The following is a 72,089-nucleotide window of genomic DNA, read 5'->3' on the forward strand; positions in this document are numbered from 1 at the left end:
CACTTGTAGAGCCTGTATAAATAATTTAGTGAGGCTGCTTAGAAATAGTTTACTTTAATTTGCATTAAATTTGCATTAACTACTACTTGAGGTAGTCCTATAACAGAATGGATAATGGCTGTATATAAATGACGTGGGAAAAATTAATACTTCTGGACAAAATCTACTCAAATTGCCCTGAAAGAAAGGGCATTTTTTTTGCATAAGTTGATATTGTTTTGACTCCATATTGATGAGCAGATATCACACCAAGGAAAGTAACCATTTTGGGTCAAAGGAGGAGATTACTATAACTGAATGGCAGAAGCTACCACAGACATTCTCTCTAGAGCATCAGTTCTCAAACTGTGGGTTGGGACCCAAAGTGGGTCACGACCCCATTTTAATGGGGTCGCCAGGGCCAGCCTTAGGCTTGCTGGGACCCAGGGCTGAAGCTGAAGCCCAAGCTCCACTCTCACCCAGGGCAGAAGGGGGTCGTGGAGCAATGAAGTTTGAGAACCCATGCTCTAAGAGTGTCTTCTGCTTAGCAGGTTTCAGAATGGTAGCCGTGTTAGTCTGTATCAGCAAAAAAAACGAGTAGTACTTGTGGTACCTTAGAGACTAACAAATTTATTTGGGTATAAGCTTTCATGGGCTAAAACCCACTTCATCAGGTGCATGCAGTGGAAAATACAGTTGGAAGATATATATACACAGAGAACATGAAAAAATAGGTGTTGCCATACCAACTGTAACGAGACCAGTTAATTAAGGTGGGCTATTATCAGCAGGAGAAAAAAAAACTTTTGTAGTGATAATCAGGCGGATGGTCCATTGCAAACAGTTGACAAGAAGGTGTGAGTAACAGTAGGGGAAAAAATAACATGGGGAAATAGTTTTTACTTTGTGTAATGACCCATCCACTCCCAGTCTTTATTTAAGCCTAATTTAATGGTGTCCAGTTTGAGAATTAATTCCAATTCTGCAGTTTCTCGTTGGAGTCTGTTTTTGAAGTTTTTTGTTGGAGAATTGTAACTTTTAGGTCTAAAACTGAGTGACCAGGGCGGTTGAAGTGTTCTCTGACTGGTTTTTGCATGTTATAATTCTTGATGTCTGATTTGTGTCCATTTATTCTTTTGCCGTACAGATTGTCCGGTTACTCATACCTTCTTGTCAACTGTTTGAAATGGGCTATCCTGATTATCACTACAAAAGGTTTTTTTTCTCCTGCTGATAATAGCCCACCTTAATTAATTGGTCTCGTTACAGTTGGTATGGCAACACTCATTTTTTCATGTTCTCTGTGTATATATATATCTTCTGACTGTATTTTCCACTGCATACATCCAAGGAAGTGGGTTTTAGCCCACAAAAGCTTATGCCCAAATAAATTTGTTCATCTCTAAGGTGCCACAAGTACTCCTTGTTTTTTTTCTGCTTAGCAGACTCTCAAAGTGCTGTGTTCTCTGACTGGGGTAAAAGACTAAACAAATCCCCACCATGCAATAAATCATGGTGATTTTGCAATATTTTGTAACACTAAATTTAATGCCAGTCTAGTGAGGCTTTCTGCAGTATTTGTCTAGGCATTTAGGTGTTTATCTTTTATTTAATTGTGCTCTCTCTCTCTATTTGTAAGCTTGCCAATAAAAACCACTTTGCTTTAAGCCAAACTAAATTGAGAACCTGACTATTATTTGGGAAAGCTGCTGTCTGATATACTCAGAGGAAAATGAACATTGACTTTGGGGAAAAGGAGAGAAAAATGAAAGAAACTTTGCCTACGCATTGGGTCATGGGGATGGAGAAGACTTATCTTCTCCAAAGTGGTGGTAGGCAAGTCACATACAATCGTATTTTCAAATTTGTGTGCCTAACGTTAGTCAGTTTGTCCTAAAATCATTCCTAAACATTTTCTTTTAATAGATATGTACTGAAATACATGTGTCAGCGCATCTGCAAATAAGGTTCTTAGATTTCCAACAGACAGTAATTGCACCCATAATTGTGTTTGCAAAAAAGGGAGCCTAGTTATAGAAAATGGGTTTTCCCAGAGAGACTAGATTCTTTAGCTGTGTACTCCTGTACCACATAAAGTTCCCAGTTTTCTTCCAGAACTATTCCTAATCCTTTGAATACATTTTATTCTCTAGTATTTATGAGCTCTGGGCCCTTTATCCCCAAATCCAGCTGACTGACTACAGCTTGAGGGCATTAGTCATAGTGGAAAGTCATTTCCCAGGTTTCCCTTATCTTCACTAATTCACAGAGGCTGATTTTCTACTTCTCAGAACCTTTTCCACGAACCTAGACACATTTGATAGGTCATTAAGGCTGCTAAATGAAGTTGGCCCTTAAAAAAAGCTTTGAGGAGCCCTGCAGTGACTTCACACACTATGGCAGACAGAAATGATTTATTATGCCACAAGTTAGAAAGGCTTACCTTGTCAGGAATGAAGACCAAGAGTCTTCAGTGATTTAGTGCCTGACAATAGGCCAAGAGACATTAGATCTGTCTGATCCGCCTACACAGTTAGCTCCTCTCTCCCCACAGTAGTGCAGAGTTCAGCATGTCATTTGCATCTTCCACACTCCTAATCAGATACTGCTTGCTGAAATCTTCTGAGTGAAATTCACCCTTGTGCAGACAGCACACAGATCTCAAAATAGTCCTCTGCACAGAGGTGAATTTCACCCTTGGAGAGAGGCAGAAAAACTGTCAACAGGATATTTCATGGAAGAAGAGACCAGCAGAGGGTGCCAAATATCCCTGTTGTGGATTGATAGTTGCTGCTCTCCAATGGATGATATACAAAAATTGAACTACTTGTTCCGGAGGGGTGTATATTCTCTCCTTAGTTATGGATGAATCTCAACAAATAACTTACATTTTGTGAGAACCATTCATGTAGTGTAGTATAACAGAGGGCCATCATACACCGCTCTGTGCAATTCACCCTTTCTTTGTTGTGCATCTTATTCTGAGACAATGAATGTATTTACTAATTCTCAATGACAATTTTAGTTTAATGTAACTAGTTCAAGTGTGCAGCGATGTTTAAGATGTAGCTCTTAAATTTTAAAATGTGAGTTTTGAAACTTGAAATGTAAGAGATCTCAAAGTATTTTCATTTTGTTCACTTGGGTGATACCATAGTGATATTATTTAATACTAGAACGTGTAAGGTACAGTAAAATATAGTCATTCAGGGCCAGATGGTTGTCCCCATTACTCCCATTGGTGAGTAGTTATTTACATGAGTATTCCCAATGAAGTCAACAGGACTATGTAACTCACGAATGTAAGTAAGGGGGTCAAAATCCAGCCCTTAACCAGAACACTGTTAAACAAGAACAAACAAGGTCAAGCAGGTCAGAATTTCGAATATAACTTTATAGGTACAAACTGATTTATACCACAGAGAAATCAAATTCAGGCTCATCTGTTCCTAAAGCTGACAGATTTTATTTACTCATTTTCTACCTGTGTAATTGATGGGCACTGTGATAAATAAACACAAAATAAAGCCAGTCCATAAAAGTAGTTCTTCTGCTAAAGTTCTGATAGTTACAGGTCTGCCCCAACATATAAGTAGGTTTCAGAGTAGCAGCCGTGTTAGTCTGTATTCGCAAAAAGAAAAGGAGTACTTGGGGCACCTTAGAGACTAACCAATTTATTGGAGCACGAGCTTTCGTGGGCTACAGCTCACTTCATCGGATGCATTCAGTGGAAGGTGCCACTCCTAGTCCTTTTCTTTTAACATATAAGTAGGAAGCTGTGAAATCTCTGTGTTTGAGGGACACCGCGTATTCATCAGTCAAAAAAAGTAGTTTTGAGTGGGGGAAGGAAGTGGAATTCTTTGGTGTGGCTCAGATGTGAACACACTAATATTCTAAGTCAATAAAAAGGAGCTAGAAACCCCATCTGATCTTATTTGAGTATCTGATTTGCTGACATAACTGAGCCTGTTCTCTGACCTCTCCTCTTGGAGGTTTTGCCTCAGACTCCTGTGACAGACCCAGACCAGTTGGGTGCAGGAGTCTGGTCCTGTTGGGATCTGCTAAAGGACCTTCCCCAGCTTACGGGGAAGATCCACAAAGTCTGGGATCTCAATTAATTGCAGGGGACAATTAAAGATATAACAGGGACAGGAGTGAGGTCACAGGGCTAAACAAAGGGAACCCGACGGGGTAACCAGAGAACCCCAGACAACGCCCACTGCTCCTCAAAGCTATCAAGGGAGTCAGCGGACGCTAGCCAGAGGATCTCCGCCTGGAAGCGTGAGTGGATGGAGTATCGGAAATAAGCCCAACAGTCACAGGAAACCCCATCAGCCAACCTCCTCTCTCTGGTCTTATAGCTGGCCATTTTGGCCAGTGCTAGAAGAACGTTGACAAGAAGGTCCCGTGCGCTGTTTCCTCTAAGCTGTGCGCATGCGCCCAGAGATCCTAAACCCCGTGCACATGGCGAAACACCGCACACATAAAATTTTGCACAGAAGCACAACAATTTGCACAGAAGAAATTTTTTGCGCACATGGCCTGTCAAAAATTTGCACAGAAGAAACTTTTTGCGCACACGGCATGTCAAAAATTAGAGGGAACACTGGTCCCATGGATAGGTAGATAACAAGGTGAGGGGAAAAGTGAAGCCAAAAACGTAACAGGATATCTAAGAGGAGCTGGAATAGGAGCTGCAACCTGGCGCATTCCAGATACATGTGAGCCAGGGTCTTCATCAAGCTGCAAAAGGGGCAGGTGTCCGGGATGGGGGTGAACTGCACCAAGAACACAGCCATGCTCACGGCTCCGTGAAGGAACCGCCAACTAATATCTCCGGCTGGCTTCGGGACCAAGGTGGAATATAGGCTGTCCCAGCAGGGTTTCTCGCCCTCCAGAGGAGCTAGGAGGTCCTGCCACTTTGTGTCAGGGCAGGACGCGAGGATGAGGACATGAAGGGTGTGGAGCGCACGCGTGTACAGATGTCTCCTTGGCGCGGTCCGGAAACGAATTGGCTGCAGTTCGTGCAGCTGGCTCACGGTGAAGGGGTAGGATGGCTGGGTGGGGCCACGGGGCAGGGAGCCGTGAGAAGGTCCGGAGGGCCTGGGGTATAGGGTGGGCGCCCTCCCACAGGACCCAGTCGAGGTAGACCCAAGCAGTGGGCGGCAAAGCAGCCCTCACCTCTTGAAGTATGCACCAGGAAGAACAAGGGCTGGAGAGCCCCATGCGCTGAGTGAGCATCAGGGGATCCAGCCAATCTCCCCACCCCCTTGGTGGCCACCACGGACCTGGTCACCAAGACCAGTTTCCAGATCCGGAGGAGATCCTGGTAGAAGACCAGCGGCCCGCAAAGGTCTCGTGGAAGACCTCTCAGATGGAGATAAAGGAGCTGCCGGTTGTATCAGAGTTCTTGGAAGCAGCGCCAAAAGGTGTGCACCAGCATGCTCCACGCTGGACTACCTGCACCATAAAGGAATCTCTCCAGGGCCTGGAGGCGAAGACATGGACCTGAGTGCGCAGGCACTTCAGGCTCTGTCCTACCTCCTCCAGGGGCAGGTGGAGGATCCCTGCAGAGACCCAGTGCAGTCCCAGCCAAAAGAACTCCAGAACTAGCATCCGGAGATTGGCCAGGAAACTCAGGGCTGGGACCAGGGTGTTGAGCTGGTGCCAGGACTAACTGATTAAGCACCAGTGCCCTCCCTCAGAGGGAGAAGCACTGGAGTAGTCCTGTCCACCTCTGCAGCCGCTCTGACACCCTGCCCTCTAAACCTTGCCAGTTTTCCAGTGGAGATGGGTGCGTGGCAGAAAGGTAAATGCCGAGATAGAGCAGTCGACCCACGCTCCACCAGATGGCCTAAAGTGTGGGTAGGAGGAAGCTCACCTGCCACCTGTCCCTGACCACCAGGCCAGAGCTCTTGACCCAGTTCGCCTGGGCGGAGGAGGCTGCCAAGTAGATGGCCTGGCAAGCCTCCACCAGCACCAGGTCGCCTGGACCACAAGGAGCACATTGTCGGCATATGCCGACAGGACCAGCCACAACTCCAGCTCATGGAGCACCAACACCGTCAGCCGCCGACAGAGGAGAGAGAGGAAGGGCTCGATCGCCAGAGCATACAGCTGGCCTGATAGCAGACACCCCAATGCACCCTGCACCCGAAATTGACTGGCTCGGTTAGGGTCCAGTTGAGCCTGACCAGACACTCCATGGAGGCGTAGTGCACCTGGAGAAAACCCACGAACTGGGGTTCAAAGCCGAACACCCACAGAGTGCCCAGGAGATACCTGTGGTCCACCCTGTCGAACGCCTTCTCCTGATCCAGGGACAGAAGTGCAAACGACAGACCATCCCTACACCTGAGCTCCAAGAGATCCTGGACCAAGTACAGATTATCAAAGACGGTATGATCTGGGACAGTGTAGGTCTGGTTGGGGTGGACCACGTGTGCCAGCACGGACCCTAGCTGCAGTGAGATGGCCTTCGCTACAACTTTGTAGTCTGTGCTTAGGCGCGAGATGGCACACCAATTCTGAAGGTCACAGGTCACAATTCTGAAGGTAACAGATGGCACCCCCTTCTTTGGAAGGAAGGTGAGCATGGCTCACCTGCATGACAAGGACTTGGCCCAAACGATGACAAGGTCTGGGCCGAAGACTTCCCAGAACTCCATGGTCAGAACTCCATGGTCAGCCCGTCTATGCCCAGGGATTTATTCATGGGCATGCGGTGGAGGGCTTCCGAGAGCTCGGCCAGAGTGAAAGGCAGCTCTAGCCATCCCCGGTTGCCCTCGCTGACCATTGGGAGTCCATCCCAGTGCACTCTGCAAGCATCAGGATCGCTCAGATCCATGGAGAAAAGGCTTGCGTAGTAGGCCCTGGCCATGGCCCTCCAGCACATCTCCTCCGGATTCATGAGGGGGGTGCCGTCCTTTGCCAGAGGGCAGGTGACGTGTTTCTTAGCCTCCCTCTTTTTGTCCAGGGCATAGAAGAAGCGGGAGCCATGGTCCATCTCCCGAAGGAGGTGGATTCAGGATTGAACAAAGGCACCCCGGGCCCGAGGGCCCTCGAGGGCCCGGAGTTCCTCCCATTTCTCCCGGCATGCTCCACAGAGGGATGGATCTTCGGGGCTGGTGTCCAGACGCCTCTCCAGCTCTAAGACCTCCCATTCCAACTGCTCTATTGCTGCATCTCTCCGCTGGCTGGCGCACTGGGTGTAGTCACGGCAGAAGAGCTGGGAGCACACCTTCCCCACATCCCACCACTCCCACACTGAAGCAAAGGTGCGCCTCTGCCCTTGCCAGGCCAGCCAGAACTCCTAGAAGGACATCACAAAGCCCACATCCTCCAGCAAGCTGTTATTAAAATGCCAATAGGTCAGCTGCGGCCTCTCCACACTGAGAGAGGCCATCACGGTCGCCATGTGGTTATCCAAGAACAGGGAGTCCCCACAGACACAGTCAACACCCCCACCACAAAAGCACAGTTTGAAAGTTACTCAGTCTTAGAAGGCCCCCTCCATGGTGGTCTGCAGAGTCTCTGCATGCTTCCCCAGCAGCAACCAATCCTCTTCCTCCTCAAGGCTCCAGCAGCTCCCAGGCAGCAAACACAGCAGCTGCTCCAGCAGACAGTCCAGTGGCCAGGTAGGAGGGACCCTTCGCAGGTGGTAGTGGTGCTGGTAGGACCCACAGCAGCAGCAACAGCTGGAGCTGGGACAGGGGTCCCTCACTCCTCTCCTCTGGGGAGCAGCCCCCCCAAGGGGCTGCAGCAGGATCAGCAGCAGTTGGGGGGTCCACCAGCCAGCCAGCAGGTAGCAGGGAAGGAGAGGACGGGAGTAGCTGGAGCAGCAGCAGCGAAAGCCCAGGGCCTAGCAGCAGCAGCTCCCTACCTCCCTTCGGGCTAGAGAATGGCAGGAGTCTGGTCAAAGGAAATCACGCTGGCCACTGGAGGAAGAGGTTTCTGTTTCCCAAATGACCAGGACAGGGGCTGCCCTAGAGCAGTCAGGAAGGTGCTAGAACCAATTAAGACAGACAAGTTAATTAAGACACCTGGAGTTAATTAAGAACTTACTAGAATCAATTATTGCAGGCAGGCTAATCAGGACTCCTGGTTTATAAAGGACCTCCCATGACTTAGTGTGGGATGTGCAAGGAGTGAGAAGGTGTGCTGCTGGAGGACTGAGGAGTACAAGCATTATCAGGCTCCAGGAAGAAGATCCTGTGGTGAGGATAAAGAAGGTGTTGGGAGGAGGCCATGGGGAAGTAGCCCAGGGAGTTGTAGCTGTCACACAGCTGATACTGAAGATGTTGTAGATAGCTGCTATCCACAGGGCTGTGGGCTGGAACCTGGTGTAGCGGGCGGGCCTGGGTTCTCCCCAACTCCCTATCTGACACAGAAGGAGTTGACCTGGTCTGTGAGACACACCAGAGGGAAAGGTCTAATTTGTCAAGGGATCTGGCCTTTCCCCTACCCAGTAGGTGGGACAACAGAGACTGCGGAGATTGTTCTCCATTTCCCCCATGCTGGCCAGTGATGAGGTTAGCTGAGTGAATGGCAGGTATGAGCCTCTGGCAAAAGCAGCCAAACTGAGGGCTGCCATGAACCTCTGAGGTGAGCAAACCTGCCAGAAAGCACAGGACCCACCAAGGCGGAGGAAGAACTTGGTCACATTCCATATGGCTAAACTGAACTTCTCTACTTCTATCCAAAATCCTCTCTTCTTCATTACCCTCAGCAACTCACATGTCCTTCCTGACCCAAAGGTTAGTAAAGAAAATACAACTGTTCACTCCCTTCTCTGCCTCCTCACCAACAGGATCAGTATAGGATTTCCTCTGCTATACCTAAAATATCAAGCTATTCCCACACTAAAATATTTGACAAGTACTTGATCATGTCACATCTAGATTGTCCTCATCTTCAAAGCCCCTCACAAATCAGCTCTCCCTTTCCTCTCTATTCCCATCACTTTTCATTGCCCTCCAACCAAATCTAAGCACCACAACTAACCAACCATTAATCATTTCCCCCTTTCATTCTGTTATGGCTTCTTCCCCGCAGCCGTCTATGCCTGAGAAACTCCTGAAACCATCTGAGTCTGTAGATTAGATACCACAATAAGACTTGTACCTATTCCCCTGAGTGACAGCTTTTCTACTTTTGTATTTCTTACTTCCATTGGTTAAACATTTATTTTCTAGTCCCATAGGGTGGAAGCCATTAAATCAACTTGTATTTGTTTTAATACTTTACAGTCAGTTCACTTTGGTTTTGTATGATCTCTTGTCTTAACACAAAGAAAACAAAATGAGAGAAAAACAGGAGAGTGTCAATGCTTTTGTGCTTGTGGAACTATGTTTGACACATATTCTAGACAGACATGTAACGAGAAATCTGGATTTAAAAGTGACACAAACTACCGCTCAGTAAGACCAGATCCTATCTTGAAACTATATTTAAACTTAAAAGCTAAAGAAAATTGCTCACCATTCCCTTAATGAAATCCAGAAAACTTCAGCAGAGTTACCTGAAGAAACCATAGTCCTTCCCCAAAAAACAACTCATTCGAAGAAACTTCAGTTACATATAAAAACCTACCTCTAAATAATCTATTTCAAATTTAATTCTTGATATATTCAAATAAATAAATACATATTTTTGAATTAAATATTAATGGTGAGATACAAGAACAGTTTTATATTTTAAAAATATTTAAAAAAATATTATGAAGATATCACTGTTCAGCACTTTAAACACATTGGGTGAAGTCCTGGGCCTATTGAAGTCAATAGGAGTTTTGTCAGTGATTTACTGGCAGAAGAACTAAATAAATGCACAGATATACTGCAATTATTATTTTAAACAATGCCATATTGGTTGAAACAAGGGTCTATAAACTCAGAGATCTGTGTCTCATTTTGAGTTCTATCATAAATTTGTGTAACTTTGGCCACATAACATAACATCTCTTATAAATTTATTGTAAACTGTTAGACCAAATACAGGCCAGTATATCAATTAAAGCTCCGAGCAATTTCTGTCTTTCTCCAGAGTTTTCTTTATTTAACAAAACAATTCAACTCCATGTCAAATGTTTCATAGACCCTATAATTCCTTGCTGAAACCCTGGATCTGCTCCTTGGCCTTTTCCAAAGCCTCTCCCCATTTAGGCTTCTACCTCTTCTTTCTGCATGTATCTTCTAGTAGACCTTCCACCTGCCTGGTCACAGAGGACAAAAGCTCCAAATTCCATCCTGTCTCCTTCTCTGACTGAACAGGCCCTTCCTCTTATAGTGCTGCCTCCAAGTAGTCACATGAACCTGGTCACCTGACCCAGTCAGTCAAAGCCTTCAGACAGGGCACTTTATTTTATATGTACATGCTCCAGGACCAGTGACCTGTTATATTTATCTATTAAAAATGGAGGGAAGGGAATATTAGCAGCCTATATCCTAGGGAGCAGTGTGAGGCTTCAGTAAATAGAGGTTGTGAAATACAGTGAATTATTAGGGCCAGTCACTAGAACTCAATCTCCTGGCTCCTATATTTGATCACAAATTTACATTCCTGCTAGGTTAAGCAGTGGAATGTTGTCAAAAAGTAACAGACGAAGGTTGTCAGAAGTGCTAACAACTCATACCCAATTAACTAGATATACACAAAGGGTGAATCAAAAGCAATTGTAACTGGAATGTTCAATGATTCAGTAACGGCTGGTTTCCTGCCAAATTCTAATGTTCTGCTTCACCCACTTCAGTCCTATCGCTCTGCACATAAAGGTCACAAAGAATATTTTTGAATGGGAAAAGTGCACTTTGAAAGGTGGAAGGCACCTTGGATGACAGTAATCATGAAATGTTGTCTGTAACTCGACTTTAGTAAGGCTTTTAATACTGTCTTAAATGACCTTCTCATAAACTAGGGAAATGTAGCTAAGAAGCTACTTTAAAGTGGGTGCACCACTGCCTGGAAAACCATACTCAGCGTAATTATCAATGCTTCACAGTCAAACTGGAAGGGCATATCAAGTGGAATCCCACAGGGAACTGTCCTGGATCGGGTTCTATTCAAGATCTTCATATATGATTTGGATAATGGCATAGAGAGTACATTTATTATGTTTGAGGATGATACCAAGCTGGGAGGATTGCAAGCACTTTGAAGGACAGGATTAGATTTCAAAATGACTTTGGCAAACTGGAGAAGTGGTCTGAAATAAATATGTTTACATTACATAAGGACAAATGCAAAGTACTACACTTAAGAAGGAATAATCAACTGCACAAATACAAAATGGGAAATGACTGTCTAGGAAGGAGTATTGAAGAAAAAGATATGGGGGTTATAGTGGATCACAAACTAAATCAGTCAATGATGTAATACTGTTGAAATACTATCCATGGGACCTTCCCAGATCCGGGAAGGGCAAAATTTGCTGCTTTAAAGAACATATAAGCAACATTTATATTTATTTTTAAGCTGGTGTTCAAAGAAATGGTGTTTTATCTCTAGTTACAGTAATTTCTTTGTGCTATAAATGAGGCAACACAAAAAACACTTGAATCACAACATTTTGTTTACACCTTCCAGTTATTAATTTATTATTTGCAGACTCCAGTCTCAATTAGTCTAAGTTTCAACATAAATATTCTGTGATTGTGCAGTATTTTCTTTGCTAGGGCTTGGTTTATAAACAACTGTAGTAGATGCTTTCAAATTCTCATCTATATATTTTCCATTACAGAGACAGCGGGATATTTGCCATTGTTCATTTGAACATTATATAATTTACATACAGTTTAATTTTTATAGTGCAAATAGACTAATCACTGCATGTGATCCAAGCCAGATTTATTTTTAAAGAACAAGGAATGTTACTGAAAATGCATACATAAATATAAAAAAAAGACTTGTGACCATTTCATAATATATTAGGGTCTAAAGGCTTGATCCTTCACCCAATGAAGTCAACAAAAAAGCCTTCAGAAACTGAACCTGTTAGTTATTGAGCTACCTGACTTCCAATTAACTCTAATGGGAATTGAGACCCTCAGGAACTGGCATTCTGTCTCTGCCAACCCTATCAGAGTAGGTCTTACTGAAAAATCACAACTGTCAGAGCTTGTCAAAGAAATCTTGCTGAAATCAGTTTAGATTTCTTTAATTAGCATCATGTGAAATAGTATTTTAGAGATATGGTAGAGATATTGGACTATTCCAACTAGACTATAGTTGGAAATGTATGGTTTGAATATCTAAATACTAACATTTGAGATATATGCTGATCTCAGCAGAACATTTCAGATTAGGTCTCCAAAATGTTGCCTCTTAATTTCCATAAATGATTCACTAAAAAGTTATTAGGGAATCTCTTATGCCCTGGGCACTTCATCCTGCTCACATTTAAGTAAATGGAAAACCTTCCATTAGCTTCAATGGTGCAGGATCACGCCCTTAGTGAAAGGGAAAAACATGCATTTATGCAAACTTTTCAAAAATATCGATCATTTGTCCAAAATGGATCAATGAAGTATAACACCATAGTACTGAGAGATTTACAACAAAATAAATACCCGACAAATTTCCAAACATAAATTATTTTATTAAAATTTAGTAGACAAAGAACCACTGCATAAATAAAATTAATAATATCTGGTGCAATCTTTTTTCCAACATATTTTGCAGAAAAAATGTTCTTAAATTTTGGAACAGATGGGTATTTCAGGATTTTAAAAGTCCTAGAACTGATTTAAAGGACAAAAAGTTCTAATGGTGAAAAAATACATGTATTATAATTAAAGAAATGCAATTAAATTGTTTTGTTTCTCAGTCTCTTTGTAATTGGAGTTCATGCTTGAAATATTACAACCAGTCAATTACTGTGCACAAAAATAAGATTAACAGAGAAAGTACACAACTATTCAAAGCTTAAGAGAACTAGATACAGTGCACATTTTCAGGACACAACCTGAATGAGTATCTCATATATGATTGTCAGCAATCACATTTTCGGTATTTTATGAAGTAATACACTAGTCTGTTCTGTACATCCTAAATGATGACCTTCTTTTAATTTTAATAGATTTTACTATTATACCTATTTGAAACAGCAGATCCTTTTACCATGTAAGTACAGTTTTCCATTCTGACATGCTGACCAATTTTAGCAAAGCACCTGGATATTTTCTTGACAGATGCGATACCTCTGGAATTTGTATTTTAATAAACAAAAATCATGGCAGCAATATCTTGGGTTCTGAGTGACATATGTACTTTGTTTTGACAGCTATCAGACATTGTTAATTTTCCATGCACATAATCTATTCAAACCAGTTTTCCTTTAGTAGAAAATGTACAGCATCATCAAATCCATTTTGGTACAGTGATTCCATCTTTTTCTGGCTTGGTGGGAATAAAGCTTGATTAAGTCTTACCAGGTTGGCCACAGACAACTGCAACAGAGAAGTATTCTAAGTTAGGCAACTGTAAGGACAAACTATTGTATTTATTTTTCTTGTTCTCTTCATCTTTCCTACCCCCTTTTAGGATAGATAAATGATGTTTCCAAAATCTAAAAACTATTGAAGACCGCGGTTGATCATTCTGATGGTGTAATGATTGTCTGGTTATAGGCTTGCTCTCCCTCCTTATATTTTAGATTCTTTCACTAAGACCATTTTATTTGTAGCTAATTTAATCCAATAATAAATAAAATTACAATGAGTAAGATATTAGACATTTATTAGTTTAAATGATTAACTCATTTAATATATATTTTATTTCTTACACACTTCACAAATGGTGCAATATAGAATAATAATGACCTTTTATTTGAAATAAATAATTAATCAAATTTTGCAACCATGGAATTACTAAGCCTCTGGAGCCTTGTTTGAGTTGACTAGGGCAGTTCAAAACTCTCAAAACTATTGTTTCAGGTTGACTGCAGATTCAGACACACATCACTGCATCTGTTTACTTGGTTAACATTTTCAAGGTTGTCTCTAACTCTGAGGGCTAGAAACTGTTTTAAGTGACACCGGAGATTCTGGAACACAACTGTGGTGCAGGAAGTGACTTCTGTGGCAAATTCCAGAGATGCAGAATCACAGAAAACAAAGGGCCTCCAAATAAACTCTTTAGCATGTACGGATGAGACACCAAACTTTGTTTATTCAACCAAGACTCAGCTAGATGACTCAGTTGGTCAATATCAACTTATTTTCTATATGGATTCATGGTGCAAATAGTAGCCAAGTAACGTGTGAAAGATAGCATATACATGTTAATTTCACCTACAAAGTCATCTTTCCAAACCATTTCTACTGCTGAAATCCTTGTCCATATTCTAATCATCTTACCTTGAATAATGCAACCTTTTCCTATCTGCCCTCAGTACTCCCTACCTCCATTAGTTCATAATGCCATTGCCAAAGTAATCTCTCTCTCATCATTTCATCCACGTCCCTGAATCTTTCCATTGGTTTATTGTATCTCAGGATGATTTCACTCTTGTATAGAAGACTAGCACATCACTAAACTTCTAGTTAAGACCTATTTTAAGTCTTAATTAGGACTTCGGTGGTACAAAGGCCTTGTGCTGGTCATCTGCATAGGAAAGAATTTGTCATACTGCATATGATTCAAGTTCCTCATTCTCATCACAAGTAAAAAAGGCAGAAAACACTGCAAGTGAACTGTTGGCTGAATGCCTGGCTTGGATTTGTAAAACACTGAACCACATAGCTCTGGGAGAGAGGACTATACGAACAAGACAGCCTGCATCTCACAAGCAGGGAGCTAATCTTCCCAGTTGGAAACTAACTGGGCCAGCTAGGAGGGCAAAATAGGAGGAGGAGGCAAAAGTGGTAGAAACTCAAATCCAGTGCATCATAAATAAACTGAACTGATGTGACATAGAATATGAAGACACAACATTTTTCAACTGTTCTATGGTAGGAGTCTGGACAACAAGCAAGAGAAATTGGAAGTTTACATTGGTGAGAATAAATTTGATATAATTGGCACTACTGAAACAGAGTGGGATGATTTGCATGACTGGAATGTTAAAATCACTGGTTATAACTGGTTTAGGAAGGACAAAATGGGTGAAAGAATTGGGGTGTGATATTAAAGATACCATTACTTGTTTTAGAGTTATTGGTAACTCAGAAGAGAATAGGATCTTGAATGCATATGTATCAATGGGCTAACAAATAAAGCCCAGGAGAGTTTATTCGTGGGGATCTGTTATAGACCACTGAATCAAACCAGAGAGCAGGATCAGTTACTTCCTTAAGCACCTGTCTTTAATATGAGGAAGGAAAAATTGTGCTGTGATGGGGGACTTTAATATCAGCAATGTATACTGGAAGTCTCAACCAACCAACAGAAAAAAATTATCAGAGTGTCTAAAAATTATAATTTCCTAACACAAAAAGTATTGCACCCAAAAGGAGTTAACTCTATTTTGGACCTCATTATGATGGAAAAACAATCATTGGACTATTGGTTGGTATTTGCCTAGGGATCAACTATCATGACATGATTACATTCAATAAAGGGCAAACAGAGGACAATCCCAGGCATATTTGGTGCTTCAAAAGGGTTAATTTCCCAAAGATGAGGAATATTATGAGCAAAATGGATTGGGAGAAAAAATTTAGACAGAAAAATCTGAATGAAAGTTGTGAGTTCTCAAAGAAGATCTTATTAGATGTCGAAAAAGCCATAATTTCATAATCAAGAAAGAATACAAATTTGGCTGAAAGCCAAACCTGGCTCATTAGCAAAGTGAAGGAAACAATTAGAAATAAAAAAAACCAAATATATGACAAAGGGAAATAAACAGTAATAGATCATTGATAAGGGAAGCTAAAGACCTCAAGGAAAAAAACAATGGTTGGAAAGGCTAAGGACAATAAGGAGTGTAAGTACATGTGCCCTTACCAGCATCCCAGTGCAAGAAAGCAAGGGGGTCACTGGTATCTGGTAGTGAGTTTCAGGTGGCCTGGTCCACTCAAGGTGCCCCAATTTGCTAATGCTAAATTAATGATAGGGGTGTCATGTCATTGGAAAACTAATAACACACTGAACATTAATATTCTTAAGTGGTGTATGTATGGTAAATGTCCAAAGGATCATACAAATAGGAAGAAAATGTACAAAGGGTGTTTACCAGACAAGTAAAGAGGTTTTTCCCAGACAAAGGGCAGCCTGATGTCTCCAGAGGCCATCAGAGTCAATAAGCAATCACATGTCATTTGCATTTTAGCAAACACCAGTGGAGGAAGAAACCATGGAAAGTTCTTCATTAACAGACTCCATGTCTCCTTCCTCACAGCTTGAATGAGCTTTACTTTGGGCAGGGCGGGGAGGGGGTAACCTTCAGAAGAGTCCATTTCTAAAGTTAACTAGACTATAAAAGAGAGAAGCAAAGACCCCTACGATGACAAAGGAACCAAGCACTATAAACTTTGTGGGGCATTTTGACCAAAGGGGTGGTCCGCTATCTTCGCTATCTTGCTGGAAGGTTGTTCGATAAGAAAACTACCTTGAACAAAGGCCGTAGCTTGTGTGTACTGTAGGTTACCCACTAGAAAGCATTTTTCACTTTTATTTGGTTGGAACCATTTCTAACACTATCTTTTGTACTTGAACTCACTTAAAATTCTATATCCTTTTGTTAATAAACTTGTTTTACTTTCAATCCATACTAACCCAGTGCTGTGTTTGAAACAAAATGATTGCTAGCTCCTGTTAAAGTGATAACGCTGTGCATTTTGTCTCTTTAGAGCAGAGGTGGGCAAATGATGGCCCACGGGACTGTCCTGCCCGGCCCTTGAGCTCCCGGCCGGGGAGAACCACCAGCCCCTCCCCTGCAGCCATGCACCATGCTGGCAGGGCCTTGGGCAATGGGGCTGCGTGCTCCTGCAGGGCAGCGTGTCTGGCTCCGGCTGGGCGGTGCAGTGGCCAGACATGCTGCTCTGAGCGGCATGGTAAGGGGGTTGGGGCCAAGGGGTTGGATGGGGCGGAGTTTTTTTTTGGGGGGGGGGCTGGTCAGGGGATGGGGAGGTTGGATAGGCGTGGGAGTGCCAGGGGGCCTGTTGGGGGCGGAGGTGTGGATAGGGGTCAGGACAGTCAGGGGACAGGGAGTGGAGGGGTTGGATATGGGGTGGAGTCCCAGGAGGGGGCGGTTAGGGGACAAGGAACAGGGCAGTTGGATGGGTCAGGAGTTCTGAGGGAGGCAGTCAGGGGGCAGGAAGTGGGAGGGGTCGGACAGGGGCCGGGGGCCAGGCTGTTTGGGGAGGCACAGCCTTCCCTACCAGACCCTCCATACAGTTTTGCAACCCCAGTGTGACCCTCGGGTCAAAATGTTTGCCCACCCCTGCTTTAGAGGAACAAACAAACCTTATTATTCCATTGAATGGTCCAAGGAAGAACTAGACATTGCAGAGAACATGCTTTTGGGAAAAACTGAGACTGGGGAGGAGTACTTGGGACATCTTGCAAGATATAACCAGAGCTGGTGTATACTGGCTAGGGTTTAACAAGTTAGAGTTGCTGGTTCAGAACTACTTATTACAGACACAGTGCATGGCTTGTCTGCAGGCTGTAGGTATCCAGGCTGAGCCACAGCAGCAGAGCATTTAAGGCACAAACGTTACGGGTAATCAATGACAAATCCCTTACTGGTTTGGCTTGCAGTATATTAGGAACAAAAGCAATCCCTCAAATGGTATACTATCCCATATTCCCTTGTTAACAGATGGAGATGGTAAAATTGTTAATAATGTTGCAGAAAAGTTCCATAACTATTTCTTCCCTATATTTGGAAAGAAAGGGGATAAAGTATTCATTGATGATGTATTTTCCAGTCCATTAGTACCAAAAGAAGTTAGTCAATCATCATCTACTAGGAATAAATATTTTTTAAATCAGCAGACCCAGATAACTTGCACCCATGAGTCCTGAAGAGTTGACTCAGGAGATTTCTGGCCCGCTGATGTCAATTTTTAATAAGTCTTGGAATAGTGGGAAAATTCCACAAAATTGAAAGAGTGCTAATGTTGTGCCAATACTCAAAAAGAGCAGGTGGACAGGTAACTATAGCTAGTTAACCTGACATAAATCCCAAAATAATGGAAAATCGGATATGATATTCAATTGATAAAGCATTAAAGGACAGGAATATAAATAATGCCAGTCTACATGGTTTTATAGAAAGTATGTCTTATTAAACAAAGCTGACTTCATTCTTCGAGGAGCTTACAAGTTTGGTTGATAAAGTTAACTGCATAGACCTAATATATTTCGACTTGTAATGTGTTTGACTTAATACCGCCCCACATTCTGATTAAAAATTAGCACCACAAACTATCAATAAAGCACACATTAAATACATTAAGAACTGGCTAACTGACATATATCTCATAAAATAGTTGCCAATGGGGAATTCATGTTGAATGGGATGTTTCTAGTGAAGTTCTGCAGGGATAAGCACTAGTCCAGACACTATTCAACTTTTCATCAATGAGCTGGAGGTAAATATAAAATCACTGCTGATAAAATTTGCATATAACACTAAAACTGCCCGGGTGGTAAATAATGAGGAAAATGGCAATTATATAGAACAATCTGGATCTCTTGGTAAGTGGGTCCATTCAAACCAAATGTGTTTTAATACAGCCAAATGCAATGTGATACACCTAGGAACAAAGAACCAGGAACAAGGCTATACCTACAGAATTAGGGACTGTGTCCTGGAAATCAGTGAGTATGAAAAGAATATAGGTGTCAGAGAGAACAAACAACTCAACATGAGCTCCCAGTGGCATGCTGTGGCAAAAAGGGTTTATGTAATCCTTGGATATATAAACAGGTTTTACCTCTGTATACAGCACTGATGCAAGAGATAGTGGAATACTGCATACAATTCTTGTGTCCACATTTTGAAAAGGATGTGTGCACAAAAGAGCCACAAAATTTATGACAGCTTGAGAAAATGCTTTACAGTGAGAGACTAAACAAGCTTAAGCTGGTTAATTCATCAAAAATAAGATTGAGAGGTGACATCATTACAGCGCATAAACGTAGAGAGAAAATACTGGGTACTAAAGGGCCCTGCAGTCTAGTGGAGTAAGGCACAACAAGAACCAGTGGTTGGAAGCTGAAGTCAGACAAATTCAAATTAGAAATTAGGCATACATTGTTAACAGTGAGGGTGATTAACCACTGGAACTAAATACCAAGGGAAGTGGTGGATTTTCCATCTCTGGAGGTCTTCAGATAAAGCCTGGATGCCTTTCTGGAAGATATGCTTTAGTCAAAGACAATTTATGCTTTAGTCATACCAAATTACTGGGTTCTATACAAGGGTAACTGGGTGACATGTAATGACCTGTGATACACAGGAGGTCAGACCAAATGATGAGCCAGTGATTTCTTCTGGCCTTAAACTCTATGAATCTATGAAGAAGGCCCTTACGCCTTGTGTACACAAGGAAATCGATTAATCAGAGTATAAGGTTGCCACCTGTTCAGGTTTTCCCATAATCATCCTTTTTTGAGATGGCTGTCCTGGAAAATCTGTAAGTGTGCTCAGTACACATTGCCAGTTGTCCAGTTTTGTGGGCTCAGGATCATCCTGGATGTCTTGGATTTTTGTACCTCAGAGGTGACAACCCTACTGGCACAGCTACTGCAGAAAAACTCCTTGTGTGGACACTATTCTGGAATAATTACTCTACTTTGGAAGTTGTAGGTCATGCTGTCTAATCTTTCCCCAGGCCTTTACTGGAGGAATTGTATTAGGATAGAATAACTTCTTTATCTTCTTCTATGTCTCCTTTTTTTTCTTAACATTGCTGTATAGTATGGAGTTTGTAGCCCTTTTTAACAAACTGTGCATGTGCCAATTGAGCACATTTTATAAACTGAAAATCCAACACTTCATTTTGTTTAAAAACACCTAAAAAAGATTAGGTTCTCAATCCCCATAAAAAGTCAATGGGAGTTGGGTACCAAACTATCCTAGCTGCTCTTGAAAATCACATAAAACAGCTAGCAAAAATAAAAATAATAAGGCTATCACCAAAATTAGTTAAAAACAAGTCACTCACCATTAAGTCTTGCTTTGCAACTTTAATATAGAGATCTACATGTCCTTTGTCTTGTGGACAGATATCTAATCGACCACTGAAAGGAGAAACAGTGACTGTTCGTCCCACAGGCAGAATAGGGAGGCCATTGGTAAGGCCACCATCAATCCATTTCTATTGGGAAAAAAAGTCAGAGTTTGTTATGTGCTGACTAGAGCTGGGTCAAATTTTTCATAGTGAATATTTGTTGAAAATGCCGTTTTGGTCAACCTGAAACTATTCATGAATTTGACATGAATTCACTGAATAGTTTTCTCCCTAAATATATTTTTCTGAATAGAAGATGAGGCGGCCTTTCCCTTATAACTGCCAGCCCACTAGTTTGATCATTCACCTAGGATATGGAAGACCCAAGATTAAATTTCCCCTTGACCTGATGTAGAGAAGAGATTTGAACTTGTTCTTCCTCATTATGGGAATGTTCCCTAACAAATGGACTGTGGGATACACTGAGACAGATATCTCATAATCTTTCCCACTACGTATAAATAATGAAGTAGGCACTGGTGTGGGGACTTGAATTTGGGCATCCCACATCGTAGATGAGTGTCCTAACCACCAAGCTACAGAAATATTCTTACTTACTCTCTCTGGCCCAACGACTATTCTCTGTTCCAATGAATAGGACTGGGCCAAAAGGAGAGAGAGAGAATATCTCTGTAGTCTGGTAGCTAGGGAATTCATCTACAATGTGGGAGACTCAAAACAGATTATTTTTTATTTGCCATTTTTTTTTGGCAAGTTTTGAATTCAGTTCGACCCGAATCAATTTTTTCAATTTTTCAAAACTGCTAACAAACAGAAGTATTTGCCCAGCTCTAGTGCTGAACCTTCTTCATTGGCCCCCTTAGATCACATAAACAAAAAAAATGTTAAACATGTTGAATATATACTGTCCTTCTTAGAACACTATAAAAGCAGCAGTATGTTTTCCTTACTACCAAATAAACCAAAATTCTAAAGTCTGGACAACACAAAGAATCCATTGTTCAGTGGGTGACATTATACACACGTATAACTTTATTAGTGAATGTTTCATATATACTTGGTAGTCTGGACTTGTCTTAAATCTTGACTTAGTGCTAATTTTGGTTTGTTTGTTTTTTAGTTAACAGATTAATATGAACATACTCATATCAGTAAAATAAAAACCTCAAAAGCATGATACAACAGAATTCCTCAGAGATTATATAGAATTTAGAATACTAATAATTTACAATTTTGCACGTTGATATAATGTACGTGTGTGTGTGTATATACATCTATAAACAACAGAAATGTTTTATTTATATGTGCATGCATATATCTATATAATAACTATAAGATCTAAAAGGGTATTATAGATCAATTACTCTAAACAAAACAAAAAAAAATCACCACACTTACACAAATGTGTAGCACAATGAAAATATGGATGCAAATGAACTTTTTGCAGAAAGTTAAAAGATATAACTGGAATTCCAATTTCCATTGTTCAAGATGGAATTTCTATCTAATCATACATATGAGTGCTTTTATATAACAATTCTTTTATTTAAACTATTTATTATTTTTAAAAGACCAGTTTGTTCAACTAGTTAACAATACAAGTAATAACTACAACAGAAGGTACTGCTGGTTTTATTTATGAGGGCTATGAGCAGCATAGTGCACAAAAACTACGTAAGTGGTCAGTCAAACTATAGTTACAGATAAGAAGCCAACATAAGAGAACTTGTCTATCCCATCCATGAGACTTCTCATTACTTCCAGAGGAGCAGTTCATTGGTATCTATCATAGAAAGGATGTAGATAAAACACCACTAAAGTGTGTAATGAAGTTATTACTGTCATAGTGTTTGAATAAACACATTACAACTCACAATCAAATACTTCTGGGGAAATTCTGTGCCATTGTGCAATGCAGAATGTTGCAGAAATTAACACTGTGTATGCAGAATTTCTTTTCCCCCATACAAATGGGCTGCAGTGCTGCTAGCCACCAGTAGGGGATGCTGGACCTGGCAGAGCCCAGCTCGCACATAGAAGGCACTGCTGAGAGGAGGAGGAGGAGGGAGCTAGAGGGTTCCTGGTAGCTGCAGTTCCCAGCATGCCTTGAGGGAAGGAGAGGGCAATGCACAGGAAACTCCATGCAAGTCTGGGACTGAGCATCAGGCTGTACGGAAGGGGCTGTGGGTATCTGGTCAGGAGGGACCCGCAGCTACGGTCTGGGGGAGGTAGGGGTTTTGGGTGTATTGGCTAAGGGGGCCCCCGCAGCTGGGCCTGGGGGGGCAGGGTTGTGGGTGCCTGGCCCTCCAGCTTGGCTCTGGGGGGGGGGGGGGGCAGGGGAGGAGAGCAGAGAAACAGGAACTGGGTTGTCATAGGGGTTTTTTTTAACTCTCTATTCCTGGGGGAATTTTGTGTGTGTCTGTATTGTTACAGGCACACTTGCTGACAGGTATTTTGAAATAAATTACCAAAATAACTGAAACTAGCATGATTACATAGCATTATTTTGACAAACAAATTGAAGAATTTTGCAGAATTTCAAAATATTGTGCACAGAATTTTTAATTTTTTGGCGCAGAATGACCCCAGGAGTAAAGCTAACCAGTATCAAGTTTTTAACACACAAATACAAATTCAGACGTAGTTTCAGAATTCTCAAACAAATAATTGAACACTAATGAGATTGTATACATCAAAAGTCCTGTCTGAACTATTAAATTAGTAACTGAAATAATCAATTTAAAGATAAACCACTAGATCAAAAAACACTATATTAGCCAATTGGTATATTATAGCAATCTTTTAAAAAAAACAGGTGTGGTACTCCATTTATTCTTTGCTTGCCCAATGCTAAGATAATTTGGATAACACAACTCAAGGGACAAAAGCGCACACATTCTGACTATGAAAATCAATGACAGATGCTGACAGGAGATGAGTATCAGGTTAAAAAAAGCTATGCCACATGTTGGTGATAGTAACAGTAACATATTATGTTTCCCGATTTAATTATAGCAATTTGTTTCATTATATTGAGTGTTCTGAGTGACCATGAAGTTAATAGTTGCTATTCCACGCACCTGCTGTGGAAACACGGACATTTTATAATTTTCTCAGATTAACTAGCATTATCCGGACTGGTTAAGTTTTTTGGGGAAACACCACCTATCAATCAATTTCAATAAATTATTCATGTCTAAACTATTATTATATTTATATATTAACTTGGGTCAGAAGATTATCTTCCCTAATTTGGCAGCTAGAGTATGTTTCACCAAATCTACACCAAAATTAATGGGCTTGCTAAAAGAGACTGAATTTGTTATTTGCTTAAAGGGACAGCTGAGTAAGGCTTTTGACCTCCCAAAAGAACAAATTTCGTACTTGCCTGAAACAATTTAAAAAACTTTATAACTTTGTTATTTTACTAATAGTAAACTGTATTTCTACAAACACAAGAGATATTAAGTCCTCATTGGAGGAATGAGCTGATGGCATGTGCGCTATTTATAAGTGCCCACTGTCCAAGTGCAAAATAGTGAAAATTTCTGTAAACTTAATGGCAGATGATGAAGAAACCTCTGGGGTTCAGTCACAGGAAATGCGGTTGTGACAGGTTTCCAAAGAGCCCATTACCTCTACTCTGTCTGGAAATGGTTTATGGCCTTTGTCACATGAAGTGAAACCAGTCCTTAAATTAGGAGGACACTGCAAGACCCTTGCAATAATCAATGATGTGACTAATGTATAGCAAGCATTACCTCTGGCTATAATATCTGTTGGTTCAGCATCTCTTCTGGGGCTCTCCATATTCCACCATTTGGCTGCAAAGCTACCTCCATAGTGGACTGGTCTCTGCTGTAGGCCAGCCTATTTTTCAGCTCTACAAGGGCAGTTGTCCTTGGTCCAGCTCCCTATCTGCGACCAGCCATGTGATTCTGTAATCTGGCCTTCCCTCCATAGCCAACTCCAAATCTGACAATTCCAGAAGACTGCTCCCTCTCTCACATGCCCACATATTGTGACTCTATGATGGTCTTCTTTTTGCCTGGTCCCCCAGAACAATTCGGTTGTCACCAATAATGTATTACTTACTCTACTGCATTTCTAATAAAAATCTCTCATTCTAATTTATTTAAATTCCCATTTTTCTAACAGTTTAACATCTCCAGCTTTGTAATTTCACAACTCAAACTTTCAACTTTTTTTCTCTAATTCTGTTTATACTGCAAAATGCCCCTCCTCAAAACGTCAACATTTGTGATACCATACACATAACTTCTAAAAGGGGCTGAATTACAAATCCTTTGTTCCATAGTCTTAAGCACTGCAGTCCCTGTTCCAGGTAAGTTCTATGCCATCACACAAAAAGAAAAGGAGTACTTGTGGTACCTTAGAGACTAACTAATTTATTAGAGCATAAGCTTTCGTGAGCTACAGCTCACTTCATCGGATGCATACAGTAGAAAATATAGTGGGGAGATTTTATATACACAGAGAATATGAAACAATGGGTTCACCATGCAGACTGTAACAAGAGTGATCAGGAAAGGTGAGCTATTACCAGCAGGAGAGCGGGGGGGAGGGGGAGGAACCTTTTGTAGTGATAATCAAGGTGGGCCATTTCCAGCAGTTGACAAGGACAGTAGGAGGGGAAATAAACAAGGGGAAATAATTTTACTTTGTGTAATGACACATCCACTCCCAGTCTTTGTTCAAGCCTAAGTTAATTGTATGCAGTTGGCAAATTAATTCCAATTCAGCAGTCTCTCACTGGAGTCTGTTTTTGAAGTTTTTTTGTTGAAGAATTGCAACTTTTAGGTCTGTAATTGAGTTACCAAAGAGATTGAAGTGTTCTCCGACTGGTTTTTGAACGTTATAATTCTTGACGTCTGATTTGTGTCCATTTATTCTTTTACGTAGAGACTGTCCAGTCTGGCCAATGTACATGGCAGAGGGGCATTGCTGGCACATACCACATTGGTAGATGCGCAGGTGAACGAGCCTTTGATATTGTGGCTGATGTGATTAGGCCCTATGATGGTGTCCCCTGAATAGATATGTGGACACAGTTGGCAACGGGCTTTGTTGCAAGGATAGGTTCCCGGATTAGTGTTTTTGTTGTGTGGTTGTTGGTGAGTATTTGCTTCAGGTTAGGGGGCTGTCTGTAAGCAAGGACTGGCCTGTCTCCCAAGATCTATGAGAGTGATGGGTCATCCTTCAGGATAGGTTGTAGATCCTTGATGATGCACTGGAGAGGTTTTAGTTGGGGGCTGAAGGTGATGGCTAGTGGCGTTCTGTTATTTTCTTTGTTGGGCCTATCCGGTAGTAGGTGACTTCTGGGTACTCTTCTGGCTCTGTCAATCTGTTTCTTCACTTCAGCAGGTGGGTACTGTAGTTGAAAGAACGCCTGATAGAGATCTTGTAGGTGTTTGCCTCTGTCCGAGGGGTTGGAGCAAATGCGGTTGTATCGTAGAGCTTGGCTGTAGACAATGGATTGTGTGGTGTGGTCTGGATGAAAGCTGGAGGCACGTAGGTAAGTATAGCGGTCAGTAGGTTTCCAGTATAGGGTTGTATTTATGTGACCGTCGCTTATTAGCACCGTAGTGTCCAGGAAGTGGATCTCTTGTGTGGATTGGTCCAGGCTGAGGTTGATGGTGGAATGGAAATTGTTGAAATTATGGTGGAATTCCTCAAGGGCTTCTTTTCCATGGATCCAGATGATGAAGATGTCATCAATGTAGCGCAAGTAGAATAGGGGCATTAGGGGACGAGAGAGGAGGAAGCGTTGTTCTAAGTCAGCCATAAAAATGTTGGCATACTGTGGGGCCATGTGGGTACCCATAGCAGTGCCGCTGATTTGAAGGTATACACTGTCCCCAAATGTGAATGGGGTTATGGGTGAGGACAAAGTCACAAAGTTCAGCCACCAGGTTTGCCGTGACATTATTGGGGATACTGTTCCTGATGGCTCATCTTTCCTGATCACTCTTGTTACAGTGCGTATGGTAACACCCATTGTTTCATGTTCTCTGTGTGTATAAAATCTCCCTACTGTATTTTCCACTGTATGCATCTGATAAAGTGAGCTGTAGCTCACGAAAGCTTATGCTCTAATAAATTTGTTAGTCTCTAATAAATTTGTAAATCCTCCTTTTCTTTTTACGGATACAGACTAACACAGCTGCTACTCTGTAACCTGCTATTACACAGTATCTTTAGAGCTATGAACATTGATTGAAAATGCAAAAACTTCTGAATAAGTGGTTCAAAGTGCAAAGATAGGGGAAATTCTGAAATAGTGAGCAATGAAAACCAACCCAGAAACTCAAATCGAGGATGCAAAGCATGAGGACTGGGCTTAATGGAAGCTACATATACCAGTAAATGTAATTTTCAAAATATATTGCATCTGCAGAGCCATTCTTTAAGAGTTACATGCTTTGCTTCATAAGCCACAGAACCATCACCAAGCAGTAAAATTTTTGCACGTCTCATCCACTCTTTAAGAATTCTGGAACAGACGGTGAAAGACCCCACACTCTCTAATTGCCTATAAATTCCCCTCCACATCAAAGGCAATAATCTTCTGTTGCTCTCTACTTGTTGATCAGCAACAAGTTTCAGGAGGAAGACTGAGTACTCCTAAACAAATGAAGTATTACTTCCCCCGAACTGTCCACATATTTAGCTTCTGAATTGAGAGAACAGAGCTACAGAAAAGTCTGAATTGACCACGAAGCAATAGCTGTGCATATTTCAGTGACTGGTATAATATATAGGCAAGCAGCAGTGGCTGCTCTTCCTTTAGTGGAATGGAATCTAAGTCCTCTTGGACAATGTTAACTGAGCTACACCGGGTAACTTCTGAACTGAAATGGCCTAGCCTTTCAACTTCTTGCCAAACACCAAAAAAACTAGGTAGATCCACACTGCAAACTTCTTAGTGTAGAGAATATATAAAGCTAGCCCCCTAGCAGGGGTAAAATAGCATTGTAGACCATGAGGGACTGCTTAGACACACCTGACGCCTGTGCGTATGTACCCAGATATATAACCTACATGGCTCTATAGTTGCCCAAGCAGTGCCTCCCCATCTACACTGCTCTTTTTAGCAGTGTAGCAACCTGCTGTCTCCCCCCTACTGGAGCCTTCTCTGGCAGCAGAGAAAGACTCCAGCAGTGGGGAAAGGCTCTGCCAGCTCTCTGCTGCCCGAGGCTTTCCCCACTGCCTTCCCCTTGGCAGAGCCTTTCACGGATATGTGTAGCTACACACTACAATGTGGACACACTGTGGTACTGTGGTTTTGCACTGTGGCATGTAGCTACACATACCCTATGTGCTGCCACAATTGATGCAGTATAGATATAGCCTTAGATTTACAAAGAGATTTTGTCCCTTTCAAGTAATAGAGAGTGCTTCTGACATCCAGTGTATTTACCCTAAATTGTGAAAACAAGATCAACATCCAAATGACTCCATCTGGCAAAAAGTGAGGCTGCTACTGAATTTCTGGGGGACCTTTCGTCATGGTCTGACCCCCCTGACTCAGGTTATTGCCTAGGGTGGTGCTCTTATGTGCCAGATATGATGTCAGTGGAGTTGAATTGTACAAAACACTATTACATACATCATTCCCACAACCAGGAAATGAACTCAAGCTTTCTTTTGGCAGCCAGAAACTAAATTGCCAAAGATGAATCCATTTCAATTAAGGGCAAAATGATTTATTTGAACTTATTCTGGAAAAGATCTGATGGGAGGAAAAACACTAAACGTAACATTAACATTTTGGTACATCTCAACTGAATCCAACTACAATGTTTAGAAGGAAGAAATTACCTAGAGATTTTTGTGCGTCAAACAATACTGTAATCATTAGCAGCCCAGCAAACTACATAAACAACTGGATATTATATTAACATTTTAAGAATGCTGCTTTCAGGTCACTACCATTTCCAAATGCATAGTGTCTCTGGCATTCGCTATGTTTGTATAAGAATGGATTGCGATGACTTCCTCGAATGCTCTTTTCATCTACAGTGTTAAATAAATAACCCTCAGTGTGTAACAAAACAACAGGCTTGTGATTCTCCCTTCCCTCCACCCCGCAAATTCATCTGAGATTTTGATGTCACAAATGAAGAGCGCTTTTGCAATTAAATACACAAGTCTTCAAACATCACAATATTACCTCTCCTTTATATTCCACTGCTTTAATTCCTGCATACACTGGCACAAAACTGCTGGCTAGGAGGACCTAGAGAGGAGAAAAGAAAAAAAGAAGGTGACATAAAATAAATCTGAAAATATTAATATTTTCTTTTGTGTGTCATGTAATCTTCACCAGTCAATACAATAATCATTATTCAACATGTTAGCTCCATCTACTTCACAATAACCATTTAAAAACATATTCATCGCAATATCTGCTATGTACTATATGTCAAAATGCTATTAAGAGTTCAGGACTGTTATTTTAGTTAAATTATAAATAGGAATCTCAGAGAGTGCACATGGTACAAATCAATTATTCTGTCATTGATTTAATAAAGTTTGGTTCAGAAGAATCCGAACTAATTTTAGATTTACTTTATTCTTTCATGTTGCTACAAAATCACAATTTCTTAATATAGATTAAAATCTAAATATATGTAGATTGTAAACAAACTGTGTGTTATTCATAGTTCAATACTGAAAAGTGAAGCTAGAACTGGCGAAAGACAGGCATTTAGCAGATACTTTGACATAGTGTTTTTCTTTCTAATACATCAGTTTTTCTGAATAATAATGCAGTATGATACGAATTGCACTTTTATAAATGATAGCCTTAAAATTCACATATGTATACCATCCACCTAAATTAATACTTTTTCTTTTATTTTTGTGTGCTGAGCTATAGCAGAATGACAGCAACAAGTTACTAGTTGAACTTACATTAGGTTAGACTAAATAACCGACTGGATTTTGGCTCTCGTAAAAGTGATACACAAAGATTACACTCACATGTGTAAAAACAACTCAATTTAAAAAAGCAGCCAAAAAATAATATCTTTGTATTCTACTACAATTCTTTGTAATTATTGATGTTTTACTATTACAACCCTTTTCACTGCTAACAGTAGTTACAATCATCAGGGCCAAGTGTTATGGACACATCAAGCATATAACTAGTCAAAAATTACAAGAGCAGAGTAGTTCCCAAGGCAACAGTTTGTAGTTTTCTAGCTTAGAGAAATACACTGCAATGCAGCACACGCCTAGAGAACTAACTCTACACTTTTCAGCACTGGCTACTGTAATAGAGAACATGCATTCACTGCAGATTGCTGTTCACCTATCTTCTCTCCAGAACAAAGGACATAAGTATTCTACTCTATTCTACATAGGTTTTTATACTGCACTCATCACCATAGTATCTGAGTTCCTTCCGGCAGTGCACTAAGCAACGTGACTACACATTTGTCATGTTCAGGTCTCTCATCCACTCTCCAGGGGGAGAAACAAGTGCAGTGGAGTGTCTTGTTTTGGTAGTTTTTTTTTTTTAATATACCTGTTGCTAGATGTTTATATTAGAGAAGGCAAAATAAAAGAAATATGCCTCGCACTTGGAGCAGAAAGTGGAGAAGTCTGTGATGTTCCTTAGTCTTCATTTCACAGTCCTGGACTACCACCCAAAAAGGTTCTACTTCCTGCACAGACAAGCTACACTCTTACTGTCAAGAGTTACATTGTGTCATAGGAATGGAGTTGTTGACATGATCTTTTTGATATCCCAGGCCCATACCATGGACTGCTTTGAGGAGAAGGACTGAAACCCTGAACTTGACACAAAGTTCTATGAGAAACCAGTGGAGGATAGGTCTGATATGCTCACTGTAGGCTGTGCTGCTGAGAAGATGCCCTGTACCGTTTTGTACTAGTTGGGGTTTCCTAAGCGCTGAAGACTTCACACCCAACTATACTGCATTGCTGTAGTCCAGCTTAGAGACGAGGAAGACATCAATAACTGAGGCAAGCTGTTTGCCCACCAGGATAATGCAGTCTCCTAGCCAACCAGAAATGGCAGAAAGCATTACTTGTGGCTTTTGTTATGTGAGAGCTCAGAGTCACTGAGGAATCCAAGAGTACTCCTGGACTACAGACTGAATCGACCAACTGTAGATATGAACCTTCAAACAAAGGAGACTGTAGACTGGAAGCAAACTCATCAAAATACTTTCCTTTGCCCATCTGCACCACCTCTTTCATGCTCAGATTCAGTTTCAGACAGCTGAAGTTCTCTGCTTTCTTCTTCAACAAAAATAGCCCACCAATTTTGAATATTGACAGATTTAGCAAGATATTAAAAACTGGCACTTAAATGATGGCCTTTTAAATTCATACTTTGAGATCTAAACAAGTAGCTGGATTTTAAGTACTGATTTTAAGTGCTGATCTAAACAAGTAGCTGGATTTTAAGCAGCGCCAATCGAATCCAACAGATGCTCAGAAACACAGGGAAAGAAGGAACCCTACCACACATGCCACTGGTTGGCCCATCCACCCCCTATGGATTTTAAATAAAATATTTTCAAATATTAATTGCCTAAAATACAGAAGATTGTATGCAATATTTTAAGAGGTTTTGGGGAAGAACCCCTTCCCCAGCTACCCCAAGAATCCTCATTCCTATTTGTTTTCAGATCAGCACACATTCACAATCATGACCAAGTCTACATGGTGGCATTTAGAAGAAAATGTTGGAAAGCACCAGAGATGTGCCCCCTCCCAGCTCGACATACTGTACACATGCACATTTTTTTTTGGCAGTGTATAGGCCTGTTTGAACACAAGAACTTCCTTTAGATGTGTCCTTCTCTTCCTCTTATTCTGCCCTGTGACCATGAGATGATACAATGCTACATTGACATCTGACATCAAGACCCATGAAGGCAGTAACCAAATATAGTGAACTCCCTCTACTATCCTGATCTACCTTCAACACTGGTCACCACATGATCTCTTTTTTTTTTAAGTGGGTTTTAGTGAATAAGAGAAAATTGTGAAACAAATATTTAAGAAGACAGCAAAGGGACATACATACGTTTAAGGAATTCTTTTTAGCAAAATTTACAGAAACACAGGGGGCCAAATTCAATAGCACCTTCTCCATCAGGATGGGTTAAGTAAATGTTTTGGGTCAATTTTCTGAGGACCTGTTTAGAGATGAACCCAAGGACCAGCCTGGAAAGAAAGCAGAGCAGGGCCAGGGAATCAATACTCAGCCCAGTAAGAGTCAACCCTGTTGTTTTTATTATTATTGCCATATGGTTAAACCTTTGGTTTGTGAGGGCAGGATTTCCAGGTTAGGACCAGTAACATTATTGCTATGGAGGAAGGATGTTACATGTTAGGGTGTTTACACCCTAGGTTGAGGGCATTACATAAGAGATTTGCTAGCACCCACTCCCACCTGTCTGCCATGGGCTTTCAAAAAGGGATGACGAGAAGAATTTTTTTTTTCTAACTTTGCTTTCAATTAAAGCTTCCAAAACCCTTAAAGACTAACAGGCATGACTGCTATATATTTTTGGAATTACAGCTTTTTGTTGTATCTGCAATGCCTATGTAATGCTGCATATATATGCTTTGAGTAGCAAATTATTGTCCCACATAGCAATAACGATATCTACTTTAAGTACTTTTTCATCCCATTTTCTCGTTGGAAGGCCATGATTCTTCATGCAGCAGGCATTCTTTTGCCGTGCCTCACCCTGGATTTTCTGTTTCCAGGCTGGGGAGGGGGAGCCGGTAGGAATCAACTCTGCCCCCAATAATAGTCTGCATTCTAATCCTAAAGTTTGTTAATTGTGGTCCTTATTTTGTTCCACTCCTGGAAGGCGCTGCATGAAAATTAGGGCTGTCAAATATTTAAAAATTAATTGCAATTAATCACGTGATTAAAAAAATTAATTCCAATTAATCATGGGATTAATCATGCTGTTAAACAGTAACAGAATACCATTTATTTAAATATTTTTGATGTTTTCTGCATTTTCAAATACATTGATTTCAATTACAACACAGAATACAAAGTGTACAGTGCTCACTTTACATTTATTTTTTATTACAAATATTCACACTGTAAAAAACAATAGAAATAGTATTTTTCAATTCACCTAATACAATAGTGCAATTTCTTTATCATGGAAGTTGAACTTACAAATGTAGAATTATGTACAAAAAAATAACTGCATTATTATAAAAACTTTAAAGCCTACAAATTTACTTAGTCCTACTTCAGCCAATAGCTTAGAAAAAAAGTTTAGCTATAATTTGCAGGAAATAATGTTGCTTGCTTCTTGTTTACAATGTCACCTGAAAGTGAGAACATGCGTTCACATGGCACTGTTGTAGCTGGCGTTGCAAGATATTTACGTGCCAGATATGCTAAACATTCTTATGTCCCTTCATGCTTCAACCACCACTCCAGAGGACATGCGTCTATGCTGATGACGCGTTCTGCTTGATAATGATCCAAAACAGTGCAGACCGACGCATGTTCATTTTCATCATTTGAGTCAGATACCACCAGCAGAAGGTTGATTTTCTTTTTGGGTGGTTCGGTACTGTAGTTTCCCCATCTGAGTGTTGCTCTTTTAAGACTTCTGAAAACATACTCCATACCTCATCCCTCTCAGATTTTGGTCGGCACTGCAGATTATTAAACCTTGGGTCGAGTGCTGTAGCTATTTTTAGAAATCTCACATTGGTACCTTCCTTTGCATTTTGTCAAATCTGCTGTTAAAGTGTTCTTAAAACGAATGTGTTCTGGGTCATCATCTGAGACAGCTATAACATGAAATATAGGGCAGAATGCAGGTAAAACAGAGCAGGGATGTACAATTCTCCCCCGAGGAGTTCAGTTACAAATTTAATTAACACATTATTTTTTTGAAGAGCATCATCAGCATGGACATATGTCCTGTGGAATGGTGGCTGAAGCATACAAGGGCATATGAATATTTAGCATATCTGGCACGTAAATACCATGCAACGCCAGCTACAAAAGCACCGTGCGAATGCCTGTTCTCAGTTTCAGGTGACATTGTAAACAAAAAGAAGGCAGCATTATCTCCCATAAATGTAAACTGGTTTGTCTTAGTGATTGGTTGAACAAGAAGTAGGACTGAGTGGACTTCTAGATTTTTTTTGTTCCATAACTGCACTCAAAACCAAAACAATGTAAAACTTTAGAGCCTACATCTGTAAGTTACACTTTCTCGATAAAGAGACTGCACTACAATCCTTGTATAATCCTTGAAAAATGCTATTTCTTTTGTTTATCATTTTTACAGTGCAAATATTTGTAATACAAATAATATAACGTGGGCATTGTACACTTGGTATTGTGTTGTAATATATATTTGAAAACATAGAAAAAACATCCAAAATATTTAATGCATTTCAATTGGTATTCTATTGTTTAACAGTGTGATTAATCACAATTAATTTTTTTTGAGTTAATGGCATGAGTTAACTGCAATTAATTGACAGCCCTAAGGAAAATGTTTTATGGAACAGGAATTCAAGACAATGTTTTAGATTTCTGGGTAGAGAGAACTTTCTGAGACCCCCCTGGTAGCTTACTAAACCACTACACTCACCAATGGGCTGCTAAGTCACTGTGATGTGGGTGTACCCCACAGAGGGCCTGAAGGGGTTACTGTCGGCCTGAGGCTAACTAACATACCCGGCAGCACCTTGTGAGAGAGACAGCCAGGCTTAATTGATGATGAAACCCAGCTGGGGAGGGGCTGGGTGGTGATTAAAAAGCCAGGAAATTTGAAACAGAAGAGGGCTGCAGGAAGAGAGTCTGCAATCACTCTCTGGAGAATAGAAGAGTGCAGGGAAGCATCAAGGACTCTAAGGCCTGGTCTACACTGGGGGGGAGGGAAATCAATCTAAGATACGCAACTTCAGCTACGAGAAAGCATAGCTGAAGTCGACGTATCTTAGATCGACTTAGAATCACTTACTTTGCATCCTCGCGGCACAGGATCGACAGCCGCCGCTCCCCCGTCGACTCCGCTTCCGCCTCTTGCCATGGTGGAGTTCTGGAGTCGACGGCAGAGAGATCCCCAATAGATTGATCACTACCCACTGATCCATGGCCTAAGGGAGCAGACTTTGGCTGTGAGCTGGAACCTAGAGAAGAGGGAGGGCCGGGGCTCCCCTACCAGCCATTAAGGAAGTTGGGGTGAAAGCCCTTGAGGTAAGGGGCATAAAGAACCCAGAGACAGATGGCAAACTGGTTGTAAAGTCACTGGATTACAGTTAGGTTGGATTCTCTGTTTACCTAGATAGGGTGGAGTAAAGCTTGACCTTGCTGGAAGGCCAAATTTTGGGAACAGAGACCACTACACTGACAGAGCGACTGTCAACAAGGGGTACTATATGGGGAAAGAGCTGCTGTATCATGCCTGGCCACAAGAAAGCAATCGTGTAGCAAGTGAACCCCTTCACAATCACCAGGTCCACTGCATACACTGATGGGACCCTACCACTTGCAAGGAAAATTACTTTTTTTCCCCATTCTCGTATTTCTGAAATATTAGAGAGCTTCCCTTGCATGAAACAAAGTCTAAGCCAGTACTGGTAAATATCCCTGAAATATGACTTTAACCCACCATCTCTCAGCTAGATCCAACTTTTTTCTTTTAATTAAAGTAAAATCAATGTTACTTACCACAGTGTGTGTGTGCACAAGGCTCCCAATGGCAGACAAGAAAATGACTATACGTGAGAATTCATGAAGGAATGATATATAAGCATTCCAAAATATTGCAAATTGTGTGGTTGTGTACAGAAAGAAAGCAAAATGAGGAGATTCTCTTCCTTCCCCCAATGGCAATATAATTAATTTACTGTTTCATTCCATTGGCAGGCACTTTCTCACCTGCTGGGCCAAGCCTCTCACCTAGAACTCTGAGTGTCACAATTAGCCAGCAACGGGATCAGGAGGAGGACCAAGGAGGAGCAAACAGCACCTTGCTTTTAAGAAAACTAAGCAGGAGAGAGGCACACTCCATGAGGAGAGACAGCTCCAGAAGCTCCTGGATAAAGAGGGTGAACAGGGAGCAGGACCAAGGGCTCATGGCCAGAATGATGAATATGTGCACCAGCAGCATGGTTCAGCAAGCTCTTGTGCTGCTCCACAGCCACTTCATGGCACAGTTCAAGCACCAATCCATGTGCCAGCTACAATGTCTGTAGCTGCATAGATACATGTAGACATTACAGGTCATGACTCAGAATGGTTGGGCAGTGGAGTTTGGAAGGGATGGTGAGAGAAATCACAGACAGGATTTCTCTTCTAAAATACTGACAGTTTTATGTTTGAGAGAGAGAGAGCAAGACCCCTGCTCAACAGATGTACCCCATCTCTGAGAAACAGGGAGGTGGCAGAGCTTGCAGTTTTTCTTTGCCATACAGTAAGTATTTTCAGTCAGCCATAAACCCTCCAATTTCCTGATTTAATGTTCTACCAACACTTATTAATATTAATCATATTGTCACTGTAGCAGTTATTCAAACACTCAGCCAACTCAGAGAAACCAATCACTGCTGCTGGACACAAATCTATGATGCAGTCTTAATCCGCTCTTAATATAACATATGAAATGCACATCAGGAATAAGACGTAGATCATTGTCTCCCAAGTGAATCACCACAACCCCAAGGTCAGGGGTGGGCAAACTACGGCCTGTGGGCTGGATCCGGCCCACCAGCCACTTTAATCCGGTGCTCGAGCTCCCGCTGGGGAGCGGGGTCTGGGGCTTGCCCCACTCCGGAGCTCCAGCTGGGAAACAGGGTCGGGGGCCACTCCCGGAAGCAACGGCATGTCCCCCCTCTGGCTCTGCATGCTGCTCCCATCCCAAGCACTGTCCCTGCAGCTCCCATTGGCCGGGAATCACAGCCAATGGGAGCTGCAGGGGTGGTACCTGCAGATGGGTCAGCACGCAGCGGAGCTGTCTGCCCGCGCCTCCGCCTAGGAGACAGAGGGGGGACATACTGCTGCTTCCTGAAGTCACTTGAAGTAAGCACCACCTGAGCCTGCACCCTGAGCCACGTCCCCATGCCCCAACCCCCTACCCCAGCCCTGATACCCCTCACGCCCTCCAAATCCCTCGGTCCCAGCCCAGAGCACCCTTCTGCACCCCAAACTCCTCATCCTCAGCCCCACCCCAGAGCTCACACCCCCAGCCAGAGCCCTCCCCCCCATTCCCCATGCCCCAGCCAAGAGCCCCCTCCCACACCTTGAACTCCTCATTTCTGGCCCCACCCCAGAGCCTGCACCCCCAGCCACAGTCCTCGCCCCAACTCCAATTTCATAAGCATTCATGGCCTGCCATACAATTTCTATAGCCAGATGTGGCCCTTGGGCCAAAATGTTTGCCCACCCCTGCTCTAGGTAGGTCACAACCTGTTAAGCCATCAGTTAGATGCGTCAGAGTGGGCAAAACATGATGCCAACACAGGTCACTTCTCTCCACTCCCATCCTGTGTGTCTTTGGAAACACCGCATAAATCTGCGCTGAGATCAAGTAGTAGCCACTTACCAGCCACATTCTCCTCCCTATTCTCAGAAACTGGTAAAACAGCTTTTCTCAATCCAAGGCTTTCCAACACATCCTCATTTCCCCGCTCCCTCAAGAGCAGCAATCCCTCTCCTGTCCTCCTACCACAAAGTCCTCTGTACCTGGTTCCTCCCCACTTGATATAACCAAAATTTTGGTTAGACCAGCCTGCAAATAACATGAGTTATTAAATCTTTACTGCACAGAAACATCAGTGGGTGTTCACGAACGGCAATGGCATTGGCACATTCCCTCCAACCCATCAGGCATGCATGAAGCGGCTTCACAGAAACCGTCATGTTTTTTCTTCTTTATTGGTGCTTACGCACTGTAATCCTACTAGACTGCACAAGCAAATAAGTGAACCTGTTCTTAAACATCATTCACTGGAGTCCCTCAGAAACTTATTGGGTGCCGTACAGTACCTTGGGTAAAACTAGACTCACTGCAGCCCCAAAACCCTCTGACGCCTTATTTACCCATTCCTCTGCTCCCTAATACTCCTCTCCTCCCGCTCTAGGAAGCGGTCACCTGTCTATTCCCCCCCCACCCTCCGCCCCAAACACTTGGATTACTCGCAATAAAATTGCCACCCATGACTCAAATTAACACATTTAAGGATAAGATAATCACAAGGTTTCTGTGAAGCCGCTTCATGCATGGCTGGGTAGTTCGAGGGAGTGTACCAATGCCACTGCCGTGAGTGAACACCCACTGATGTTTCTGTGCAGTAAAGATTTAATAACTCATGTTGTTTGTGACCAGTTGTTTCTGTTAAAATATAACATGCTTCTATTTTATGGGGAGGTTTATTATGAACACAGCAGAATAATAAAGAGGCTGGTCAACCTCCAGCCACTCAGTCCAAAACTCCTTTTATCTTAGTGGAGGCTTGTGGTTAGCTCACCCTTAAATGTGTTAATTAAAGAGTGAGCTCACAGCCATCTATCTCCACAGGGCCTGTGATTCCTCCAGTCATTGGTATTTCTCAGTTTAACAGTACAAGGCAGAAGAAAGAAATAACTATTTTTTATTTTGGGGAAAGTGAGGTATGGGATGGTGCAGGAGTGCAACAGAGCACATCTGGCCAAGTGTAGCACAGCCCTAGGGCTTACCGAGCCCGGGCTGAGTGTCCAATCCTGGTGCACAGGAGTTTGACAAACTTTTCTTGAGTTCCAAGTCTGCCAAGGGGTTGGTATGGGAACCCGTGCCCGCCCACTCCACTGGGTTCCAGCTCAGGGCCTTCAAGTCAGGTAAGCAAAATCAGGATTCTTCGACTCTGACAATGCCCTGATCTTTTTCCTACCTTTCCCTGGATCTTTGCAGGCTCCCCACCCTGTCGATCAGTTAATCCGCTCCTGGACTGTTGTTTCTGGGAAGCTCTTTAGTAGTTTGCTGTCAGGAGCTTTTATCTTCAGCCTGCTCACTTCTCTGGTAACTGTCCCGCCACTCTGCCACCCAGCTCTTTTATCCTCCCAGCTGCTTCAAGGCTTCCAATCGGTAGCAGCCTGCAGTGCCTGTATTAATTCTTTGGTTGCTGGGCCAGTATGGGATTCATTCACCCCATGACAGGGGGTTTCTTTCACTCAGGAACCACTCAGTCAAATGACCCCAAATTTTGATCACGTTATCCTGCATCCCCATGACACAAACCTAATTTCAAAGCAATCTGAGTAACCAATCAGATTTGAAAGCACTTACAGTGTTGATAAGTGAAAAGTAATGCACATTGGAAAAAATAATCCCAACTATACATACAAAATGACTGGCTCTAAATTAGCTGTTACTACTCAAGAAAGATCTTGGCAGTCACTGTGAATAGTTCTCTGAAAACACCCGCTCAATGTGCAGAACTAGTCAAAAAAGCTAAACGTCTTAGGAACCATTAGAAAGTGATAAATGATAAAACAGAAAATATCACAATGCCACTATAAAAATCCATGGTATCCCCACACCTAAATAATTAATGCAATTCTGGTTGTCCCATCTCAAAAAAAGATATATTAAAATTTGAAAAGTACAGAGAAGGGCAACCAAAATTATTAGTGATATGGAGCAGCTCCATATAAGGAGAGATTTAAAAAACTGTGATTGTTCAAGCTTAGAAAAAAGAAGACTGAGGAGTGATATAATTGATGTGTATAAAATCATGAATGGTATAAAGGCAGTGAATAGGAAAGTATTATTTATGCCTTCACATAACACATAAACTAGGGGTCACCTGATGAAATTAACAGGCAGCAGCTTTAAAAGAAACAAAAGTACTTGTTCCCATAATGCACACTCAACCCAAGTAAGTTATTGCCATGGGTTGTTGTGAAGGCCAAAACTATAACTGGGTTCCAAAAATAATTAGGTGAGTTCATGGAGGATATGTCCCTCAATGGCTATTAGCCAAGATGTGCAGGGATGCAACCTCATGCTCTGGGTGTCCCTAAACCAGAAGATGGCACTGGATGACAGAAATGGTTCACCTGATAAATTGCTCTGTTCTGTGCATTCCCTCTGAAGCATCTGGCACTGGCCACTGTCAGAGACAGGACACTGTGTTAGATGGACCATTGGTCTCACCCAGTATGGCCATTCTTATGTACAAGAGTTGAGCTTTAAAGCCCATAAAATGGCAGGAATGTAAATCTTGTAGGCATTTTTCTGTATTGTTGTATGCAGTCTGTAAATAATGTACATTTTCTTAAATACTGTTCTCAGTTTGGGTCTCACAAAGATTTAGTGGGTGCTACACACAACTTTGGGTAAAACTCAACAGACTGAGACCATTTGATCTGCATCACATCAATAGTTTGAGCTCCTGCTCTGTACAAAAACATACTATCTAGAAACTTTTTGAAAAATGGCTAGTTTTTTTCAGGGTTTGTATCTCTGGAACTCCTAGCCCAAATTTGGGTCACTACCCTTATCCTGCACCATCATGAGGCACACCAAATTTGAAAGGAATCTGATTAAGCATGTTGATTTTAGAAGACTTAAAAACATTGACCTTTAAACAGAAGTTGTGACACAACCTTAAGTATAGTGGTGCTGCTGTGCTACTATATTTTTGCTTGCCTTGGTTATGTGGGCAGTCCCACTGAAGTCAGTGAGATTACTCAAATGAGTAAAAGGAATACGATTTAATCAAATTACAAAAATAATAAAAAAAAAAAAAGATGTCCCAGACTTTGGGAGACAGGCATGCATTTTCATTTACAGAAGTGATATGCAACTTTGTTACCTTAATGAGGTCCTCCCTGGAGGAAAAATTTGAAACCAAATAATTTTTTCCATTTTTAGTGTTGGTGATTGATACATAGAGACGATTCTCTGCTATCTCATGAGCATTAGAAGGAAGAAAAGACTCTATACCTGCCCTATAATAAAGAAAATGATTAACATTATTCACCATTAATTACTGAACAGCTTATAAATATTTCAGAAGTGGAAGAAAGCTGAGCTTTCCATAGTACAAATAGCCTTCTACACTTTCTCACTATTTTCACGAATTTTGAGTTTTATATAGAATTGAACTTAGAAAAGTTCATTAAGATACATACCTAAGTCGTGTCATGAAATCATAACCTGGTGTCACTGCACCAAAGTACAGTTTTCTAATTTCCTCTGCAAAGTTATAGGTAAACACTTCGCATTCCTGAAAATTAAAATGCTTAGTATGAAAGGTTATGTAGTTATTAAAAACCATGTCCACCTGAATTACACCAAATGTTAATTATAAATAATTGTAGTGTAATGGTTTATCCATAGCATATTAATTGATGAGCATTTACTTTACCAAAAAGGAATTACAAGATAACTGATGAACTCTATGTCTGCTCACGTCCCATTACAGACAAACCAGATGTGAATAAGACAAATGAATTACTTCTCCACACCACACCATCTCACTTGTGTATACCACATGGGAAAAAATGTAAAAGAAAGTTTTATATATTTATATATTCATAGAAAATAAACAGCATACCTTACGGATTTTTTCTTTCACCTGATATATATATGTGTGTGTATATATATATATATAAAAAAATCCAAAAGGTATGCTGTTTATTTTCTATGAATATCACCCATTAGATGAGGAATCCGCTGACATGTAACATTGCAGAAGTTAGCTTTTATATCAGGGAATTTCAATGGAAAGCGACATCTTAAAATTCACTTAACCAATAAAGATACAGTTGAGGTATTTCACTACAGCTGTATAAAAAGAAAGACTGAAAAGGTATTTAAAGGCTCCTCCCTCACTGATGCAAAAGCAAAATTTCTGCAGTTGTTGGGAAAAATTAACAAGCACTGGTGACAACTGAAGTGGGTAGGCAAAACTGACAGATAAAAGACATTCTGAGAGTAAATCTTCAGTAAATACAAGCAATTTACAATGGAATAAAGGTAATATTGCATCTGACCCACAAGGGCCAGTTCTCTGAAGCTGCTGAACACAATTACTTTATGTACAGTAAATATATTTTTGTGACAACATATTAAATTCATATTTACTTGCAAGTATGGAATATACTGCTATCTCTCACCATTTTATTGACAAGTCTTGCAACATCTAGTGTTTTTCTTAAAGTTCCAGGTCCTGATGTCATGTTATAAAGGTAAGAATATCAATTTTTTTAAAAAAAACCCTAAGTTTCCAAACCTCATTGTTGCAGATCAAAGCTTAGAAATATGAACCCTAAAATGTCAGAAGCTCAACTGTCAGAAGGCAAATAAAAAGAACCCAATATTTATTTGCTTTTAAGACAATTTTCAGAGGGTCTAACTTTGGACTTTGAATGCTTGAGATTAGCAAAACTGTATTTGTATGAATTCCTATACCATTTTGTGAAAAGAGTTATTCCAGTTCTAGTGTCTCGAAGAACCTGCTATCCAGTTTTCAAAACTGGTTTTCAAGAGACATGTTGTACCTAAATGCACTTTAAGTGTTCAGTTGTATATTAGAGTGGTCTATAAATAGCTTAGAGTTTTTTGGTTAATAGCTTTCTGCATGATGAAATACTAAATTTGTTGCAATAAATAAATAAATTAAAAATAGAGTCTTGGATCAACCATTTGGAGACATCTGGTTACAGGGATTTTTGTTCTTTTTTTGGGTAACATGTTATAAAATCAGTGCTCAGAAAAGGTAAAGATTGACAGCCCTGAAAACAGAAGGCATGCTATCCACAGAAGAGATATATACCATTGGCAGCAGTAAAACTTTCCCATACCTTGCATGTGTCTTAAATCTGGCCCACCTAAGTGCCAGAGGAAAATTTAGTCTCCCTACTCAGGCTCTCTGTATAGACTGGCAACATATGTGTGAATTAAATGCCAACTGTGATAGATTTGTACTAGAAAAAAATCTTCACTATAACATGTCTGAGACCAACTTATTTCTCACAGGTCAAACAGATATCAGATAGGAACTACTGACAAATTGCGCTCTATAGGGCATTACCAATTCCAAATCACCTGTTCATTTCAAGTGAATAAGTGTGGACAAACTATGTATTACAGGCTATTGTTTTGTATGACAGGATCTAGTCATAATAAGAATTATTCACTTTTGCCATCAAAAAGAACATCTCCTGTTGACAACTACTCAAAGTTATGGTCATAAGATATTAAACTATTCAAAAGCATCAGTGTGACTTAGGAGCCTAAGTTCCATTTGCAAAAGTGACTTAGTATTGATATGCCTAAAGATGCAGAAACTAATGAAAGTTAAGTGCTTAACCTGCTTAGGAACTTTTGAAAATCACATTCGGCACGTGTCACATCCCAAGTGAGTGCCCTAACCACTGGGCTAAAGCTTACAAGGGAGCTAAGCCACCACCACTTCTTCACTACCAAAGCTGTGAATCTAGTCCTCCTTTCCTTTGTTTTAATCAAAAAGCCTGAAAGTAAAATGAAATTTTTTGGGTCGAAATGTTTTGTTTTGACATTCCTGGAATATTTTGATTTGTAGGAAGTTTTCAAAAAACATTTTCCCTTCAATGCAAAACAAAACTTTTTTTTAATTTTTTTTTTAATTTTACAGCAAACTGAAAAAATCCATTATTCACCAAGCACTAATTACAGCTCACCTCACTTTTAGACTCTCTCCTCAGATTCAGAAACCCACACAAGATCTCTGTAATCAGGGGTGGGAGAAAGTCCTAATTATTTGTCTAACTTAGCCATATTTGAAAAAAAACCTAACTTGTCTAACAAAGTTGCTTTTATGGATATCAAATATGTCTATGTTGGAATGTTCTTTGTAACATTCTTTGTTCATGGTTTGGCTCAGTTGGAATTTATTTTTTGCTAATGGTAAGAATATAGAATTACAGTGACAGAAAAGTTGAACAGAAATTTCAATAGAAATACAACATTTGAATGAAACACATTCTATCCACAAGACTGAACTGTCTTTGGGTAACATCCATGTAAATTAAGAGATACAGTAGAACCTTGAGTTATGAACATCTCAGGAATGGAGGTTGCTCATAACTCTGAAACATTTGTAATTCTGAACAAAGTGTTATAGTTGTTCTCTGAAAAGTTTATAACTTAATACAGCTTTGAAACTTTACTATGCAGAAGAAAAATGCTGCTTTCCCTTTATTTTTTCATAGTTTATGTTTAACACAGTACTGTACTGCATTTGCCTTATTTTTTCGTCTCTGCTGCTGCTTGATTGCATACTTCCGGTTCCAAATGAGGTTTGTGGCTGACTGGTCAGTTCGTAATTTTGGTGTTCGTAACTCTGAGGTTCTACTGTATTATTTTGTCCACTGGAGGGCTCACATAATTTTCCATTCGTGCAACAGAAACAGAATGATGAAAAAGTTAATTTTTAAAAATGTAAAGAAAGGCTAGAGACCTCAAATAGTGTTCTCTAATTCATATAATGATATCTGTACATGCAAAATTTCATTAATATCAGACAATGTAATATGTACTTTATTTCAATAAAAGAGCAAAACCAAAACTTTTGGGCTTGTGCTGGTAGTCAGTGAATGATCATTTAGTTTCATTTTTACATTTTGGGTTGGATTCTCCAGTCTACTAAGGCCACTTTGGGCTGCATAAGAAGTGCAAAGTGGCCTTCAAGCAGCCGAGGTAGTGGAGAATTGCTGCTGCAGAGAACTCTCCATCAGAAAGCTCTGCTGCTCCACTCTCTCTCCCTCACCACTTCCAGCCTAAGGAGGAGGGGATATTTTGGAGGGGTAAAGCCTGGGTGGGACAGGTAGGGGGAATGGCAGAGCTCTGCCATGCATCATCCTCCATTGGTGTAAGTTCACAGCGACAGCCCGAAATTGAGCAGGGCTACTTGGCCCTGAATCAGAAAGCCATAACTGGCTTCCTGCAAACATGCCCTCAATCATCCACTCTTTACTCCACCCAATCAGACCTTGGACAAAATAGAGAATCAAAGCCTGTAACTGTATGCGCTAATATCAATCAATTAAGAAAGCACCTATATGTTCCTTATATCTCCTTCCTTACAAGGACAGCAGTGCATGCTTACTGAACAGTGTCTGCAGTTGGCTGTGACTGTCAGCCTAGGACAGAAACTGATTACCACTCTACAGCAAACTTTAATAAATTAAAAGCATATCACCAGCAAAAATCTCACTCATCACTTCCCTCATATTGTCCCCTAAACCCAGGTTTCTCAACCTTTTTCTTTCTCAGCCCCTTCTGCCCCCAACATGCTACAAAAACTCCAGAGTCTGGGTGGTGGTGGTAAGGATTGGGGGCTCTGGGCTTCAGGTTCTTCCATCTGGGCTTCTGCCCTGCAGGACATCGGGGCTCCGGCCCCTGGGCACGGATCTCGGGCATAGGTGTAGTTTGACTTCTATTTGGGGTGGGAGTGGGGCAGAGCCGGCAGGGCTCGGGAAGGGAGCACCAACTCCATCCCCAACTCACCTCGGCAGACCACCCAGCTTGTCTGGGTTGGGGGAGGCGCAACCAAAAATTATAACTCAAAGGGTAAGGGGTTCAGCTCAAAAAGTTTGAAAACTGCTCAGGGTGCAGGGAGAGAGGTTCTAGGGGCTGTGCCAAGAGACACACACACACCACTACTGTCGCTGCTCCCCGAAGGCTCTGCAGAACGAGATCCCCATGCCCAGGCAGCTCTTACTGGTTGTACAAAAGGAGCTGGGAGCTGAGGAGCAGCCACAGCCCTGGGCACCAAGAGAAGACAAGGGAGCGCTGCACTTCCTCCTCCATGAAACCTGTCAGAGCAGCAGACACCCCACACTGCCCAGTTCCAACTTCCCACCACCAACCCGGCCAGGAGGCGGGGCTTCAGGGGTTGGGGAAGAGCGGTGTGTGGAGCTGCCGCTGGGACTGCTCTGCTACGGTTAAGGCACTGCAGTTTGGGGGTCAACGCACCTCTGATCTCCCCACCAACTCTGCCCATGGGCTCGGGGCTTCTGCTCCACAGGGCACCAGGGCTTGGGGCTCAAAGACCCCCTGAAACCAGCTCATGGATCCCCAGGGGGCCACAAATCCCCGGTTGAGAACTGCTGTCCTAAACTACAAGGATACAAATAGTGTATGTGCGTGCACATGTGTATGTATGACTTTACATATATCAACAAATCTTTATACATATGTGACTTTAAAATTATACAGCTAAAATATAATCTTATTATTTAAATTGAGCACATACTTCGTTAGTTGGTAAGTATTTTTAAAAACTGTATGAGGAATATACACAGACTTTCTTTGTTAGGGAAAACAAAGAGTTGTGAGCTCTGCTCCTAGACAAGAACTAAAATAACAAACAAACACACACAAAATAAAACAGTCAACCAAATAAAAATAGTGCCAGCCTAAAAACCTTACTTTAGGAATTTAAGGGTTTTTTTTTGTTGTTGTTTTTTAAATTGCTACATTCTAAATGGATTAGTTACTTTTCAATTACCTCTATGTTTTCTGGCATTGTTAACAGAACTGTGGCAACCAGTGATCCTGCAGAAGCTCCTGCAAAAGCCTTCACAACCTTCAGTAACTTCTTACCATGCCTGCAAAGAGCAGATGCTGCCCCCAAGTGGTATATACCCAGAAACCCACAAGCTGCAAATGACAGGTTGAGATGTTTCATTTTTGCTGTGGAAACAAAATTTTGCTATCAGGAGATGGATCAGTTAAATGCTTTAACACATTTATTTTTTGTTATATAGCACACACAAGCAGAATATCTAAAAACAGCTGGCTTATTTTCAAAAGAGCTGAGCACCTTCAACCCCCAATTAATTCAACAGGAGCTTGTAGGTGCACAGCATCTTTGAATTTCAGGGAAATTGTGTTCAAAATGCTGCTTAGTCAAATACTGCTCCATTTCTATTGTTCCAACTGGAAAATTATTTTTATCCACAATAAGATATTAATAAAGTGTTTTTATAAATGTTGTATTCCTTTGTTAAATTAAAAAGTTTAACACAATATATTGAGTAGATATGTTTTCCCATATTTGGCTACTTAGTAAAGACAACTTTAAAAAAAATAAAATAAATGATTCTAGTCATTTTCCAGAACTGTTTGATGGATTGGTACAGTTTAAACCCATATTGCTGCTGGCTGAGATGGTTAAAATTGCTCCGAATTGTAGGTAATTACATCTGGTCATCATATTCACTTTAAATGCGCAGTACTGACTCTAAAATAGTCCTCTTGGAAAAACACATTTTTCCCTTTCATTATTGGAATTAATTTACTTTAGAAATGCTACCATCAGTATCCAATAATGCAGAGACAAATTTCTGTAAAAGGCATTTCTTATTCAAAGAAAACACATGTTATAGTTGCATTTGTGAGAAGACAAAAGAGACACAAACTATAGTTTTAAAAAAAGTAAAACAAAAACCACCACACGTTGATTTCAATGGGACTACTCAAAGAAGTAAAGTTAAGCAAGTACGTAAGTGTTTACAGGATCAGGGCATCTGCCTACGTTAATGCTTAGCATGGCATCTAGAGCACTTAATATTAAACACGGCGTTAACTAGAGTTCAATTGCCCAATGTGTAACAAAGGAATCTGAGTATCAGAGAGGTAGGTGTGTTAGTCTGTATCCACAAAACAACGAGGAGTCTGGTGGCATCTTAAAGACTAACAGATTTATTTGGGCATAAGCTTTTGTGGGTAAAAAACCCATTTCTTCAGATGCATCGTGGGTTTTTCCTCACGAAGGCTTATGACCCAATAAATCTGTTAGTCTTTAAGGTGCCACCAGACTCCTTGTTGTTTTTAAAGGAATCTGAAATCTTTTACAGGATTGAGTCTACTCTCAGCTTTAGGGAGGACAAGAGTCCAAAGCAATATTATTAGAACCCTTAAATTCAAAGCTGTGTTTATACAAGGGAATTTTAAAAACAAAATTCCCACCAGTTTTACCATGGGCTCAACTGAACCTGCAGCAATATTAGAGAGAAAAAAAATTTCCCCAAATTTATCTTGAGTAGACAAAACCCTAAAGATCTAACTTCTTACATACCTCCAGAAACTTGCAAGATTTTGCTATTGCTGATCATAAAAGCCATATACTGTATGGAAGATAGTTAAAATAAGCAATAAAAAAATAAGCAAAGTATGCCACAGAAGGCCTCACTCTTATGATCTCAGACCTTCAGCAAAGGATTAGGAAATGAGTGTTAAAAGGGAATGGAGAACAAAGCTAGATCATATTGTTCGAGTTACTCTCCCAGCCTCAAGATACCTTTAGCTCCTAAAACACAAAGGTCTAGACGAATGCCTAATGAGAACAGATTTGTTACTCTAATTAACTATATCTTTAAATTTCCTTTGTAAATTATCTTCCTCTTTGCACTACCAAAACCCAGTAATTAGCTTATGTATTTTTTTCTCTATATAATCCACTTATTTCATACAACTTCTTCAGTATGTTTGGACTGGACTTGTAAATCATGCAAAAATAAAAGCTATAAAACTAATTCTCTTTGAATATATTGCATTTTAAAGGTAAATTTATCTGAGGGTGCCAAGGCATGCCAATGTTACTACAATAATAAGGTTGTTAAACCTCAGTGTGCTTCTCAAACATATGTTCACATAAAGTTACAGTGATGGATTCCCCCCTGGGGTGCCACCTGGAACTGGGGTACCACTGAGCCTCCCTGGCCCTGGGTGGTACCCCAGTTCCAGGTGGCACCCCAGGAGGGAATACTGTGCTTTATACTGTGCTGCTGTGATCAACCTGCACTTTCACCAGCACACATACTGGTAGGTACACACTCAGCTGCAGTTACATTCAGACGCTGTGTCCAGCCCCTACATGGGAAGGTGCCAGCTAGGGAACATCCCAGCTACTCAGGCACGCACCCCCTCTGGATTGTAAACCCAAAATAATACCATCTCGCGCTGCACAGGGAACTTTACAGCATAAGATCATGAAATTCGTCCCCTCCCTCAGTGTGGAGAGGAATACACAACAGTTTTCTGCCCCAGTTATGACTCCCACACACTGGTTTTAGATAAAGCAAAAACAAGTTTATTAACAACAAAAGACAGATTTTAAGTGATTATAAGGGATCGCAAACAGATCAAAGCAGATAACCTAACAAATAAACAAAAACCGCAAACTAAGCTTAAATATACTACATAGATCGGATATGAATAGCAAATTCTCACCCCAAGTGAGGGTACATGCAGGCTGCTGTTTCTTAAGGGGCAAGCTGCATTAGTTTACAGCTTGGAATCCCCAGGTGTTCCGTTCACAGGCTAAAAACCCTTTAGCCTGGGTCCAGCACTTCCCCTAGTTCAGTCTTGGTTCCTCAGGTGTTTCCAGGAGTCACTTTGGTTGGGAGTCAGAGAAGAACCACAGTGATGTCACTCCCCTGCCTTATATAGCTTTTTTATATGGCGGGGAACTCTTTGTTTCAAAGCTTGGTTCCCCCATGCCAATCAGTAGAAAAACACTGATATCCCATGTCATAAATATAAAGGGAAGGGTAAACCCCTTTGAAATCCCTCCTGGCCAGGGGAAAGCTCCTCTCACCTGTAAAGGGTTAAGAAGCTAAAGGTAACCTCGCTGGCACCTGACCAAAATGACCAATGAGGAGACAAGATACTTTCAAAAGCTGGGAGGAGGGAGAGAAACAAAGGGTCTGTGTCTGTCTGTATGCTGGGTCTTGGCCAGGGATAGACCAGGAATGGAGTCTTAGAACTTTTAGTAAGTAATCTAGCTAGGTATGTGTTAGATTATGATTTCTTTAAATGGCTGAGAAAAGAATTGTGCTGAATAGAATAACTATTTCTGTCTGTGTATCTTTTTTGTAACTTAAGGTTTTGCCTAGAGGGGTTCTCTATGTTTTTGAATCTAATTACCCTGCAAGATATCTACCATCCTGATTTTACAGGGGGGATTGCTTTATTTCTATTTACTTCTATTTTTATTAAAAGTCTTCTTGTAAGAAAACGGAATGCTTTTTCATTGTTCTCAGATCCAAGGGTTTGGGTCTGTGGTCACCTATGCAAATTGGTGAGGCTTTTATTCCAACATTTCCCAGGAAAGGGGGGGTGCAAGTGTTGGGAGGATTGTTCATTGTTCTTAAGATCCAAGGGTCTGGGTCTGTAGTCACCTAGGCAAATTGGTGAGGCTTTTTACCAAACCTTGTCCAGGAAGTGGGGTGCAAGGTTTTGGGAAGTATTTTGGGGGGAAGGACGCGTCCAAACAGCTCTTCCCCAGTAACCAGTATTAGTTTGGTGGTGGTAGCGGCCAGTCCAAGGACAATGGGTGGAATATTTTGTACCTTGGGGAAGTTTTGACCTAAGCTGGTAAAGATAAGCTTAGGAGGTTTTTCATGCAGGTCCCCACATCTGTACCCTAGAGTTCAGAGTGGGGGAGGAACCTTGACATCCCAAGATTCAGACCAGCACCAGGTGACCTGATCACATGTCCCTATAGTGTCACAGCAGCCATCACTCCGAGGCTGTTTGTAGTGTCCCCAGGAAGGCCCCCAGGTGGGAGATAAGCTTCTTCTAAGACCTATTGTTTTCTCCTAATGGCTCATTAACCTGAATGGGCCATCTAGACTGAGAGCCTCTTGCTTAGTGGATTTAAGATTAAACTCGATAAGTTTATGGAGGAGATGTTATGATGGGATAAGATGGTTTTGGTAGCTAAATATTCATGCAGGAGTGGTGGGTGAAATTCTGTGGCCTGCGCTGTGCAGGAGGTCAGACTAGATGATCATAATGGTCCCTTCTGACCTAAATATCTATGAAATAGTGAGCGTTCCCCAGGTATAAACACTTTTGTAATACAGATACATAATCAATATTCTTAACTTCAGATACAAAAATGATACATGCATACAAATAGGATAATCATATTCAGCAGATCATAACCTTTCCAATGACATCTAACATGACTTATCTTGCATAAAACACATCAGAACTATGTCATAATTATATCGTAATATCACTGAAGAATTTGGGGTGAAGCGTGACAGTTACACAGTCACTATGGACAGATTTGTTTGATCCTCATTAACTCATTACCTAAAGGAATATTTGAATTCTCTAGGCATTAAGACTCTTTGTTTTCCCAAATTTAGTTTGCATGCCTCTAACACATCCTTTGTGTACAGTACAGGTTTCAGGGCTTCATATGGTCATGTGATGAATGATCAGAAGAATAAAGCATTCCGAAAGAGAAGCCCCTAACAGAAGGTTAAATCCTTTATGTTAAAGGATTAAGGTTAAATCCTTCATTTAGTATGGATTAAAGACAGGAAGAGGAGAAAGATTTCCTCTTTGTATACAGGTTTAAAAATACCTGAAAAGCTCTTCTTGAAAGTCTATGAAAAAGCAGCAGAATACTTTCAAGAAACAGACAGTTTGATATATTTTATACATTGAAGTCTGTACTTTGTTTAAACTTGTATGTTGAATGTCTTCCATACAGACTGGATCAGGTAACACAGAAATGAATCATTAATGTATGGGAGATTTTTTGTCTAAAGTGTAAGACCTTTAAAAAAAAAAAAAGTTTATCGTTTAGATGGTGTTAATTAGAATTCACTGAAAAAACACTTCCTACCTTATCTCTATTTTTTTTGTGGGGGAATATATAGAATCTGTAATTTACAAAATAATAGATGGCTATTTCAAGAAAGATGAGATACACTGTAAACCAACTAGCTGTATAATAAGCAAATTAAGTGATATGTGAGAAAAGTAACTGGAGAATATATATGAATATTTTATGTAGAATTGTTGAGACAATACAAAGAAAAAATAAATGCCATAGAAAGTGTATTTTAAGAAGAAAGTGTAGCAGGGAGAGAGCAAAATAAGATTTGTTCTGAAATCAGAGCAGCTTTTTTTGGTAACACCTACATATGTAAGAGATAATCTAAGCCTAGTGTGTACTGAAATGGTGACACCGATGCTTTTTGAAGTGCAGGGATGTAGAAAAAGAGAGAGAAAAAATGATACAGACTAACTAAAACCAAAAGCTGTGGTCTGTCATGGAGCTCATTGGGAGGGTCTATTTTCCTCTACATTTCTCCATAACCTTAGTGGCAACTTTCAGAATCTTATTTTAGTTTCCAAGATAAAGTATTTACACTTTATGTAACTTTTTTGTTTCCTCTTTAGTCTGTAAATTAATAAATACCTCCCCTATTTAATCTACATTGAATTTGGCGTTGACTGTTGTATCTGGGAACATCAGATATTTGTTGCTTGCCAATGTTTTCAAAGAGAACATAATTGTGCATTTAAGGGATGCAGAAACAGGTAAACGTGACTTAAGTGCAGATCCATCTTAGGGTATGTCTTCACTAGGACATTAAAGTGCTGCCACGGCAGCGCTTTAAAGTGGCTGTGTAGTCGCAGCACCAGCGCTGTAAAAAATACCACCCCCATGAGGGGAGTAGCTCCCAGCAATGGTGCACTGTTTACACTGCCACTTTACAGAGCTGAAACTTGCAGCTCTCAGGGGGTGTTTTTTTCACACCCCTGAATGAGAAAGTTTCAGCACCGTAAAGTGGCAGTGTAGACAAGGCATTAGTGTTGTTGTAGGAACAGAGGGAAGACAGCTTCACCTCCCCTGTTCAGAGACTTCTAGGGGCTGGTTTGCCACATGGCACAAACTAGGGCAATCCCAAGGGCTGCCCTAACTGGTGCCCCTGTTATACAGAATGCCTATGGGCCATCGTAAAGACAAGGAGACAAGCTTACCTAGGCCATAGACCCTACCACTCTCAAATCAGTCCTTCCCGCCTCTGGATCACCCATGTCTCATACATCCTTCCTGCATCTTCTGTGAAGCAAGAACAGAGCAGACAGAGCAAACTCTATGCCTTGAAGAAGGAGTCTTCTTTACAAGGGATATTTTTTTGGAACAGGCTTACACCAGTATACCAGCACCTTTGCACCAACTTAGGTAACGAGAAAGGGTCCCAAAGAAATGACAAATCTGACATTCTGAACAGGTGGGCAAGGGCACAGAGAATTCTACAATGTGCCATAACAGGGTCCCTAGGGTACAGATCTGGTTAGAGGAAAGCCAAAGAACATAAGGGTATTTATAAATTTGTAGTACTGGAGTAGGTAAAATGAAAAACACTCATGACTAAGCCTTTGTTTTTTAAAGTTCTGTCCCCTTTCCTCTGTCCCAAAATATCTATGTATCAAACCTATTCAAATTTAAAACTAATCCTTCCCCCACAACTCCCCTCCCCCACAACCATTTAAAGCTTCCTTTATAAGAACAGCAACAATTTTACCCGGCCTGTTTGCTGATTACACTGGACCACTGACCAATACAGGTGGTCACTAGTTCAAAATTCCAGTGCTGTAAATAAAAGGCTGTCAAGCAGACAGAGTCCAATGTCAGTGGCATAAAGGAACTGCTTGAATTCCTACTGCCACGAGCCTTCTTAAGTGTTCCATAGAACTGTTATTTAAAGATGTGCAGAGACCTTGAATGAAGTGTAAAAAGAACTGAAGATGCAGCTACTTATGTGTGCAAACTCATTTGAACTGGAAATGTATTTTAAGTGCCAAAGAAAAATCAATTTCTATGTAGTTGGTATTTCTTCTCTTAATCTGTCTTGTCTATTTAGGCCCTAATCCTGCAATGCAATACATGTGAGTGGATGAAGAATGTTTGCTCACTCATTGAGTCTGCAGGTACTGCAGGACATGTAACTTTACACACTAAACATTTGAGGGCAGGGATGTCTCTTACATGTGTATGTACAGCAGCTAGCACAATGGTGCCTCTATCTCTGTTGGGCTTCTGGGAAATACCGTTACACAAATAATAGTAAAAAATATTTTAAAAATAACAACCCACAGCCTAACATTTGCTATAGACTTATTTCACCAAAATTTTTAACGAGAATTAACAAAAAGGAACTGCCAACAAATGGGCCATTTTTATGAACAAAAATATACTGAATGAGAGCTATCAAGCAGTTTAGATGAGACACGATAAATATTTGCACTAAATGAAAAGACTTAAAATATTACATTAGCATGCTGGGTGGTTAGCTACCATGCATTGCTAGTTCAATAAACAAGCTTACAATTTAACTTGGACTTTATCTTGAGAAAATAAGCAAAGGCATGAAAGAAGAGATGCAAGGTATTCACAAATTTATATTCACACTGGGGCAGCTTTCCAGGGATTGTAAAATAACTATCAACTTAATAAGCATCAAGAAATCAGATAGGAGTAAATACTTATGAGAGTCTTCCTTTGGTGTGTCTTCAAAACCACAAAAGCCCCAAGTGGTGAGCTGTATCAAACGCAGAGGTTCTAATTCAAAAACTACTGAGGTCAAAGAGAGTCCTTCCATTGATTTCAATGGGCTTCTGATTGAGCCCAAAGCTCACACAAAGACTCCATTACTAAGTCACCTCATGCTACCAACATACAAGCTAAAGTTATGGAGTAAAGAACTACAAAATAATACCAGATTGCATCCTTGTCATTTGGTAGACCGTTTCAGCTTCTTCTAAATCATCAGCCAATTCCCAATAAAGTATACAGAAAGAGTTCTGCTGACTTCAACTGGATTGGACCAATAGTGTATTGGTTGAATAAAATTTATTTTTTAAATTGCAGAATGTACCCCAGTGAACCATAATAATTATTATTTAGTGCACTGTGGAAAAAATATAAAACTCTTTTTTATTAGCAATAAAAAATTCTTGTATGTTGTGGGGGTTTTTTGGTTTTTTTTACAAAATACTTAACTCTATATTATACAGTAATTTGATGAAAAAAACAAGATATTTGGGGTTTAACTGAGAACAAAAGTATTAAATACCTTCCATCATGAGTTGTCTTTCATCATATGTTGCTTTGGGCCCTTTCCCATAGGCTGTTTTAACTTTCTTAGCACCAACAGCGGTTGCCATGTCCATTATCAGCCATTCATTCTGTACCTGGGACACCCATATTAAGGCAATCAAAGGTTAATCTTTTGAAGGAAAGAATAAAAGAAATGGTTGCAGGAAATTCTCAGCTTATTTTTTTTCTGAAGTATTTAAAATAATGCTGTGAAAAATTACGATGTGCTTTTTAAAACTAGCTGGGCATGTTTTCCCTAGAAAGATGAATAAAAGCTCCATGTCATTTACATATTTGTACAGTGTAACACTCTTCCATAATATATAATATGCTATTATTTATAATAAACAACAGCATGCAGTAATTTACACTTTCAAAGCTGAAACTGATCTAAGTAAATGTCTAAAACTAAGTACAGTAGACCAGTGGTTCTCAAACTAGGGGCGCTGCTTGTTCAGGGAAAGCTCCTGGCGGGCCGGGCCAGTTTGTTCAGCTGCCGTGTCCGCAGGTTCGGCCGATCGCAGCTCCCAGTGGCCGCAGTTTGCTGCTCCAGGCCAATGGGGGCTCTGGGAAGCGGCACAGGCCGAGGGATGTGCTGGCCGCCCTTCCCGCAGCCCCCATTGGCCTGAAGCGGCAAACCGTGGCCAGAGGGAGCTGCGATCGGCCAAACCTGCAGATGCAGCAGGTAAACAAAAGAGCCCGGCCCCCCGGGGCTTTCCCTGAACAAGTGGAGGCCCTAGTTTGAGAACCACTGTAGTAGACTACGCCACTTACAAGCAGTATGTGTAGAACATGATGTGCAAACACCAAGATTAAGTTTATATTTCATAAATGATCTTGTCCACTGCTTCAATCATGTTTCCACAGCCTTAGGCTTTTCTCCTTGCATACCTTCCATAGTCATACTCAAATTCTATGCTCTAATCCTACCTTACCAAATCCTTTAACCTCTTTTTCTGGTCTTCATGCCTCATCCCCCCCACACATGAGGACTAATTCCCGTATTCAGTAAATCAAATCACCTCAGTTCATGCCCTCCTGCAAGTCTCTCCTAAACACTTATTTCTTTCAGCTAGTCTTCCACCTGTAATCATCTCATTTTTACTAAAACTACACAGAGGTTTTATTTTCCTCTTAACAAAGCTAGAAGAAGAACAAGAAACCTATATGGCAAGTTACATATCTTCTGTTACTTCCCTACCTCTACCCCTTAGTCCGGTCATTTTTCTGAGTTAGTGTCCAAACCTGCAAACCCTTATGCGAGTAGTCCTCAATTCATCAAACCCTAAGACAGTAAACTCTAGAGGAAGGAATCTGGTCTTGTTGTTGAAAGAGTACCATGAATACCTATACCATAGAAAAAATAAATTAAGTAGATACTTACTTTATATGTGGATTTAACATGTGTGGCTCTTACATGGCAGCAACCCAGAACACCCGTCCAAAACTGGTGAATTTTGAAAAATATGCTACCATGCAGTCCATGCTCTTTCAATGAAGGCCATTGCCTTTGGATGCTACACATGTGTTTAGTGGCCCACATTCCTCTACAAAGTAGCCCTTGAATCCAGATGGTGTAACAATGAATGGATGTGCTCAGAGCAGGATCATTTTACAGCCGCAGACTTGTAATGAATGAGGTAGTTACGCCACCACCAGATGAGTGTATTGTTGGACATTACAAGGTTATGCAAGAGAAATGTCCCATCATCCACTAATAATATTTAAAATATCTGGTGGAAAACACAGAAAGCCAAAATCAAGTTGAATGACAATAAAAAAAAAAGCTGTATGTCAAGGCCCTTACCATACAATGGGAGCCATGTAGAAGGTAATCAGTAACACATCATCAAACTGATCTATAAGGACTCTGCTTGCACAGATTAGATTGCAGGATTGGGCCATATTTTGCAAGTGACAATACAAGCTCTAGAGAAAGAAGGTGGGTGAGGTAATACCTTTTATTGGGCCAACTTCTGTTGCTGAAAGAGACAAACTTTCGAGCTCAAGAACTGTGTAACCGTGTCTCTTTTATTAACAGAAGTTGGTACAAAAGATATTACCTCACCTGCCTTGTCTTTCAAATATCCTGGAACTTTTTGAAAGTGGATGGGCCTAGCCCATCCCCTTTTTGCCATGGACCTGCCCCCACCCCATCTCTCTGCCCCCTGTTGGCAGCCAGTGGGGAGCCTGGTCAGCTGTTGGATGCCATGCCACGGACCTTCCACCTGTCCAGGGTAGGGGGTGGAGAGCAGCCCCAGGCCTGTGTCTCTGCTCTGCGGCCCCCCGCCCAGAGTAGGTGGAGGGTTCCCAGCTCCCGGCCCACTCTGGCTTTCAGCTCGGCCGGAAGAGGCAGGGGCTCCTGGCCCCAAGACTTTTGGGAGGGCTCCACTGGCCCTGCCAGAAACCAACACAGCTACATCATTATAAATACACGCTCGAGACAATTACATAGAAGAACTGAAAATGCATTCCTTGTCTGGAAGTTAATTAATGCTAAGTGTCAAAAAAAAAAAAAAAAAAAGATAACGTAGGAGGGAAGATTGCCTTGACTTCCACTTCAAATAAAACACTGTCAGATCCTGATAATCCACGATCATAAAGGGAAAGCATCATCTTGAAATGCAGTCAATTTCAAATGGGAGGGAAAGGCAGCTCAAACGGGAGGGAAAAGTCACTACACCTGCCCATGAGTGCCCCTTCCAATGTAGTCTGTTGTCCAATCACATTCATTTTATTTTTAGAATTTTGGAGTGTTTTGTTATTGCCTCAAACACCTGCACTGACTATGCAAGAGAAACTGTGTAACTGTCTATGCAGCGTCACCCAATACCAGGCCCAGCCTTGGGGCGGAGGAGGAAGAGGGGAACCTGGGTGACTACCCAGAGTGCAAGTGGTCAAGGGGGTGCCGTGCAGCAGAGCAGAGGTGCGCGCTGCTGGTGTAGTGTCAGAAACTCCTCTTGGGTGGCAGGAGAGCACCATGTGTGAGGGGCGCCCAGATTTCTCCCCGGTTCCTCCCAGCAGAGGAACATGGGGGAGCGGAGGCGAGCAATGACACACAGATATGGCTCCCACACCATGTTCCTCCATGCTCCCCTTGCATAATGACAGGTTTCAGAGTAGCAGCCCTGTTAGTCTGTATCTGCAAAAAGAAAAGCTACAGCTCACTTCATCGGATGCATCCGATGAGGTGAGCTGTATCTCACGAAAGCTCATGCTCAAATAAATTGGTTAGTCTCTAAGGTGCCACAAGTCCTCCTTTTCTTCATGCTCCCCTCGGGGACTGTGATGGGGAGAACGAGGAGCAACAGCAAGGGCCCCCTGCATCTAGGTCACTTTCCCCATCTGGGCTGTGAGGCGAGCACCAGGAGCCGCTGCTCTCTGCCCTTCTCTTCGGCAGCCAGGTGGGGAAGTGACCTGGGCTGCAGGGAGGGAGCCCTGATGTTCTCGCTCTCCCCCCGCCCCCGCGGGGTGGGCGGAAGCAGCCGTTAGAGGGCAGCCAGCAGCAACGCCCGCTGCTCCGTGCATCCACCCCAGGTTCCCCGCGCGGGCGCAAGAGGCGGTGCAGGGGCTAGGGGCGACGGAGGGCGGGGAGCCCGCGGGGGGGCCCAGGGCACCATTTCCCCTAAAGCCGGCTCCGCGCAATACACGCACGGGGGGGGGGGCGGAAGGAAAAAATAACCCGAGTCTAAGCGGGGCTGTCACAGTCTCAAAGTCCGCTCGGAGACGCCCTGTGACCAGCGGGGAGAGGGGAGATTCCCCCCAGGCCACAGCGCAGCCCCCCAGCCCGAGGGGGTCATAATTGGGGGGGGGGGACCCGCCGCCCCCGCACGCGGAGGCAGGACAGGACGCGCCGCCGCCGCCGCTGGCTCCTAACGTCAGAGCCCCGCGCGGGTCTGGGCCAGGGAAGGGCGCTGGGGAGGCCCCCGCACCGCTTCTCCCTGCACGCGCTGGCCGCCGCCGACGCGCCTATTGTTCTACCAACTCGGCGCCAACGAACCGAGACACGCTCCCCGGCCCCACGCCGCCCTCGCCTGGTCGAAACCTCGCGAGATCTCGCTTCCTGCCCGCTGGGAGGACGCCGACATCGGGAGCTCGAGTCGCGCACGCGTGGGACGCGTCAAGAGGCGAGACAGAATTAACACGATGCGCAGCTCTGCGCCGTTCCACCCGGCTCGGGCTCGCGCGCCTCACAACGGGGTCGGTGCGCGAGGACAGACGGCGCTCCCGCGTCTCGTGGCCCCTCCCACCCCCCATCCGGCGCACGAGGCACACGATTTGCAACAGAGGAGGTCCTGGCAAAGTCCTCCGCGCCCCCGCCCCTCCCTCCCTCGCGCGCGCAGGGAGTGGGCGACTGGCCGGGGTCCTGCGCGAGCTGTGGCACGTGCGGGGCCCGGCAGGCGCTGGAGCCCCCGGGGCCTGAGCAAGGGGAGGGTCCGTGAGCTGGGCTGCGGGGCGGCAATGAGCCGCTGCATCCGGGCGTTGCCCCCCTAAGCTTCTTGCTTAAGGCCCGGGGGGGGGGGCAGTCTGTCGGGTGCCAGGCGGCCCGCCCAGGATCCCCGCGCGGAGCGGCGGCGGCGGTGCATGTGCCCCGCTTCCTGGCGGTTTGCCTGGGCTTTGTGGAGTCGGCGACTAGCAACGTTCTGCTGCTTCGGCCCTTTGAGGCCAGTCAGTCTGGGTCAGAGGAAGCAGCCTCCCAACAGGCGCCTGGAATCGATGTACTCGCTACAGTTTTATTTTGAAATGGCTTCTGCTGCCTGATGTAATGTGAAGGAACGTTTCCTTGGCTCCAGCCCCACCCACTGGAGGCAACCCAGCCCCTCAGATACTGTTCTGGACTAAATAAATTCCGTTATCAGTTAATGGCAAACACGAGGCTTCTGAGGGGCCACTTTAAGTGCGAGTGATATTTTACACAAGCTCCCTCCCAACCTAAATTTGATTTACAATATGCGGATGATAGATGTGGTGATTTCCCATTATGTTTTTAGTATGTGTAACAACGAAAAATGATTTTTATTTACAGCTTCTGTTGGTTGAGTTTATTGCTCACCCCCGGGGACTCCTGCCATTCCTCTATTCCTGCTTCCTCAAGTTCCATGTATACCATTTTCCCATTCCCCTCTATTTGAGGGACTTCCTGAAACCCCCTCAAGTCTGCCCCCAGCATGTGCCCCTCATTCACTCCTCCCTCAGACTTTTCAGTGAACCTGCACCCAATCCTGACACAGCACAATGGCCAGAGCTGTCCCAGAGGTCTTTGTGGTGAGCAGGGGGGTGAATGGCTGCAGGGTGATCTTCCACCTCTGTGCAACCAGTGGCTTGTGCTCCCCACTGCCATGTTAGTGCTGAGCCTCCACATTTATTTATTGACAAAATTGGCAGAATTTTATGCCTGGCAGGATCCAACTGTTTAGAGACTCGGGGGGAATCCAGGAGTGGGTTGAAAAGGTTCTGTGTGGGGCAATCTGGGTGCGGGTGGTTCAGTGGTGGGAGGGTCTGGGTGCATGAGGGATCTGCATGGTCAGGGGCTCATTGTGTTTCTGGGTGCAGGGCCAATGGGACTCTGCAGGGCAGTTCAGGTGAAGGTGGTTGGGGATCAGCAGGGGGGTCTGGGTGCTGGGGGACTCCAGATGCAGGGGATGGGATGGGGGGCAGTCTGGGTGCAGGGGGGTCTGGATGCATGGAAGTTGGGTGGACATCTGACCTGAACCTGGCTAAGGCATCCCCAGGCCCCCAGCCCCCAGTGAGTTACCTATCCACTGGCTGCTCTGGGCACCCTAAATGACTTGCCCGTGCTGCTGGGGAGGGGCACGTGACTGCTTTTGTGGGTTCCCTTTGCGTGCCTGTCAGAAAGTCATTTTTCTGTGGGGAAGCAAAGAAATCTCTGGGGGTCATTAATTCTACGTGCATGCAGTGGTGCACAATTCACTGAGGAGTAATTATTTTAAACATGATGTAAATGCTTAAGGAATGATTGAAAATTACATTTACCATACATTTGTTAAGTATGAACTTAAACTGCCTAGAAAAATGTAAATTCTGATTTGAGAGAAATGCTAAAAGCGTCTTGAAAAATGTTATATGTGGTTTAATTTGACACATTTTTCAACAACTCAGGTTGTTTCTGAAAGGTGTATTTCCCATTTAAAGTATATGCCTCATTCCTAAAACATAAGAATGGCCACATTGGGTCAGTCCAGTGGTCCATCTAGCCCAGTATCCTGTCTTCTGACAGCAGCTAGTGCCAGGTGCTTTAGAGGGAATGAATGGAACAGGGCGTTTATCAAGTGATCTGTTCCCTTTTGTCCCATCTCAGCTTAGTCCAGTGAGAGGCTTAGGGACATCCAGACCATGGGGTTGAGTCCCTGATCATCTTGGCTAACAGTCATTGATGGACCTATCCTCCATGAACTTCTCTAATTGTTTTTTAACCAAGTTATACCTTTGGCCTTCACAGCGTCCCCTGGCAGAGAGTTCCACAGGTTGACTTTGAGTTGTGTGAAGAAGTACTTCCTTTTGTTTGGTTTAAACCTGCTGCCTAATAATTTCATTGAATCTTGTGTTATTTGCAGGGGTAAAAACACTTGTTCACTTTCTCATCACCGCTGATTATTTTATAGACCTCTATCATATCCCTCCTAAGTCATCTCTTTTTCTAAGATAAACAGTCCCAGTCTTTGTAATGTCTCCTCATTTGGAAGCTGTTCCATACCCCTGAACATTTTTGTTGCCCGTCTCTGTACTTTTTTCCAGTTCTTATATATCATTTTTTTTAAATGGGGCAAACAGAATTGCATGCAGTATTCAAGGTGTGGGCATTCCATGGATTTATATAGTGGCATTATGATATTTTTGTCTTATTATCTATCCCTTTCGTAATAGTTCCTAACATTCTTTCTGCTTTTTGACTGCCACTGCACATTGAGCAGATGTTTTCAGAAAATTATCCACAATGACTTCAAGATCTCTTTCTTGAGTGGTAACAGCTAATATGGACTCCATCATTTTGGGTGTATAGTTGGGAGTATGTTTTCCAATGTGCATTACTTTGCATTTATCAACATTGAATTTCATCTGCCATTTTATTACCCAGTCACCCAGTTTTGAGAGTCACTTTGTAACTCTTCACAGTCAGTTTTGGAGTTATTCTCTTTTGGACTTATCTTACTATCTTTTGGACTTACTATCTTTTTTCCAGGACATTTATGATTAGATTGACCAACACTTGTCCCAGTACAGATCCTTGGGGAACCCTGCTATTTACCTCTGTCCATTGTGAGAACTGACCATTTTTTCCTACCTTTTGTTTCCTATCTTTTAACCAGTTACTGATCCATGAGACGAACTTCCTTCTTATCCCATGACTTCGCTTTAGAGGCTTTGGTGAGGGACCTTGTCACAGGCTTTCTGAAAGTCTAAGTAAACGATATCCACTGGATCACTCTTATCCAGATCTTTGTTGACCCCCTTCCCCCCCAACCACAAATAATTGTAATAGATTGATGAGGTATGATTTCTCTTAACAAAAACCGTGTTGACTCTTCCCCAACAAATGATGTTCATCTGTGTGTCTGATTCTTTTCTGTACTATAGTTTCAGCCATTTTACCTGGTACTGAAGTTAGGCCTACCAGCCTGTAATTTCCAGGATTGCCTCTGGAGCCTTAAAAAAAAAATGGTGTTACATTAGCTATCCTCCAGTCAGAGGTGATGCAAGGGAGGGGGGTGCATGCAGGGTCATGTTCCTCCCCCCCAGGTTGCTCAGTCACTTGATGCAGCTGGGCTCCTTGTGATACAAGAGGCTTTTAGCTGCTTTTTGCTGTGTAAGGAAATCAACAGTACCATGGAAAGCAGTCAGGCCAGGCAACTCTAAACATCCAAAGATGGGGCAGAAAACATTGTAGAAATCATCTCTCCCAATTAACATAACAAAGGTGGTGACGGTGTCATAATGCTTAAACATGTATAGAAATGTAGTTCATTTCAGATTTAAGGCTTTTGATAAGAAATAATAGTTTATAGATAGAAATCTAAAATAGAGGATTTGGACTGAATTGACCAATGGCAGACAGAAGATTATGGTGAAATAAAGTTCAGCAAGGCGGGGCTGAGCTAACTCCAAAATGTCTGAACGGAGGGGTGAGGAGAAACTTCTCAACTAGCAGCAAAAATGACAAGTAAAGCTGATTGGCTAAGCAGGTATCACCCCATGGGAAAGATCCATGCTAATAGCTGGAATTGAGAAAGCAACCAATCAAAGAAGGCCAAAAATTGTATATAAGGCAGAGAGCTGACAGGCTTGGGTGTGTGTATAAGTGGAAGAGAGCAAGCAGGAGCAAAGCAAGAAGGTAGCAAGAGAAGAGCAAGAGTTAGCAGTGAAGAAGCAGCAGTAGCTGACAGAACAGAAGGACTCTTGAGATAGTACAGAGGGATTATAAAGAAGGAAAGTAAGTATATAATTCCTTTTTAATTATAAGGAATGCATGAGTATGATTGTAAATAAAGGTGGATGCCTGCGTTTGAATGGATTTGTACTTCACCCATTTTATGAATGAATAAGCATCACTTATAGAATGTTATTGTTTAGCTTTCTTTAAGGTATAACATTGTAATGTTGCTTTATACATATGTATGGAAATCTCTGTTACACTGTAATAGATTTAATAGCATTGTATTAAGGTTTTATACACATGTATGAGGGGATCAATGTGTGCCATATTATGCAATGTATCTGCTATATGATCTGTGTAGCCTATGTGTATGATTCCTAAATGCTGTGTGTCCTGTATTTTAGTGTATTCTTTCTTGATAAGACTAACTGATTATTTTCTTTGAATAAATGTTATTTTGTTTTTGAAGAATTATTTTTAAGTGTTTAATCCTTTGAGCAGAAGGCTGTTATCTGTGTCTTCTCATGGGTTAACAAAACTAGTCTGCTCTGTGGAGTCAGTCCTCTGAGGGTTAGAGACAAACTCCTGGTAAAACCCTGGCAATTACTCTAGGGCAGGCCACCTGCTGTTACTCCTTGAAGCAGGCCAAATTGATAATTGGTTTACAGTTACAAACAGGCCACTATTGGGGTGCTTGGGGGGCCACATTTTGGGGTAACACCTGTGAGACAGCTGAGATGGCATACTGCGAGCTGCCCCATGCTGGGAGAAGCAAAGGTAGGAGGAACAGCTGGGAGCTGCAGGGAGAGGCCAGTGCTTTCCATGAAGAGGGGAGCACACTCCCAGCACACTCTGTCCCAGATTTTCCCAAAAACATGTTCTGCAATGTTCAGCCCTCTACTGGACAGTTCAGATAGTAAGGTGTGTTACCCCTGTGAGGAGTCACTATTCAACAGTTTGATTACTCCACTTAAAGTAACAAACAGTTCAGTTTAAACACAGCACTGGACTAATTTAGATTAAAAATAAAACAAGTTAATTAACAAAAGAAGACAGGATTTCAAGGGAATTCAAGAATAAGAGAGAAAGTTATAAATGGTTACCACAAATAAAAGTGAAAACATGCACCTAAAAGTCTCAAACTCAATCTATCAAGTTTTGGTTCAAGGCTTTGTTTACGATGCCATTTCTCACCCATAGACTTCGAGCAAGATGATGACTGACCCTCTCCTCGGTCAGGATCTCTTCAAGAGGCCCAAAGGTGCTAGTGCCTTTGTCATCTTAAGTGATAGATAACGTAATAGGTAGGGCTGTCTGATTTTGAACATGTGCTAATAACTTCATGTAGGGGAATTCATAACTTTACATATAATTTTGCTACATATATTTCACTATGATATTGATAAGTGAGTTGTTTCCGAATGATATCTCAGAAAGCATATTTTGTACAAAGATTATTACAAGAGCATGTGGGGCCTAAATCAAGGGGTAGTTTTGGTCACAATACCTATACCATTTCTCAAGAAAGGAAATTTATACAAAGAGCTGGCATGAACTATACAGAAGTTTCAAGATGGCAAGTGGAAAATGAAGAGGGATATAAAGAGAAAATCAGTGGGGAAAGACTTTTAATTTGAAATTCTTTTTTTACTGACAACCATTAGACATATTCAGAAGCGAATACATTTACATTCTGTCATCCACTGAACACCTACTTATTATGAACTCTGCATAGTAAATCTATATACAGTGGATGTAATATACATGGTTTGGGATTTTAGTGAAAGATTAAATACAGTGTCTTGCAACATTAATTCACATTGGCTTGGATTAAAATACTGATACATAAATTGAAGGACCATAAAAATGTTTATGGTAATGTATTAAAATGTGAAGAGATGACTAGTGAGGTATCAGAAGGATCAGTGCTGATCCTATTTTATTTAACACCTTAGTAAATGTTCAACAAGAGGAGATATAACACCAATGAAACTCACAGATGACACACTTGGGAGTTGCCAGTAAGAGTGCGGCCAGGACTGCTGAAATATTAGATAAAAGGAAAAAATAAAATGAGGTTCAACTTAGAATCATAGAATATCAGAGTTGGAAGGGACCTCTGGAGGTCATCTAGTCCAACCTCCTGCCCAGAGCAGGACCGAACCATGACTAAATCATCCCAGCCAGGGCTTTGTCGAGCCTGACCTTAAAGACTTCTAAGGAAGGGGATTCCACCGCCTCCCTAGGTAACGCATTCCAGTGTTTCACCACCCTCCTAGTGAAAAAGTTTTTCCTAATATCCAACCTAAATCTCCCCCACTGCAACTTGAGACCATTACTCCTTGTCCTGTCATCTGCTATCACTGAGAATAGTCTAGATCCATCCTCTTTGGATCCACCTTTCAGGTAGTTAAAAGTAGCTATCAAATCCCCCCCTCATTCTTCTCTTCCGTAGACTAAATAATCCCAGTTCCCTCAGTCTCTCCTCATAAGTCATGTGTTCCAGACCCCTAATCATTTTTGTTGCCCTTCGCTGGACTCTCTCCAATTTCTCCACATCCTTCTTGTGGAGGATTTCTTGTTAAAATACAAGCTCCAAAATGATTATTCATCCTTTTTTCCTCTGAATTAGAACTGATGATCTGGCCTATTTACTGTTCTGGTGGGAAATAATTTGGAGACCTGAATCATAGACAGCAGTAAATCAAAGAGACCTAGTGCCATAATAGACATGAAATTAGATACAAGTTTATAATGCAATACAGCATCAAAAGAACTCAATGGCATTTTGGGTGTCGTATGCAAAGACATTTTTTCTCAGAGCCGGATGATCCTAGTCATTGTCTCTTTCTAGCTGTAGGCCAATTGAACCTCAAGCATTACATTCAGATCTAGGCTCTGCATTGCCAGAAAGAGAAAGACAAAATTGGAAATCAGATAGGAGCAGGAAAAAAATAGGAGGTAGGGGCCTAGCTGGATAGACTCGAAGCCTAGGGCTGTCAATTAATCACGGTTAACTCATGTGATGAACTAAACAAAAAAAATCATGATTAAAAAATTTAATCACACTTAATTGCACTGTTAAACAATAGAAGACCCATTTAAATATTTTTGGATTTTTTTTTACATTTTCAAATATATAGATTTCAATTGCAACACAGAATACAAAGTGTACAGTGCTCACTTTACATTATTTTTTATTACAAATATTTGCACTGTGAAAATGATAAAAGAAATAGTATTTTTTCAATTCACCTCATACAAGTACTTTCATGCAATCTCTTTATCATGAAAGTGCAACTTACAAATGTAGGGTTTTTTATTGCATAACTGCACTCAAAACCAAAACAATGTAAAACTTTAGAGCCTACAAGTCCACTCAATCCTACTTCTTGTTCAGCCAATCGCTAAGAGAAACAAGTTTGTTTACATTTATGGGAGATAATGCTGCCCACGTTTTAATTATGTCATCTGAAAGTGAGAACAGGCATTCACATGGCACTGTTTTAGCTGGCGTCACAAGATATTTACATGCCAGATGCACTAAAGATTCATATGCCTCTTCATGCTTTGGTCATCATTCCAGAGGACATGATTCCATGCTGATGATGCTCGTTAAAAAATAATGCGTTAATTATATTTGTGACTGAACTCCTTGGGGAAGAATTGTACGACTCCTGCTCTGTTTTACCCACATTCTGCCATATATTTCATGTTATAGCAGTCTCGAATGATGTCCCAGCACATGTTGTTCATTTTAAGAACACTTTCATGACAAATTTGACAAAATGCAAAGAAGATACCTATGTGAAATTTCTAAAGAGAGCTACAGCACTTGACCCAAGATTTAAGAATCTGAAGTGCCTTCCAAAATCTGAGAGGGATGAGGTGTGGAGCATGCTTTTAGAAATCTTAAAAGAGCAACACTCTGATGTGGAAATTACAGAACCCAAACCACCAAAAAAGAAAATCAATCTTCTGCTGGTGACATATGACTAAGATGATGAAAATGAATATGCATCGATCTGCATTGCTTTGGATCATTATCGAGCAGAACCCGTCATCAGCATGGACGCATGTTCTCTGGAACAGTGGTTGAAGCATCAAGGAACATATGAATCTTTGGCGCATCTGGCATGTCAATACTTGCGATGCCGGCTACAACAGTGCCATGCAAACGCCTAGCTTTCAGCTGACATAAACAAGCAGGCAGCATTATCTTCTGCAAATGTAAACAAACTTATTTGTCTGAGCGATTGGCTGAACAAGAAGTAGGACTGATTGGACTTCTAGGCTCTAAAGTTTTACATTGTTTTATTTTTTAATGCAGGTTTTTTTGTACATAATTCTACATTTGTAAGTTCAACTTTCATGATAAAGAGACTGCACTACAGTACTTGTGTGAGGTGAATTGAAAAATGATGTTTCTTTTGTTTTTTACAGTGCATATATTTGTAATCCAAAATAAATATAAAGTGAGCACTGTACACTTTGTATTCTGTGTTGTAATTGAAATCAATATATTTGAAAAAGTAGAAAACATCCAAAATATTTAAATAAATGGTATTCTGTTATTATTTAACAGCACGATGAGGGGGAAAGGAGTCCAAGAGGGCTGGCTGTATTTTAAAGAATCCTTATTGAGGGACAAACCATCCTGATGTGTAGAAAGAATAGTAAATATGGCAGGCAACCAGCTTGGCTTAACGGTGAAATCCTTGCTGATATTAAACACAAAAAAGAAGCTTACAAGAAGTGGAAGATTGGACAAATGACCAGGGAAGAGTATAAAAATATTGCTCGGGCATGCAGGAGTGAAATCAGGAAGGCCAAATCACACCTGGAGTTGCAGCTAGCAAGAGATGTTAAGAGTAACAAGAAGGGTATCTTCAGGTATGTTAGCAACAAGAAGAAAGTCAAGGAAAGTGTGGGTCCCTTACTGAATGAGGGAGGCAACCTAGTGACAGAGGATGTGGAAAAAGCTAATGTACTCAATGCTTTTTTTGCTTCTGTCTTCACGAACAAGGTCAGCTCCCAGACTACTGCATTGGGCAGCACACCATGGGGAGAAGTGGTTCAGGACTATTTAGAAAAGCTGGATGAGCACAAGTCCATGGGGCCGGATGTGCTGCATCCGAAGTGCTAAAGGAGTTGGCGGATGTGATTGCAGAGCCATTGGCCATTATCTTTGAAAACTCATGGTGATCGGGGGAAATCCCGGACGACTGGAAAAAGGCTAATGTAGTGCCCATCTTTAAAAACGGGAAGAAGGAGGATCCTGGGAACTACAGGCCAGTCAGCCTCACCTCAGTTCCTGGAAAAATCATGGAGCAAGTCCTCAAGGAATCAATTCTGAACCACTTAGAGGATAGTAAAGTGATCAGGAACAGTCAGCATGGATTCACCAAGGGCAAGTCATGCCTGACTAATCTAATTGCCTTCTATGATGAGATAACTGGCTCTGTGGATGAGGGGGAAGCAGTGGATGTGTTGTTCCTTGACTTTAGCAAAGCTTTTGACATAGTCTCCCACAGTATTCTTGCCAGCAAGTTAAAGAAGTATGAGCTGGATGAATGGACTATAAGGTGGATAGAAAGTTGGCTAGATTGTCGGGCTCAATGGGTAGTGATCAATGGCTCCATGTCTAATTGGCAGCCGGTATCAAGTGGAGTGCCCCAAGGGTCGGTCCTCAGGCTGGTTTTGTTCAATATCTTCATAAATGATCTGGAGGATGGTGTGGATTGCACCCTCAGCAAGTTTGCAGATGACACTAAACTGGGAGGAGAGGTAGATACTCTGGAGGGTAGGGATAGGATACAGAGGGCCCTAAACAAATTAGAGGATTGGGCCAAAAGAAATCTGATGAGGTTCAATAAAGATAAGTGCAGAGTCCTGCACTTACGACGGAAGACTCCCATGCACCGCTACAGACTAGGGACCGAATGGCTCGGCAGGAGTTCTGCAGAAAAGGACCTAGGGGTTACAGTGGACGAGAAGCTGGATATGAGTCAACAGTGTGCCCTTGTTGCCAAGAAGGCCAATGGCATTTTGGGATGTATATGTAGGGGCATTGCCAGCACATCGAGGGATGTGATCGTTCCCCTCTATTCGACATTGGCGAGGCCTCATCTGGAGTACTGTGTCCAGTTTTGGGCCCCACACTACAAGAAGGATGTGGAAAAATTGGAAAGAGACCAGCAGAGGGCAACAAAAATGATTAGGGGACTGGAACACATGAGTTATGAGGAGAGGCTGAGGGAACTGGGGTTGTTTAGTCTGCGGAAGAGAAAAATGAGGGGGGATTTGACAGCTGCTTTCAACTACCTGAAAGGGGGTTCCAAAGAGGATGGATGTAGACTGTTCTCAGTGGTAGCTGATGACAGAACAAGGAATAATGGTCTCAAGTTGCAGTGGGGGAGGTTTAGGTTGGATATTAGGAAAAACTTTTTCACTTGGAGGGTGGTGAAACACTGGAATGTGTTACCTAGGGAGGTGATGGAACCTCCTTCCTCAGATATTTTTAAGGTTAGGCTTGACAAAGCCCTGGGATGATTTAGTTGGAGACTGGTCCTGCTTTGAGCAGGGGGTTGGACTAGATGATCTCCTGAGGTCCCTTCCAACCCTGATATTCTATGATTCTATGATTAATCACGATTAATTTATTACATTGTACGATTAATTGTAGTTAATGTTTTTAATCGCGTGACAGACCTAATATTTACCTAAGGTGGGGAGGTAGAGAAATTATGACAATCTACAAATATTTTAAGGAGGAAGTGGAAAGTGGGTATAACTGGTACTTTGCAGAAATAAAATGGCCTGTCACCAAAAGTGCGGGGATGTTGTACATTATTGATTCATAACTTCACTTTTCTATTATGCATTTCCGTTTAGTCTGGTTGATTGTAGGTGTCCTGTAAAGTATCTGAAGCCTTTAACTGATAGCCATCATTATCAATTGGAGTGAAGTGTCTTGCATAATCACTGAGTCAATTTTTCCCTTATGCAGAGAGCTAGTATAAGGCCTCTGCATCATTTAAGTCCTAAAGTAGGGCTTAAATGGTGTACAGTCCTTGTGGTGCTCTCTGCACAGTGGTGAATTTCATCCTATATAATTACCTATTGTTGCACAGAGACCTTAATGGGCTAACTGACAGAGTGAGTCAATATTTCCATTGAATAATATCTTGGAATTAAGTAAACATTCATTATAAGCTACTAAGTACAGGGGAAAAAATTCAAAATGTCAATCAATTTTGACTTTTCCATTAGAAATGTCCAAAAGGTTATCAATTTTTGTTATAGTTCCCTATTTCAGGAGCTCTCTGAAATACTCTGTGGAAAGTTAGTAAACTGATAACAGAGGCATGGGGGGGTGGGGAGACACAATTTGAAAATTAACATTTTTGGTATAGGTTACCAGAAGGTCATTTAAGCGATTTTTCAGATATTATATTAAGTTATTCCATGAGACAGTTATATATGTGGCACAGTGTGTCTGAATCTTAAACTCAAATACATGGCTGAGAATAAATGGTGTACAGGATGGAGTGGTAAGAAGATGGTGTGAAGAGCCTTTTGCAGATTGGAAACACCACTTTTTTTTTTTTTTTTTTTTGAAGAAAGGGTCTGATTTGTGGAGTTTATTCATGACCTGCACAGAGTCTGTGTATGTTCTTCAGGCCCGCAAAGACTACATTTTATATCGGTAACTCCACTGAACTAGTCCAACTGCTGAGTAATGGGTTGTTTTGTTTTCTCATATTAATTCAATAATAAATGATGCTACCAACCGCTGAAACTATAGGTAGTAACTTCCCTTGGGAGCCTTTAAATGGCCAAAACGATATTTAGATGTTAAATGTACAAAATATTCATAAGAACAGCCATAGTGGGTCAGACCAGTGGTCCATCTAGCCCAGTATCCTGTTTCAGACATTAGCTAGTGTTTGATGCTTCAAAGGGAATGAACATGACAGGGAAATTTTGAGTGATCCGTCCCCTGACATCCAGTCCCAGCTTCTCGCAATTGGAGGTTTAGTGACACCCAGAGCACAGAGTTGCCTCTCTGATAAATCTTGGCCAATAGCCAGTGATGAACCTATCGTCCATGAATTTATCTAATTCTGTTTTGAACCCATTTATACTTTTGGCCTTCACAACATTCCCTGGAAACAAGACTGTGTGGTGTGGCTTTTTAAAAAACTTGATGCCTATTCATTTCACCAGTTAACTGCAAGTTCTTGTGTTACATTTAGCCAAAAATAACACTTCCCTATTCACTTTCTCAATGTCATTCATAATTTTTTAGACCTCTCTCATATCCTCCCTTAGTCATCTCTTTTCTAAACTGGACATTCCCAATCTTTTTAAATCTTTCCTTGTGTTGAAGCTGTTTGATACCTCTAACCATGTGGGTAGCCCTTCTCTGCATCTTTTGCAATTTGGATATATCTATTTTGAGATGGGGCTACCAGAACTGTACTTTGTATTCAAGGTGTGGGCATATCATAGATTTACATAGTAGCATTATGATATTTTCTGTTTTATAATCTATCCCTTTCCTAGTGATTCCTAACATTCTGTTCGCTTTTTTGACTGCCACTGCACAGTGACCGGATGTTTTCAGAGAACTATCCATAATAACTTCAACATCTTTCTTGAGTGGTAACAGCTAACTTAGAGCCAATCATTTTGTATGTATGGTTGGGGTTATTTTTTCCAGTGTGTATTACTTTCTTCATCCAGACATATTCTCTCAGTAATTTTGAGATACAAATGTACTTTTTGGGTTATCTTCTCCATAATAAAGTGTTGCACTATGGACCAATAATGCAAAGCTCACTTCAAACCCACTAGCAGCCTAGTAGATAGGGGGAAAGTAGTAGACTCGATATATCTGGAGTGCACTAAGGCTTTTGACACTGTCCAGTATGACATTCTCATAAGCAAACTAGAGAAATATAGTGTAGAGGAATTAATATAAAACTGGTTGAAAGACCATACTCAAAGAGTAGTTATTAATGGTTCACTGTCAAACTGGGAGGATAAGAACATAAGAATGGCCATACTGGGTCAGACCAAAGGTCCATCCAGCTCAGTATCTTGTCTACTGACAGTGGCCAATGCCAGGTGCTCCAGAGGGAGTGAACCTAACAGGTAAGGACCTAGTTATCTCTCTCCTGCCATCCATCTCCACCCTCCGACAAACAGAGACTAAGGACACCATTCCTTACCCATCCTGGCTAATAGCTATTAATGGACTTAACCTCCATGATTTTATCCCGTTCTCTTTTAAACCCTGTTATAGTCCTAGCTGTCACAACCTCCTCAGGCAAGGAGTTCCACAGGTTGACTCTGCACTGAGTGAAGAAGAACTTCCTTTTATTTATTTTAAACCTGCTACCCATTAATTTCATTTGGTGGCCCCTATTTCTTATATTATGGGAACAAGTGAATAAGTTTTCCTTATTCACTTTCTCCACACACTCATGATCTTATAGACCTCTAACATATCCCCCCTTAGTCTCCTCTTTTCCAAGCTGAAAAGTCCTAGACTCTTTAATCTCTCCTCATATGGGACCCGTTCCAAGCCCCTAATCATTTTAGTTGCCCTTTTCTGAACCTTTTCTAAT

At 41.7% G+C, this 72,089-nt stretch overlaps 1 protein-coding gene across 3 annotated transcripts; it reads right to left on the reverse strand.

Annotated features, from left to right (window-relative positions):
• Positions 1–12,740: 12,740 nt before the first annotated feature.
• On the reverse strand, positions 12,741–59,517 carry PNPLA4 (patatin like domain 4, phospholipase and triacylglycerol lipase). Of its 3 annotated transcripts, XM_084612991.1 has the most exons (10): positions 58,063–59,517; positions 55,447–55,795; positions 54,040–54,157; positions 45,657–45,841; positions 45,122–45,265; positions 40,294–40,388; positions 39,975–40,110; positions 28,315–28,380; positions 20,094–20,246; positions 12,741–13,424 (listed from the first exon to the last, which is right to left on the reverse strand). In XM_084612991.1, the coding sequence occupies exons 2-10, from the start codon at positions 55,603–55,605 to the stop codon at positions 13,293–13,295; spliced, it is 1,188 nt and encodes a 395-aa protein (XP_084469117.1). In that variant the 5' UTR covers positions 55,606–55,795; positions 58,063–59,517; the 3' UTR covers positions 12,741–13,292. The 3 variants fall into 3 exon arrangements, with proteins under 3 accessions (XP_084469117.1, XP_084469116.1, XP_084469115.1); XM_084612990.1 differs by lacking the exon at positions 45,122–45,265 and having other exon boundaries at positions 12,747–13,424; positions 58,108–58,364; XM_084612989.1 differs by lacking the exon at positions 45,122–45,265 and having other exon boundaries at positions 12,747–13,424; positions 58,063–58,364.
• Between the last annotated feature and the right edge of the window lie 12,572 nt (positions 59,518–72,089).

Source organism: Lepidochelys olivacea, assembly GCF_965140295.1.
Source record: "Lepidochelys olivacea isolate rLepOli2 genome assembly, chromosome: 1".
Taxonomy (NCBI): domain Eukaryota; kingdom Metazoa; phylum Chordata; order Testudines; family Cheloniidae; genus Lepidochelys; species Lepidochelys olivacea.

Excerpts from the sequence above, each read along its gene's own strand:
- PNPLA4 (XM_084612991.1), bottom strand. The coding sequence starts at position 55,605 with ATGTGGGCCACTAAACACATGTGTAGCATCCAAAGGCAATGGCCTTCA. Across the intron at positions 45,266-45,656 it reads CAATGCCAGAAAACATAGAG|TTTAGGACAGCAGTTCTCAA; the intron begins GTAATTGAAAAG and ends GTATCCTTGTAG. Across the intron at positions 40,389-45,121 it reads AGTTGGTGGGGAGATCAGAG|GAATGCGAAGTGTTTACCTA; the intron begins GTGCGTTGACCC and ends TTTAATTTTCAG.